Below are 72,089 nucleotides of genomic sequence, written 5' to 3' on the forward strand. Positions count from 1 at the left end.
TGCTCTTGTTAAATGGGATGAGAGTGAAGACCCCAACTGAAACCTCTGTCTCCTTCCCCTCATTGGTGTCAGCAGCTTCACTGACCTGGCTGTCTGCAACTCTGGCATAGTCAGAGCAGGTATGAGAGCTTTGGGCGTTCATCAGTGTGCCGCCCAAGGCAGGTGCATTTGATGTTCTTAGAATTAGCCCTGCCATGCATGTAGATGGAAAGTAAGCAATGAGAGGTGCCCCAGTCCCAAAAATACAACAAAAAATGTGCAGGCCATTGAACCCAGATCTCTCACTTCATATCTCATTATTGTACTTCCCTAGATAATTTCACAAGCTATCAAGTCTCAGGCAGCAGATAAACAGCATTAAGTTGAGGCCACTGCTGAATATCGCTCCCCAGCTATGCTCTTGTAACGTTGCTGGCACTCCCCTTCAGTGAGCAGATTGGAAGATGAACCAAGTAACTGAAATGCATGCTTTTGGTTCACTGAGGTCAGTGCTGAGATTATATGAGATCAGGCAGGACTGTCTCAGCAGGCTCAGATCAATGCAACTATTTGATTTACCAACTTCTGTTCAGGTAGCTGTTTTTGGGATCCTTTGTTTTGGAAATTTTGAGCACAATGTGGATTATTTCTGGTGGAACGTTTCTTGTTTCTAAATCAGACAGTTTTTATCATAGAAGAAATGCATTTGCAGTTATTGTCACTGAAACAAAGGCAGCTAACTATGGCTCTTTCTGGAAAAAACAAACAACAACAACAACAACAAAAAAAAAAAAAAAAAAAAAAAAAAAAACCAACAAAAAAGCAATCCAAACCCATAGCATTTCCATTCCATTTGCCCTTTTCAAGCTGACCCTGTCTCCTGTGACATTTCCTTTAAGCATCAGCGTTAGAGATAATTCCAGATTTCAAAATAAATAAATAAATAAAACCAGGCATGTTGGCAATTCTTTGATCAATATAATTAATACCTGGAAAAGAGCTTGATGCATAACAAGATCTTTGTGATTCTGAGGAGTACGTATCCACATCCTATTTCTTTGAGACCGTGAAAACTCCACAGCCAAATTTTGAGACCGTTTGATTTCATAGTCCATAACCATGACTGCACATGTGCTGTACTATTACCACAGTTTTCAAATAGTCAGCTAATAGATGAGTTCTTTTCTTATTTATGTAACTGAATTCTGAGCACTGCATTCTAAAAGTAGTTCTTGTTGGTGTGAAATATGAAAACAGAGAATGTTTGAGCTAGCCTGAGGTTTCCCAAGGAATAGAGTCTGTAATTGTCAGAGCTAGAAGAGCCTAAAAGCATCACTCAGAGTCTGGAGCTGAGGTGTGAAACACATTACTGAGTGCTGGGGGATTCATAGTTACTCGCAGACCACAATGTGAGTGGGCAGGCTTCTGAGCCTTTCTGAAGGGAGGCAAGATGCTTTGATGTGCCCAGTAATTACGGTATGAGTTCTAATTGATGTAAGCAGTAAAGAGACAGTGCCTCATTGTGTGGAAAAAAAGACTGGCAGATACCTCTAGTGATTTGCTGTGCCTCACTAAAAGATTGTCCAAGTGAACATTTCTCCATTCAATCACATTTTCCACTGGAAATTCCTTCTTCCTTCACATACCTTTCAACATAAAAGACTCTCTGTGGGCTCATTTGAATTGTTTGCCACACAGGTACCTCAGATGAAACCACAAGCTGTAGCCACAAAGGAGGTGGAAATACTATTTCAGAGATCTAGTCTCTCTGAGAGTCAGGCTGGCACTGCCTGTCGATTTCCTGCACTTGCCAAAAAGAATCTCTACTCCTTAAGGACTGAAGAAAAATCAAAGCCAACCAAATAAATAAAAATCACTCTCAAGGTCTGAAATGCCTCAGAATTAAGTGTGCTGTGGTTGTGCTGCACTTTCAGAAGATCAAACGTTGTTTCATTATACCCTGCGTTTAAGAAGATTGGAGCAATATTAAACTACTGAGGTGTGTCATATGTCTAATTACTGTATCTGTCTCTGCTTAACAGTAAGAGCTCTCTGTGACTAATTGGGGCTGGAGCTGGTGTCTAAAATCCTCTTGCAGACCTCTGATAAGCAGCATCACACAGGTGAGGAATCAGTGACAGCGTGGGAAACGTGAATCATGTTGGTTGTGATCATAGAGATGAGATCAGAAAATAAACTACCTTCTAGCTAGAGTGCTGGGTGCTGCCAAGGGGTTCTATTTGACTCTATCGTTTGCACCCCAATAAATTGCCATTTGGGGCCTCTGGTTCCCCATCTGGGAAAGCACTGTTTGTCTTAGTAAAAGCAGTAAAGAAGAGCTCTACACAGAAGCTACACACTACCAGAATTGTGTCCTTCATTATTATCCCTCCCTCAGAAAAACTGTGGTGAAGAAGATGCTGCTTTTAGGCAACAAGAGGAAGGATGAGTGCTTGAGACAGACAGATGGGAGTCAGCCGTGGGGGTGACAGTGAATTAAAGCACCAGTTTTGCGTTAATTTTGCTACTTGAAGAACTGTGTTTCAACAGACATTTCACAGTAGGGATACCAGTTGCAACTTGGCATATAATACGATCTGTGCCATACTTACCACTGAGATTTTTCACTAGCGAATTAAAATCTCCATTTTGTTTTACTGTTTATTGGGTTTGAGAAAGGCCTTTTACAGCTACAGTGTCATGGGATGTAGTGGTCCAGATACACAGAAGTGATTTCTTCCTCACCTACTGAACTCAGCACAGCAGCCAGCTGGACAAGTAGCCTTGGCTTCAGGCATGAGCAGGTACTAGTGGATGCAAGATGCAAGCCAGAAGTCACATTCACCATCCTGTAATTCAGGCACTTAGTCACTTAGTCAGGCTGTTTCTGGCCCTCCTGGGCTTTCACTGGCTTACTAGAAGCTTCCTCCCAAGCTGGCAAAGGCACTGTTGGTGTGGCTCTCCAGGAACCAGGGAGTGCAGCCTGTTGCTGTCCCCGCATGGTGGTACAACATGAGAAGGCAACCATAGCAGTTTAGTTTGTGATATAATCCACCTGGCTTTTGTATAGTAAGTGCATCCACCCAAGTCCTGCAGCGAAAGAGACACTTCCACTATGTTTTGGGAAGCTGTAAAAAGTCTCAGCTCTGTGGTAGGGAGCCTGCTTTAGTGAAGAAGAGTTGGACTAGATCATCTCCAGAGGTACCTTCCAGCCCTTGCGATCCTGTGATTCTATGACACAGAAGCGCTTGGAGTGAAAGGTGGAGCTGAGAACGGGAGGATGGGTTCAGGAGGATCTGTTGCTTCGTGAACACTGCAGGCCTTCCATAGGGCATGCTGATGGGCTGCAGTTTTTTAAAGCTTTTAAAGTACACCTGGCTCTCAGACATGGGGTAGGGAGAATTCAGCTGCATCTGCTTTTACACTCACTCCAGAGACTGCTGTGCTGCTAATTCCTTTGAATATTCTCTAGGGGGCATTAATTGCCATTCATCAATAACTACTATGCTTTTCTGTTAGAAGATTAGCACAGAAACTTTGGTGTTTTTATGCAGTTTTGTCCTCTTGGATCTCACAGCAAGAATTGTAGAATGTAATCTGTGTATTTTTTTAAATTAATTTTAACTTCAGTGAAACAGTAGTATAATTATTGTGCATAATTTTGCAGTGAATTTTCAAGTAAAAGTGGTATAATTACAGTCTATTCACTTGATCACCTATGGGTTTATCTCCCATTCAGTTGAACAGGTTCAAAATTAACTGTTTTTCCTCTTCCTAACAATAATAACTGACCATAACCAGATTACAGAATTTTGCTTACGTGTAAACAGTGCTCAATCATCTTGAGAGGTTTAAAGAGCATTCATCTTTTTTGAGTTTGATGAATTGCAGATGATGAGTACTGGGAGTCTATCTCTTTTCTTTTTTGCCCTTCATCTTAGACATTCACCCCTGTTTTATTATGCTACACTTTTTTGAAGAGGATTGTTACTCTAATGCCAGTTAGGGTAGGGACTTGTGTGTAAAATATGTATGCTGCTCAGACTTACAAAGCTGAAATAGTAGTTAAGCAAATGATAGGAAGATGTAATGTAGGAAAAGAGAGGAGTAAAGACAGAGTGGTACTGGTGGGATGCCTTGCACGTGATGGAGACTTCTGGTGGAAGGCTTTCTATAGCATATAAAGCACTTCTTAATAAAAATTGAGAAAGGTCAAAGCCCAGTTGGAGCTCATATGAGGAGAGTGCATTAAAGGTAACAAGAAGGAATTCTACAGGTACACTAATTACAAAAAAAAAGAAGTTTAAAAGAGTGTGGGACCACCAGTGAATGAGGGAGAACAACACAGTGGTTTGAACAATACAAAAGAGTATGCCCAATATGGGGTTCTTTTTTTTTTTGCATCAGTTTTCACAGATAAAGCTTACTTCCAACTCTATACCATCACAATTTATTATGGATGACAGCCTGCAGTGAAAGAATGATGAGTTAGGACTACTACCATTGGATGTACTTAGATCCATAGTGCTTGATGAGATTCATCTGTTGGTACCGGAACAGGAACCTGATGTGACTGTGAAGCTTCTGTCTATCATCAATGAAAGTCAGGATGATATACAGATGTTCATGTAGAATGGGAAAAGATTCTAAAAGGCCTGTCTTTCAAAAGGCAAAGAGAAGAATCCTAATATGCCACCTTCATTGCTGAAAAAGAACATCTTGAAATTCATTTTCAAACGTAGCAAAGATAAGAAGACAGTGGCCTGTATGAAGAGGCAGATGGCACCATTTGCAAATCTGCAGACAGTGTGAAATGGTGGGGAGTGATTGACACACACAGTGACAGAGCTTTAGTCCAGAGGAATCTGCAGGTAGTTGAAGATTGGACCAAGACAAAATGCATGGTATTAAACAAGAAGAAATGCAAGGTCCTACAGCTCAGGCAGAATAAACCCAGCAATAGTATCAGGTGGTAACTGGTTGAACTGCAGCCCAGCTAGAGAAAACTTAGGGGCTTTAAGTAGACTGTCTGAACCATGTATGACTGAGGCAAAACTCAGAGTAAAGTAAACCACACAGTGGTTTACACAGAAGGAGCAGCACAAGCAAAGTTGTTGTTCTCATCAGTCTTTACTTGACACTGATAAGATCAAACATGGAATCATGCATCCCGTACTTTCCCTCCTTCCCAGTTCAAAGAAGGCTGTAAAGAAACTGGAGGAGTCGGACATGGGCTGCCAAGATAGTGAAGGATCAACTGCACATCAGAGGTTGAGGTAGCTGGGCTGGTTTCTTCTGGTGAAGAGGAGGCTATAGGGTGATCTTAGCAACAGCCTACAGTGACTGGAAGAACAAAAGCAATGGAACCAAACTCTTCTGTGTAGTAGCAGAAAATATAGCAAAGCCAGGAACTGCAGTTGGGAGGTTCAGGTTGGGTGGTTGGGAAAACCCATGAAGTGGCATCATGTGACCTTTGAACATGTTATTTCAAGAGGCTGTGCAATCTCCATTCTGGGAAAACCCACAGCTGAGCTGTATCAAACAGAAGGATGGACTACACAACGTCCACAGCTCTCTTTCAAGCAACATTTCTGTGATTCTTTAATAAACATTGCCTGCAAGTAAGAGCAGAAACCTGTGTGATAGCACAGAAGCTAAAACAAGAGTGATCGAGATGAAGAATGAAAAAAAGCAAAAATCTCTAGGATTTTATTTTTAATAATGTTGCTTTTTTCTTTTACATCTCTCCTGACCGAAGTATGGTCAAGTTTTTCTGCCTCTGGAAAGTGTTCCCTGAAACGTTGTTCCTCCTGTTTCTGAAAGCCACTGAGTAAAGAGCTTTTTCTCTTTTCCATTATTAATCTGTGTGTCTTGGTTCCTTTTACACTTCTTTAGGAAGTCTGAAGTCACTTCAGCTGAGCTTTTCTCTGCCGTGAGTTTGTAAAATCATCTGGTGCCTGAGTCATGACTCCTGAATCTTTCTCTTGATTTTCAGTCTTGGGTGCCTCTATGGGGTTTTGTTCTTGCTGTTACTGGTTTTAAAAATGTTTATACTAGATCATAAAATTGTACTGATCGTAACTTGTGTGAAAGTTTAGTTTATGGTCTTATCATTTACCCTGCTTCAATTTCCATTGCACTGGGGATTGCACGGTTCCTGTCATTCACAAAAATGAGAAGAAAGCCAAGCAAGATATGCAGACTAAAGCAGTGAAAGCAGTACACTCCTATAGTACCCTCCTCACATTGCATCCCTGAAGAAAACATTGGAAGTATACAACACCTGCAGAAGCTCGGAGGATTTTGTGAGATGGTAGAGGCTGAAGAGCTAATGGAAATTAGCTACTTCTTTGAGAGTTCCATGATTTTTAAGCAAAAACCAACGTGCTTCAGCCAACCTTGCTCCTCTGAACTCTCTGAGGAGAGCAGCGTGTAGTGAAGACTCTAGAAGTCAGTATTTCAAGGGCTGTGGGAAAGAAAGAGCATGGAGATTGGTGCAGAGTATCCCATCAAACTCAGACTTCATAAATCTCTCTACATTTTGACCTAAACCTGAGACAGTTCAGTGCTAGTGAACTGCAAGTTCCTGCTCTGCTGAAACTAGGTTGTGGCCTCCTTACTCTCCAGACAATACCTTTTGCAAGGGAGTGTGTGTGGGACTTTCTCAGGCTTTCCTGTTGCGTCTGTTTCTGTCTTGTATTAATAATCACTGAACCACAGAAAGACTGATGAGGCTTCATGTTGTGAATCAGGCAGAGTTGGAACTGACATCTGATTCTCTCACTTGCTGCATGAATTTGCCTCACAAGCAGAATATTGACTATCCTGGGTTCCTTTCTTTTGAACAAAATTTGTAGCTCTCCTTGTTGATATTGCCTTGTTTTCACCTGAAGTTTGCATTTTATTAACTAGCATTTTCTGACAATAGCAAAAATATTCAACAGGTCATCACCCATCATACTCTGAAGATAACAAAGAAACTTCAGTATAGGGCATCCCCTCCAATGGATTCAAAGATTTGTGCCTTTCAGCTGTTAATACCATATTAAACCTTTGAGATGCAGAGTTTGCTCAAATGTAGTATAGAATCTGCTGGGTTTTGCTTCTAACTAGGCCTTTATAAATACGTTGTTACATAGCCACAAAACTAGAAATCCTACCAGTTTCATCAGGCTTTTACTAGTAGATAAAAGGAAAAAGGTCTGTAGACTCCAGACAGCTGGTGAGCAACAGGATCCAGTAGGGTGAAGGAGGGAAAGAAATGGAGGAGGTGTGTGGGTGTGAGAGAGAAGGGGAAGATGTTGATGCAGCGGTGAAGTAAATGTAATACTGGAAGTTTTCACTTGTCTATCTTTCCACTTGTCCCACTTTCCCCAACATACTTTCCCCAGCACATCTTTGTTAATAAAATACATTATTTTGTTAAATTCAGCTTCCAAAGGTTGTATACAGTTTTCTGGGACTGACTTAGAACTTTGCTAGGATTAGGGATCTTATTATCTATTTCTTTTCAGTTATATTTGGTGGTTTCCATTTCTTTATGTTATTTCTACATTATTATTTCCCTTGTTTTTTATTTTGGTATGTGCTGATTGATATTTGAATGCCTACTTCTCTGGGAGGTGCCAACTGATTCTGTCCTTGATATTTTTATGTTCAAGTTCTTCTCCAGTTTCACGAACTTTTGATTGGGTGTTGGCTGAATTATGGCTGTTATGAATTAGTTTCTGTTAGTGACTGGAGATTTCACTACCACGTTCAGCCTTTTCATCTGCATGTTTTGCTCTCACTGTGCTACTGGTGTTCCCATTTCTATCCCTAAACAATATGACTCTACAGTCTTCCATCATTCAGATATAGAACACATATTGCTGTAGTTGAAACTAGAAGTGAACTGTGGTGTTGTATTAGGAGGAAAATGAGCTGTTCTCTGAGCTTCTGTCTCATGTGTCCTTGTAGGATTCTAAGTGGTGGAAGGAAAAGAGGCTTTTAGACAGCAGTTACACAGTAGAAACTTCCTTCACTGTGTGAGATGGAGCCCAAGTATGATTGACTGTAAGATCTTACCTATTCAAGCAGTCTCTCACTGCCTCCAGAATGCAGCAGGACAGATTTTTGTGTTTAGCTGCTCCTTTGACGTTGCTTGCATGCCATCAGTGGGTTTTGCACACTGCATATTGTAAGTCTCTATTTTAGAAGAGCTGGCAGAGGAACACTGTAAACTTTGAACTGAGGTTGCATAAGGAGCTATTCTAGGTTTAGCCCTGTTCAATACCTTTATCAACATTTTGAAAAGGAATGTGTAGTCATCACATACATGCAGATGATATACGTTGGAAAGGCAGCAAATCACCCTGTGATCTAGTAGCTGAATGCCAGCATTTAAGGCCTTAAGGTACTGACTTCACTCTGGTTTGCTCAGAAGAAAGAGGCTGTTCAAACCCCTACTCATACCACTTCTTGAAGTGATATGAATGGTGAAATGACTAGCTTGGCATGTTCCCCCATCTATTCTTTCCACTGGAGATAACTATCTCCATGTAACGCTATTTTATAAAGGAAAGTGTCGGATTAGTTTTCTGAGATTTAACAGAAGATCACTCTCTAGAGGTGTCTGAAGGCACTGCAGGACTACCAACACTGCTGGGGTGTGCTGCCTACCTTTCTGTCCGTCCTTTGATAAGGCTAGTAGTGCACAAGCACAGATTATCATAGAGTCATGCTATAGCACTACGTAGCTGAGCACAATACTGTTCATGCTTTTGTCTGCCCTGCATATTAACACACAGAGCCAGGTGGGTTTTTCCTAGCAATTAACATCCTCTTGTAGTAACAGCTCACCTATGGCAAACATGATTATGGTTGATTCTACATACATAAATTTTAAATACTAATGGATGGAAAAATGTGAAACCAGAAGTTTTGATCCAGTAGTTTATATTATAGACCATGCAGCAATTATTTATCACGTGGATCAAGCAGTTTAGGGCATCTTCTAAGATTAAATCCTGCAGAAGTCTCACTGCTATTTGCTGTCAAGTTCTGTCTGCACAAGCAGAGATTGCCAGTGGTACAGAAGTTTTATCCTACCAGGGAAATATTTGTGTATCCTTTGCATACCATTCTTGCAACAATTTTCTCATGTAGACTTACATATAAGTTTTGGTGAGCAATTTCAGCTGAGATGGAGATGTTTGAAAGACTTTGTGTCTTCTCTGGCAAACAGAAAAAGCAATGTGTTTTTCTGAAGGAGGATAATTATCTCAGTGAATGGATGGGAATTAAAAACCTTTTGAAGACAGAAGGGATGAGTATAATGAAGACAGAGAACCTTCCTCTTCCTCTTTCTTTTCTGCTTCCTGTTTCTCTTCCTGTTCCTCTTCCTCATTTGCCTTCAATGCTAAAAACAAGCAAATATATTAAGGAGGTGCTAAGGTGCATCTACACTGGGCTTGAGATGTAGATGTTTGAGTTTTGCTTGAAGTCAGTTGAAGAAGGTGATTTACCTCTGTCCTCCTCACCATCTCCAAATGGCAGGGTGCCCAGCAAATCTTTACTCTCTAAAGTTTGGCCTCTCTTTTGTTTTATTTTTGCACTGCTTATGTTCAGATATAATCTAAGGTTCTACTTCTTGTCAGGAAAAGTCAAACAGTAAAGTCAGATCCAACCTTAAAGGAGCCAATGGATCTGAGTGAGCTTTCTCTTTCCGGAATAATCACCACACACATGAATGTATATTTTCAAGTAAAAATCGCATAAGTAAAATGAGAATTTTCAGGCATGCTTCAGAAGCACCCTGGCATGTAGATGCTGAATTTGGCATGGAATCTCTAACTTCATTACAAGAGGATTTGTGGAAAATCAAAATATTAATATATTGGTGTGAGTAATGCTGATGATTATTATAGGCCCACCTTTTGTTGAACTGTGTAGTCACTGTGAATCAAATGCAATATTTGGGCTGAGTCAGTAGATTTTGCCAGACATTGTATTACTCGTAAATGCTTCCCATTTTATAATATTTAGAAACAGTAAAACTAATGAGACACACACACACCATGTCAGTCAGGACCACTCACAAAGTCTGCTCTTGCTGCACAAGCTGAACAACTTGCTCATTTTTTGACTCCCTGGGGTTGCACCAAACCTTTCTCTCTAGCAGAAGGTATGGTAGTCATGACACTGAGGAAGTGTGAAAGAACAAATGAGCCCTGAGAGAGGAGCAGATAAAACTGTTTCTTTTCCCTCACTCTTATTTCTCAGCACACACACACAAATACACACAGCCATATGCACTGCTCTTGGTGTCCAGTGGTTTCTGCTGAGCTTATTCCAGAACAGGCATCTGGCATTTGCTGCGCTCTGCAGGTGAGTGGTGAGTGACATATGCACAGTGCAGCTGCCTGTATCTGGCGCTTGGGTGATTACTTGTTTGCTAATCAACCAGCAGCCGTTAGGTGAGCTGGAGGTTATCAGAGGATGATTAAGTATACAGAGAGAGAGGCTGTTGTGCAGTTGTGGGTGAAATGCTGGATGATAATTACAGGAGATGTAAGGATTGTTACTGTAACCAGGGCTGCAGCAAAAATTAAATCTATCTATTCAAGCTGCTTGACACTGAATATACAACGACAATTCCCTAAAGCAGAACAAAAATAAAACAAAACAAACCCACTCTGTTGTGCAACAAGAATAAAGAAATATCCCCATGTTTGCATTAAAAAGCTGCAGTCACCTGCAAAAATGATCAGATTTCAAACTAAATCCAATATGCAGTTTTTCACAACCGCTCGCAAAGGACGTCAGGAGGTATGTGTGAAAAGAGAAGGAGTGAAATCTGATAGCTTAGTGCTGCTCAGTTCAATTAGTTTAGCTAGCTGACCAAAATTGCAGGTGTTAATTCTGCAGGTGCCAGTTGGGTCTAATCAATCTGCAGACTTTATCTGTAGCTCAGCTGGCCAAGCAACAGGCTTAATACCTAGCAGAGGGATGGTCACCTGCTATGGTGTGATTTGTTGCAGTATTTTATGAAACATGTAATGAGATACAACTCAGTGTAATTTCTAACTTATTGTGTGATTTATAGCAGCATTTATCCTATATAGAATGAGGAAAAATTCTCAAATGATTTTAAAATGTCATCATTTTATCATTAAAATACACTGGGTGACATCCTGAGGTCATTGTTTTTGACCTCTGAAATAATGGTATTAATTTTGAATAAAATGCTCCTGTGCAGGTGGCTGGAGTTGGTCTGAGAGATCTGGATATATCACGGCCAGAAGAAAAGAGGATAGATCAGGGGCAATCACATTACTGTCTTGGCTGTCTGGGGAGGGCTGCAGACAAGGCAGGGCTCTCAAAACTGCTCAGAGAAAGGACATAATGTGGTGGTCATGAGATGCAGAAAACATGTTCTCACTGGGTAGTAAGATGAAAATTCTTCACCAGGTGGCAGGTCAGATGCTGGAACAGGTTTCTGCAAAATGGTGTAGCCTCTGTCCACAGAGACACTGAAAAGTTGCAAGGCAGCATGATCTGTCTCGAAGCTAACCCTGCCTGAGGTAGCTGGTTGAAGTGATGGCTCCCACACAAAGTTTTTCTGCTGTTCTTTGGTTCCTGTTGAAGTTGGCCTTTGTTGCCTGGGGTGCTTTCTGCTCCGTTCTTCAGCAGATGGAGGATTCTGAAAGAGTTTGGAAAGGATGGCAGAAAACACTTGCTTTGAAAAAGGAGCTTTTGAAAAGTGAATGTGGCTTTGTTAATTTACTGTTTCTATTTGAAAGCTTGCAGCGAATATGTTTCTACTTTCTAGTGGTTAGCTTGCTGACTCATGTACTCCTAAGGACCACACAGGACAAACTCTGCATTGAGTTATGCTCATATGCCTCATAGGCTTCATCGTATCTGCCTGTGCAACAGGAGTTCAATAAACAGCCCTCTCCTCATAAAAACAAGGAAGCCTTTCAGTAGCTGAGAGAGACTGTGAAATCAGATGTTAGCATCCTGCTGTCCCCTCCACCTCTTTCTTTACTCAGTCTGGCCTCCAACCAGGAGCTGCCATGACTCTGAGGCACTGGGACCCAAAGAAAGTTTTGTTGCACGCAGAGTAGGCAAGATGTGAGGGACAGATATGTGGTTGTGGATGTGTGCCCTGGGGAACTCTGTGAGACGTTAATCCTGGCAGGATGGAAGAGACGAGTGTGGTCATATTAGACATTATTTAAGACAGAGAATGGTGTTTTTTCAACTGCATTAAGGTCATTTTCATCATACATCAGTGTTGAATGAGCTGTTGATGCTGGTTCCCCCAGCATATCCATTTCCTGCTCTATTTTCAGTGCTTCTGAAGGCATGTTTGTACTAAATGACGGTGCATTGGTCATTTTGATCCACTCTGCTTTTTGCAAGTGCATGCATAAAGTACAGGTATTCCTGTTCCAGTTCTGGAGCTGCCGGTATCTGGGAGTGATGCTGTGTACAGAAAGTTTCTTGCAAGCTTGCTTCTCACAGCACTACTGGTATAATAAGCCACCTCCCAGTTCCTCTGAAGTACTTTCAAAATTAGTATGTTAAGTGTAGACAGGGGAATTGCAGGGTTTTAAAAAGATAGAAAAGGAATGACATGGTTGTGTATTCATTCTGTCTGCCTTGGTCAGACCTTGCTCTCTGAATTCCTTTACTCTTCTCATGAAGGGGAAAGCCAAGCAGTCTCCTATGGTTGCAGTCTGTGACTTGCAGCCCAAATTGCCCTGTCCTAGGTAACTCACTTGGGCTGCTGTCTTAGAGTCAGAAACTGCTGTGTTTCACTAATTTAAAATGCTCATATCTAAAGGAGAGTGAATAAGATAGTCCTGGGAGGTGTCCTTGACCCCTGGAAGAAATTGAGGATTGTGTTCCTTCTTCCTGGAACTGGTGTTGCTCCTAGGGCCTGGCACTGTGTGGTCACAGTATTCAATGCAGGCATGTTAAATGGGATATCCTTGCAAACCTGTCCTGGCTCACCTGAAAAGTCACCTCTCTGTAAGAACTGAAGAGCTCATGTGTTCAAAACACCTGCTGTGTAAGACCTCCCTTATTTCTCTTCAAGCCTGAATGCTCCTTTCAGAAAAGGAACATTTTGTCTCTTGGTGGCAAAAAAGATGACTAAATGAGTTCTCCCTGCCCCAGCCCCAGTATGCCTGTATGTAATCAGCCAGAGCTGCTTTCAGGTGATCTTACAGTGCAGTAAGGCAGGTCCCTTTGGAGGGCCTCCTTAAGAGGTTGTGGGGTGACACTGTAACACTTGATTTGACAGAATCACAGAATGGCAGGGGTTGGAAGGAACCCCTGGAGGTCATCTGCACCTGAGGAGAGCTGTAGGCCACCTGCACTGTGAACACAGACAGGTTCCTCCACTTTGGGCCGCTCTGAATCAGTCTTAGGAGTGACAGAGGCAATTCTGCAACTTGCAAAGGAGTAAAGAGCTTATCAGACCTGGACCAGCCTGTGCAGGAGATGGATAGATTTAGTAGGAGTGCTGGTCCCTTTCTTCCATTTGGCTGCTGTGCAGCCATGCAGGTTAACGCAGTGCTGGCAGCTCACCACACAGCAGGTGAAGCTGGGAGCTCACAAAATGCCCCGGCCCCTCCTGCCGGCACACTGTGTGGGGCAAAAGGCCTTGCACAAAGAGCTGCTTTCCATGCCCACACTTCCATTTAATGAGCAGTAACTTCCCCCTGCGGACGAGTCCTCGGGCTGTGGCAAGCGGCTGCCCTCTGTTCTGTGTTTGTAGGGTGCCAGGCAGGGCCTCATTTTAGGTTGGTACTTAAGCAGTATTGTAGTAAATTATAAAAGATCCTCTCTTTGATGCCTTGTGGGAGAAGGCTCTGGGCCTGATTTCCCCCTGCCTGGTTCCTTGTGTTGTGCTTCGCACAAGTCACTGTAAAATGCTACCATGCTGATTTGGTAACCACTTTGCCACAGGTATAAATTACAACCTTAGGTGCACAGCGGTGGGGGAATGAGGCCAACTATCTCTAAAGGTCAAAGGAGCATTCATCTCACCACCCAGTCTATTGTGGCTTCATTGTGACTTCGCATCAATCAAAGTGCTGTTGTTGTTAAAGCATTTAAAATCAATACAAAATAAAAAAGGACCCGCACTTTCCTTCTCTGCTTCTTTGTTCCGTGCAAAAATATCTCGTTGTACTCCGTTCTCCTCAAACAATGCTCCCGTATGCACAGGTTACAGATACAAGTTTATTTAGCCAAAAGCAGAGTATGAAGGGATGGTATAATTCTTACCCAGCCTAAAATAGAAGTGAGCAGTGGTTAAAAACAATCGCTGTAATTGTGACTTCCTCAAGCAGAATGGCTCTGATGTCAGATACAGGGAAAGAGGAAACAACCGTTAGCATACATTATGGTTTAACCAAAGGTGCAATTTGTTCCAGCTTTCTAATGAAAGCTTCTCCGCTGTAAAAAGGAAACATGAGCAGAGCAAGCAGAATGCTGTCAGAGATAGCCAGCTGCACAGGAGGGAACGAGGAGCAGCTCTGATACCCTCAGCTGCCCAGCACAGGCGGAGAGTACATGCTTGCCTTCAGCTCTCTGCTTTGATCCGGAGAGAGCCCCACAAAAACAGAAACTTCTACTTGACAAGGTTGAGTTACAGCTCCTAGAGAAAAAAATAATAATAATCTGAAATAATGTAAAATCCAAGATTACGTTTGTTAACCATATCAGGAGTTTTATTTGTTTGTAGGTTAAAGCATTAAGTGGTCAATTTGATGCTAAATTTGAGTGGTTTCTGGTTTCTGGGTATGATGTGTTTATCCAAGAAAGCTGAGCGCAGATCAGTGTCACATTAAGCTATGCCTTTTAAGTTGGGGTAGTGGTTAGCGGGGAACTTACAAAATTCTCCCGAGTTCTCAGTTTGATGCCACACACCCCACTCATGCACTTCTGCAGTGTTTTGTTGCGTTTCGTTTTGTGCCTCCCAAATGCAGTTACTCTGTGGCTCTGTGTACTTGCTGGCTGCTCTGTGGTGAGCCTCACTGTCTCCACTCTTGTGACCCACTCTCAGCTGATCCTGACGCTGGTCCCCATTCTGTAATACAGAAGAAAATGAGAAACCTGAAGCTTCCTCTCCATCAGCCCTAAGGGAACGGCCTTTAGGGAAAAGTGCAGAAAATGATGTTTTTCCCACGGCATTTATAAATCATGTGATTGAATGTGTTTTACAGAATGGTTATTTGGGAAGTTCTACAGAAAGGAGATCGTTTTGTATGAAAAAGAAAATATTCTGCTGGATCTCCACCAATCTCTTTATGATCACTCTGCTCTTCTTGTTAACATTCCCTGAATTCCATAAATTTGCTGGATCTTCATGACCTGTGACAGCTGTGATCATTCTGCCATACCCAAATGGAATGATAGAAAACATGGCTTTATTTTCTAGTGGTCCTTTTTAATATACACAAATAGCATCAGCTCAAATCCCTTTCTCTGTGACTATATAACCCTAAATTATGTTCAGTGGCAATTGACACTTTCCCATTCACATGCTGTAAATGATACAAGAAGATATTATACAAAAATGTTGAGTGGGAAATGCCAGAAGGAAGAAAATTGGATCAATGGTTCTGGAAAGCATCTCTACTTACATTTTTCCTCCCTCTCCTGTAAGGTAATAGTTCTGTCCTCTTACAAATGGTTAACATAGCATCTTGTGCTGGCTGTGGGAGTGTCTGGTGGACAGAGTTGTCTGCTTTTGAGTACACCCAAGCCACATACTTACCTTGAAATGCCAATAAATAAATAAATAAATAAATAAATAAATAAAAATAAAATAAAATAAAATAAAAAAATAAAAAATAAAATAAAATAAAATAAAATAAAATAAAATAAAAAAATCCCAGTTTTTCTGAGTGGGAGATGATGCACCTTTGTGGTGCTTTAGAGCTGCTGGTGGAAAGACTGCCCTCTCCATGGGCAGGAGAAGCTTGTCATTCTTTGATTCAACATCCTCATTCAGTTTTTGGATCTTCACCAAAAACTGAAAATCAAACAGTTGTGAAGAGAATAACAGAGGAGGAGGGCTTACAGTAGAAGAGCTTATTTTTCTTCCTTTCTATAAACATCTCTTTAAATTAGAAACCTAGTCAATACTTGGTAGAAAAGACAAAGCAAGAAAATGTTGTCTGTCAGAAGCGCTTCTGATGTGCCTCTCTGCGTAGCATTTAGTCACCTGTTTCAAGCATTTGAATGGAGTCTTGGCTTGAATTGAGTGGAGCTGCTGGCTGTATTGCTAGTGAGAGTTACAGACAGAAGTCCATGATATTTTGATGGAAATTGAATTGAAAGATTTTCGTTTAAATGGGAGCATCATTAAATTAAGATAAAGGTGACTCATTCCCAAGTATTGGAAGCTGCTGTTCCATCGGGTTTGCAGTTCACTATAGCATCTTCTCCACTCTCCCCTGAGTGATATTAAAAAATTACCTGGATTTTTCTACAGATGTGAAGCCTCCATTTCATAACTCAGTCACAGTGCAGTGTGCTGTCATGTGAAGTTTTAATTATCAAAAAATCATGCAGAAGGCTGGGAGAAATGTGCTGAGTGAACCGGGACACATTTGGAGTCTGTAAGCACACGGCCTTAAGGCTGATGAGATTAATGCTCTTGGCATCACTCTGAGCCAGTATTATGTTCATGCTGCGCTAGGGATTTCTTTTTCCATAGACCTCCTGATTGTAAGAGGGGATTCCAAAGCTCACATGCAAGCAGCAAATGTCTCCAAGTACACTGTGGCACTCGGCCAGTAACAGAAACCACCCCTTACTGTCCGCTGCAGCAGTATGCCTGGTGGAAATTGGATAGCTGTCCGAGCACGGTGTGTCACGGCACGCAGCAGTCATGTGAGAGAGACATCAGGAACAGTAGCTGACAGTCACATCACTGCCACTCAGAAAGGGATCGGTGCTTAAAAGGGAGCCCTGGATGCTTTCAGCATGAGTGAGCCTGCTGCTAATCTGCATATGTCTGGATTAGAAGTCACACCATCATAAAGATGCCGTGATCCAGGCAGTACCCATATGTCATTCGTGTGGTGACAGTTCCTAAATATCCTGTCCCCAGCAGCTCTATTCCTAAGCATAAGCAACAAATAGAAGGCAAAAGCATACAGGCAAAGCATCCCAGACCTGATCCCAGTGTCTTTAGCATTGCAATTTTCGTATTCTGCCTGTATTTGCACATCCTCTTTGTCATTTGCAAAGGGAGATTATTGCATTTGCCAATAGTTTTTCATTTGAGTCCTAAAGCAGCACAATAATGTGGATTGACTGAATATATCACTGTTAATCAGATGCAGAATGGCATACCCTACCTTCCTGTCAGTGTTATGGACCACATACCATTTGATTTAGTCTGGTGACAGGGTTGTAAATTTGGATTTTGTATCAGCCTCCCTGCTGGGGTGGTGCCTCCTTTTCCAGCATGAATGCATGAATGCAAATGATCCCAGGGCTTGGTCTGAAAGACCAGAAGGTGAGTGTCGGTGTTAATGCATATGAGCACCTGATTTGGGATGCAGTGTGAGCTTGAAGCAGAAAGGCAGATATTTTTGGACAGATTGGTGAGGGTCCACCTCATGACCTATGACCAAAATATGACCATTTTGGTTATATGGTCAAAGTGACTCAAGGTTCAAATCCGACCACCCCAGCCCTGTGTACAAATGATGGGCAGTAGGTATATGCGATGCTCCATTTTTCAGAGCATAGAACACTGAGCAAGACCTATGTGACTTTCCCAAATACTTTTCTCAAGCCAATGATGAGTTCGGTGGTGAACAGTGATTTCCACAGCAGGCTGGAATTATGAAATACACGTTTTGTTTGCTTTAACTTGAGATTTAAAGTAAATGGAAATCTTCTGATGAGGACAGCTATAACATCACATGCAAACAATTTTGTGACTTCAGTAAAGACTGCAATTCTTTCAACTCTTTCTAATTGCTGTTGCATAGGTAATAATCTTTACTCATGAGATGACCTGCAAAGCCCTCATTTGCAAGCAGGATCTGATGTAACTAAATTCTCAGTTATCCAGAGATGCTCATGGAAACTTTCCAAACGTGAGTGAATAAGTGCCCAATTCTCATTGTTTTCACAAAAGTGGGGAGTCAGACAATTGGCCTGTTTAGTCACATTTGAAAATCCCACTAGATACCCATCTGTGTCTTCCAGCAGCTTTGAAAACCTCTCTGCTGGTGCTTTCTAGAGTATGCTGTAATTAATACTGAAAGGTCAGTCAGGGCTCCAGTATTCTTTGGACCAGACTGGTGTGTATGAAGGAGACACATGCACATCACAGAGGAAACCTGAGTCCTGCACGGGAATGTACAGCTAAGTCTGAGCTGGACTTCACCCTGTGAGTTGGAGCAGATGGCCACTCTTTGAGATGGAAACGTAGGCTGAGGATAGCATGACTTAAACACAGAGTCCTGGAGTAGATATTTCAGGCCGAGCTAGCTGATTTGATTCTTTTTTATTAGATTTTTTTTTTATAAGATTTTAATTCATGGCACTCAGTGCAAAGTTTACTCTAAATTATTCAACATTTATGGGCCCTGTAGGTATTATTACATGATAATTGGCTTTCCTGGGTTAATGTTGTTTATTCTACTTTGGAAAAAAGCTAAAAAATTAATTGTTACAAGCTCAGAGCTTACCTTGTTTGATCCCACATACTACATTGCTGCTGCAGAGTTGGACCTACAGTGACTTTTGAAGGCTGAGCGCAGTGCTTGTCCAAACTCATGAAGATGAATACAAAATAACGTGTATATTTACCTCAAGGACACACCAACAGGAGGCTAAGTCACTGTGATGTTAATGCAGATGCTTTCAGCTGAAACAACGTTCTTAAGCTCATGGATTTATTTTACTTTATGGGCTATTAAACAATTAAAAAAAAAAAAGCCTTGAATGAGTTGGAGTGCTCCTTCTGTGTCTTCATGAAGGGACTGCTTAAAGGAAGGGGACAAAATCTTTAGTGGGGACAGACCCTTTAGCAACGTCTGCTTTGGTAGAACAAGAGGAAGTTGTTTCAAACTAAAAGAGGGGAGATTTAGATTGGATTTAAGGAAAAAGGTTTTTACAATAAGGGTAGTGAGGCACTGGAACAGGTTGCCCAGAGAGGTGGTGAAAGTGCTGTCCCTGGAGACACTCAAGGTCAGGCTGGATGGGGCTCTGAGCAACCTGATCTATCTGTAGGTGTCCCTGTTTATTGCAAGGGACTTGGACTGCATGACCTTGAAGGGTCCCTTCCAACTGAAATGATTCTGTGATTCCATGAAACAATCCTCAGAAACTAGAGGAAGTCTTCATTGCAGCCTTCCCAAGGCAGCCTTGTTGGTTCTTGAGTCTTCTGCCATAAACTTTCTATGCCAGGGTAGGAAGGGGGAAAAGCAAGGAAGAAGGAAAGCCTGGAAGGGTAGCATCTGGGAAGAAGAATAACCACTGGACAGCAGAGAAGGTTAGTGAGGGAGCTGGCACAATGCACAAGCCCAGCATAGCCATGATACTGGTTTTGCTGGTCACGATGCGTTGAGCCTTGGGCTTGACACATTCAGCCAGCCTGAAGGTGAGCTCAAACGTTCGTCCACCTTGACTTAGCATAAGTTCTCATTAGCAGACAGCGGCTGCCTTTCCGCTAATGTGAGCATATCTGTCTGTCTGTCCTGGCCGTGCTAACCACGCAGTGCCCCAGCAGGCGACTAGGTGGCAGCAGAGGACGCGGAGCCATGTCGCTGTGACGGCTGCCAGACCGGGGGTGGCCTTGCAGGAGTAGCAACGAGTTGCCCTCCTGGAGGCTCTCACCCCCCCTTTCCTTCCTGCCCAGGGACGTGGCAACAGCAGTGACTCTCGGGGAGCCAGCCAGGAAAGAGGCGGAGGAGAACGAACTTTGGATAGTTGTATTTTCTTTATAGGTTCATCTGATTGCTTTCTTTAACGCTGACTTTCTATTCTTTACCATACTGACCGAAGCTCTTCTGTCTTCCCAGAGCTGCCCCACACAACGGAGCCACCGTCGTACACATTTTGTACTAACCAAAGTTCGTCTTTTCTTTCCCAAGCCATCCATTCATCCCCAGAAGGGCTATCCCGAGGAAAGGGGAGTACTCCACTCAGTATTAGGAATGCAGTAATGAGAGAAAGCAAATGGCCAAAAGTCTCCAAGGAGAGGAAAGAAAAATGTTGAATACACTGTAGTGTTGAGATAATGGAGGAAAAGTTGTTTGTTGGATAAATGTAGAACCTGAAGTTTAGGAGCAGCAGATGATAAGTAAACAAACACATTCAGGCTTATATTCTTGCTTTTCTAACATCACTGAAGAACCAATTAATGAAAAGTCTGGCAGCTTTTGGATCTCATTGTTTGGAGAACAGACCATAGGAAAATCTGTAAAATTTTGGCAGAGTTTTAGTCATAAGGTCAGTCCAGGCAAAGGAAAACTATAGCCTATTTAGTTACTTCGTCCAAGGAATTTACATAAAAATTATTTGCATTTTTAATGTTCAGCAAAGCTGGAACTGTGCACTGCATTCAGAGTGCCAAAAATAAGTTCACAATTCTATGGGTGTTTTTTTACATTACAGCAAAATAATATTGCGTCTATTTAACAAAAATCTTTTTTTACTTGTATTTGTGAAGCACAGATAGTATAGAAAGAAAGAAGAAATCAGCAGATTATGTGCAGACAGGAGAACACTGACAAATTCTGTTCTAGGCAACAATAATATTTAACCATCAGCAAATAAGAGCAGAGGCAGCATGGAGATCTCATGTATAAACTTAGGAATGAGTGCTCATTATTAGCCTGCTTTTTCGTACAAGCACTTCCTCGTGGTTTAAACAGCAATGTCCTTTTTATAAAGTATCCTGTTGATTTTGCCTGAGGGAGAGTCCTTTTCACAAATGCCACAACAGAGGGAAACTCTGATGATGTAAAAAAAAAAGCCAACAACATGCCAACAAATAAATCTAACTCAAAAGTGAACACTGTGGTGTACTGAAAAGCGAGGTTGCTAAATAAAGGGAAAGTGATATTTAATGACTGAACACAGATACGATTGTATTGTCCTCATTGTTAATTGTTATAGTGATTTAATTAAACAAATCCTTTGTTAAAGTAGAAAAGAAGCAGAGGCAGAATTGGCTTTTGCCTACACCAGATTGCTGCGGAATCCAGGAACTTTGCCAGTACCATCACAGCAGGGCTGTCTGCAGAGCATGCAGTGCCTCAGTCCCAAGTGTAGGTAAACTGAGGCAAGCCACATACATCCTCAGGACTGAGGGCAAGACTGGATTTCCAGGTGCAAACTCAGTACAAAGTCATCATTGGGAATTGCTAGGTGTTATACTTAAGCATTAATGTTATTACTGATCTGGTTTAAGTCTGAACCATTGCCTTCCTCTACTTGATCTTGGCTGAATTTCACAGCAAGATGCAGATAGAGAATATAAAGGGCTGTTAAAGATGTATAAATAGAGGGTCAGACATGTTCATGTTAGAAAATGTAGCATTCAAGCAGAAATACCTAGTGGCATCCTTTCAGAAATCAAGAGGAGAACAAAGGAATGGAAATTAGTGTATAGGAACAAGAAAAATATATTCACCTGTTTGCATAACACACAATGAAGAAATCACTAACAGGCAAGAGAAGGGGGCACAGGAAGCTGCAGGGCAAGGAGTTCTCAAACACAACTAGAGTCAACATTCCTTAATGATTTACACATTACAGTGGCAAAACCAAAGTCCGGCACACTCCCTCAGATGTGGGGCAAGCAATATAGCTGTGGTTCTCTTTGCTTGCCTCCAGCCTTTAGTGATCTCCATGTCACTAAAATGGAATCCAAGTGATTAATCCCTCATGTGCACAGGGTCACATGTCGGTTTTGGGACACCATTGGGTAAGGTAGAGAAGGACAAGCCTGAACGGACTGCACAGCTGAAATACAACTCTTTTTTATCATATCCATCACATGTCTTCTCCAGGGGGAAAGGCATGACCAGCAGGGATGTTAAGCTTTTTAACCTTGAATGACATCCTGTGATAAGCCTGGGCACACAGGAAAAGAAAGAGGCAATGGCTTCCACCCACCAGAAGTCTTATATTTCCCCAGTGCTGAGGCTGTGATAATTACAACATGCTCAGCTGGTGCTATTATTCAACCATTCCTGCAGGAGAGGGTCCGTCTCAGCCAGCATAAAGATTGCTACAAAACTCTATGGCAGTGAAAAGTTAATTAACAAAAGCAGTTAACTGTTCACATGAATGGCAGGAACAACTTCCCCAGCCATGTGATTATATTTGCATTCAGTGCAGTGCTCACGATGCCTTGCCGACAGGCCAGATGCCGGCTGTGCTAAGTGCTGCATGGAACAAGTGAATGGAAAAGGGAGAGAACAACTTCGTGGTGGCAGTTGTTGTGGAAGAACAGTTGTTGCAGCTGAGTTGATGCCAGTATGCAACTTGAAGCGGGGAAAAAGGGGAAAAGAATCAAAGCATAAAGAGAGAATCAGCAAAGCTTATGGTAGTAGAAATGGACAAAATGCTGGGAGCAGATGCGCGTGCATTGGAAGTCCCATGGATGTCAGATTATATGCACAAGGCCAGAAGTGATGGGTGATGCTGAAAGAGGATTGACCGTGGTAGGAGGGGAAGTTCAACAATGGAACAAAGAAAGACAGAACACAGCCTGATGAGGGGCCCTCCAGGTGAGGGGAAAGTTGAGTCATAACTGCAGAGAGAATGAAAACAAAATTGGGAAGAATCCTCCACCTCTAGGGTCAGGTTATCATTAGAATACAAGCATCTTGGGACTGTTCAGCATGGAGGAAAGGAGGCTTAGGGGGATCTCATCAGTATCAATGTCCATAAATGTCTGAAGAGAGGGTGCAAAGAGTATAGAGCCAGACTCTTTCCAGTGATGCCCAGTATCAGGACAAGAGGCCGTGGGCACAAGGTGGAACACAGGAGGTTTATCTGAACATCAAAATGTGCTTCTGTGCTGTGAGGATGACCAAGCACTGGCATAGGTTTTCCAGAGGCTGTGGAGTCTCCTCCTCGAAGATCTCCAGAAGCCACCTGGCCATGGGCCTGGGCACCCTGCTCTGGGTGGAGTGGATGGACCCAGATGTCTCTGCCAGCCTCAGCCATGCTGTGATTCTGTGATCTGCATCCATTCCAAGGCTGGCTCAGGTTGGAAAAAGAATGAGAAACTACCCACAGTTTCTCAGGAAACACAAGCTGAATTATGGCTGAGAGCAATTTGGGAGCAGAGAAAGGGTTTGAATGCAAGATTATTCAAAAGTGCAGGAGAGAAGAGGAAGAAGAGAAAGGGAAGGCCATGTGAGAGAAAAAAAAAAAAAGCATCTTTATGAAAACGTGCCTTTAGAAGCAGTAACAGCAGAAAAAAATGCATGTCTCTGTCCGGGCTGGGATGTGAGGGAGAAAATAGCTTGGGTGTCTGCAGTAGGGCAGAAGCAGGGCAGTCCTGCCATGTACTGCTAGAGGCAAGAGGGAAAACCTGAGGACAGAAGCCTTTAAGATGGGAGTGCTGCCATGAGAAGTTATAGCAGGGGAAGGCTGTGAAGGGAGCCCAGAGGAGCGTGGAGATAGAAGGGCAGCCAGATTGGGTCAAGTGTCATCAGGTGTGTAACAGGAGGCAAGCATAGGGTCTGGATTTGGGTTACTGAGTGAAGTGAGAGGTGGAGAGAGCAGCAGACAAGACTGTAAGCAGAGCAAAAAAGTTAAAAAATGATAAATAAAATTAAAAAGTAAAATAAACAGGTTAGTGTCACATCTTGTCCAGAAGGGGAAGGAAGAGGTGACCAGATTCCTTTACACTTAGTGCGGTGAGTATGTGGAGAGACCTTTTGGAGTATAACAGAAAAATTAGAAAGCTGAATCGGTTCCATTTGGAGGGAGAGGGAAGTGTTGTGGAAGTTATTCTGGTACTTTCTCCTGTAGCCAGAGGGTGATATATGGAAGTTGCATAGAAGGAAAGTGGTAGTTGAGATTTTGTAGCAGTGGTAATTGAGAATTAAGCCTTAGATAATAAACTGTATTTAATCATTTTATCTTAAATGTATGTTTTCCATGCATCCACCTTCTGGCAAAAATGTGCTTAGTGACCTTCACCTTTTTGCCATTTCTTCTCCAACTGTGCTTTGCCAGGTTTTGGAGAAAACAGTCCTGGTCTAGATTGACCAATTCTTAGTGCTTTCCTGGCTCCTGGTTTTGGTAGGATAGCTGTCTCCACAGTTATATTTAGATGACGTACAAATTTGCATTTCTTCTGTTGGAATTTCCTTGTTTTCAACCATGGTTCGCAACTGTACTGGGCTGTCAATCTCAGATCTTCCCAGAATGCATGAAATTGTTTTTTAATTATGTTTAGAGTACTTTGCATAGATACCACTGTGAATCCAGCTTCCTTCCTTTCTGCCTGTAGACCAGCTGTATTGGCTGAGATGTCATTATAGGAATCATCACACCAAATTTCTGTTAACACTCATAAAAATGCATGTTCTGTCAATGACTAAAAGTGTTCATTTGCCTTGCCTTTGTGTTCAGACCACATCCTACATTCATACTTTCCTTTTTCTTCTAAATCTTTTGCCTCAGACAGAGTTCATTTTCTGTCTTGCTTTTTAAGTTAGAAATACACACCACGTCATTTGAATTAAACAAAAAAGTCCCCTATTCCTCTTCCCTTACACTGTTTGAATAGAGGCCTGTATGAGAAGCTCTGGCAGTTTTAAAATGGGAAGACTGGTAATTTTTTTTTGCTTACATGGAGATCGTTTTAATCCAAACAGACTCTTATTACGAAAGATATAAAGGACATTCCATTGCTTCTTGAATCCAAAACACTCCTAAACTGACACATTTACCACTTGGTCTCTCAGTTTGCACAGCACAAAGCACATAGGAGTGCTTTGTCTGCACTGTTATAATGCTGTTCTTTCAGAAAGCTGGTAATTCTCTAAGTCTGAGCTTTGGCCTGGGCTCACTAACAAAGCTCAGCACATGGACAACAGGGTGGATATCTGAGGGATGCCTCATGTTAGAGGCCATCGTCTGTGATAGCACTAAGTGACCCATGTGCTCTCTGTATGCCGTTAGCCAACGAGAGACAATGTGAGCTAGTCATAAGCATCCTTTACATGTTAAGACTCCAAGCTCAGATTCCTATCATTAAATGGCAAGAACCAGTACAGGCTCACTAGGCACTACTTTCAAATCTGTAGGAATTTATTTATGCCTGTGAAAATCCAATCTCAGCATTAAAGGAAGGCCAAAACCAAAGAGGGTATCCACTGAAGATACTGTTGGTCTAACCACTGACTGGTCTCTTAGTTTTAATACCACAGTCTCAAGAAAGAGGATGATTTGGAGTAGGCAGCAACTCAGTCTTCCTGAAGAGAAGAAATAAGTGCCTCCTTGAGGATACCTGATCATTTTCTACCTGTCAATCATGCATGTGAGAAGGTGATTCTGCAGCTATTTGAATAGCCTGCTTTACCTCTTTGCAACTCTCTTTAACACATAGACTATGACATATCCATTAAAGTTGCCAAGTTCTTCAGCTTTTGTCCTGCATTGTTGTTTTGAACCTTACAAACTAGGAGTGCATTTGTGAATAGGATGCAAGAATTTGACTGCAGAACGGCCAGTGGGTCCTTTGAGATGTGTAAAATACATTCTCATAGTTTAGTTGGGGCAACAAATATTCATGGGGGATCTGCAGCTGCCATTTATTCTGAGTGGCAGGACAGTGTGAGTGTGAAATGTTTTCAGTGACCAAGCCTAAGAAGAAATCTGAGCCTATCTTGACAGGCTGTTTTATTCCTTCACTTTAAGCATTAATGTATTCTGAGCTTTTTTATTTAAGCTCATTTACCGTGCATTTCAGTGGTTCTCTTACTAATTATTGTGTTGAGATGAGAATCAGGCTTCCAAATATAAAATGAAATATTTTTCATCTCCACCATTCCCTATGGTCTGGGAGTAGATGAGTATGGCTTAAGATCTGGATTGAAATGAAAATGAGACCAAATTTCAGCAGACAGAACACCTTGAAACATTGCCTTTTACGTGTGGAATCTTCTGAAAAATCCGGAGGGTAAGTTAGGTTTGCAGAACAGAGGTCTGAAACAAAACTGTGTTTAAAAGAAAAGGAAACAACCCTGCTCTGAAAGGGGCCGTCCCTCCTGGTAAAGAGACTCTGGAGGCAGCTGTCTCCTCTGTCTGCCCCAGTGAGTAGGATGCAGGCCTACTTCCTGTCTGAACAACTGAATGATAACGTGAAAAAGCCACAGTGACATCTGACATTTCTTTTAGTTTCCCTTTTTATAGCCAGACAGCGTGATTCACTTGGGTTCTTCTTGAAACTGGAGAGATGTGAAGAGAAAATTCGAGCATACCGCTCAGATATTGAAAGGTGATATTCCTACCCTTATGACTGTCTCCAGAAGGGCTGAGAGGGAGTGCCATTCATGGCAATGTGAACCTCATCTTCTGCATCACAGATAACAGACAATTTCCTTGTGATTTCAGTACTTCTTCCTCCTTGACCTCTTCTTGTCACATTGGAGTCTAATCTAGGTCAGACACATTGGAAAATCATAGAATCATAAAAGGATTGTGTTAGAAGGGACCTCAAAGATCATCCAGTTCCAACCCCCCTGCCATAGGCAGGGTTGCCAACCACTAAGTCAGGCATAAGATCAGGTTGCCCAGGGCCCCATCCAGCCAGGCCAAGAAGACCAAGAAGCATTTGAAGCTGCCTGAAAAACAGAAGAAACACTGGGAAATCAACTGGAAAAGCTGAACTATGAAGAGGCAGAATAACATGAAAGCATTTTAGCGCCAAAAAAAAAAAAAAAAAAAAAAAAAAAAGGCATTGACTTGTGAGATCAATGAGTTGATAGAATTGTATGAAAGCAGCAAAGCACCCTCCTATACTCTCAATAAAAAAATCCAGAAAATAATTGGAAACCAAACTGTATAAAAGACCTTGTTGTGACACTGTGGAAGATGGTGATAGAAGTGATAAGCTTCATAATTGCTCCAAGCAGTAAATAGTTATCCAGCATGGTAATCTTGTTGAATCTGATCTTGTTCTGAATCTGTCTTCCAGGATCCTACTAGAGTATCAAAGGTGATTGGAAGTGAAATATGTTAATATAAATTTATTTGAGTTATAAAGAAGCTTACAAAGGCATTTTACCAACCAGTACTTTTTGGTGCTACATACGGTCCTTTGATGCACCTGAGTTATTTAATTTATCTATGGCCAAAAGATCTTAAGAATAAGCTGTGAGACACGGAGTCCAAATGCTATCAATAAGCATATGGTTAGAGGGAATTTCAGAAATTAGAACAAGGCTGTTACAACACCTCATCAGGGAATGGTTGCCATAGTAAGAATGCCTATCCATCACCTGATCATTCAAGTCTTTTAAGAACTTCCCAGTGGGTTGGGAACCTGGAACCTGTGTGTGAACATTCCCCTTGTGAAGTTGTGCTTGGTGTCTTTGCTGCTTCTGCATTTTGCTTGAGCATGTGGAGACAGACCTGCCCAGTCAGCTTTTATGCACAGTCACTGTGTTTTAGCACCCAGCCTTGTAACGTGCAGAAGAACTTGTTCGTCCTCTTTGTGTCCTTGGAATTACAATTAAGAAGTACATCACTGGAACCAACTCTAAGTACTTGCTCGAAACAGGGCAGGCCTCAGAGAAAGATGAGATAGCTCAGGGCCTTTTCCAGCTGAGTTTTGACAGTCTTGAAGGATGGGGATTCCACAGCTTCTCTAGACAACCTGTTCTACCATACTCCAAGGCTTTCTTCTGTGCATGTGTGCACATCAGCAGAGAATGGGGGTTGCAGGAGGAGAAGGGAGTGCACGCATTCGTGTACTTATTCATGAACAGTGTTCACAGAAGAGCAGTCCCAAATTCTGTTTCCTCTTTGGCAGGTGAAGAAAGCATGCTGCCACTGGTGAGCCAGGCAGTTACTAGGCAGCTTTTAAAATAACCCCCACACTAAGCAAAATTATATGCTGTAATAAATGAGATGTTTCTAGAAATAATATGTTTTTAGTTTTGAAATAGTTTTGCAATTCTGCAAGGATTCACTGCTTTTAAGTAACTGGAAAAATGAGTGCCTTGAATCTCTTTCACATTGAGATCTATTGTCAGTTTATTAAATGCAGATTTATTGCTGACTTTCCTAGCCAAAAAAATAGCTGTTAGCACGCTATAACTGAGCATAAATTTGACTTCACTGAATCAAAGACATTTTTAAAGAAAAAAATTACTTAATGACCTGTCTGATCTAATAAATTTTGTAGTTCTCATAAAACAAGATGACAAGCATTTATGTCCACTAGATGTGTAAAACTAAGATAGTCCTGGTGGTTAGCATCTGAAATAGTTTCTTTAGCCAATTGGTCTCATGGTGGACTCTTGTCAATAAAACAAGGCAAGGATAGGAATGGCTGCATAAGTAAGATGAGATAGAAACATTTTCTCATGAAGCATTAAAATTGAAGTAGCCTGGTGGCATGAGACTTCAGAGGTTGTCTGTAGGCCACCACGCTTCATGACTGGCAGAATTCCCTTGACAAAAATCTGCATTTAAACTGCAGGCTTATAGTGTAAAAGGGAACTAATCATTTTCTTCATTCAGGAAATCCAGTTTGCAGAAATCTGCTCCCTCTGGACATCATTAAGCTTAACTATACAAAGAGAAGTTTCAGAATCCATAATATATGTGTATTTAAATATGTGCATCTATATATGTATGAAGTCCAGTTTCTGTTCAGCTACAAAGTTTACATATGCCTAGAAATTTTCATATATACATGGACCATGCCTAAACTTTCTTTAGAGTCTGGCATGTTTTCATTCAGCCTCAGTCATCATTCTTGTAACAGATGCCATAGAAAGTCAAGTGCATCTCATCTGTTCTCCTGGAACAGCATTGCCCCAAGGCCATCCTTGGAGGCATCAGTAGAGACCCAAGTTTCTTTGTTTGAATCAAAGCACATCAGCATAGTTTCATTGATTGAAATGTACTTTGGTTCCATTCATTCCCACTCATGTAGTGCTCCCTCATGGCAAGGTCTTGTAACTGGGTCTTGAGCATCACAGTGTTTGCTATCACATCTGGGTGGAATTGTCCCAGGAGAATAAGCACTCCAGAATGGGTTTCTCAGCACAACTTCAAAGTAGACACTCCTGTGACAGCATTTCAAAGCTATTTCCTTTTTTTTTTTCCTTCCAAATTCTGAATCTTCTGTAAGCAGCACAGTAACTCTTTATCTCCTTTGCAGTCCTCTATTGCTTCATCAAAATAGACTCAAAATTCTAACACTCTTCCCTTTTACTCCACTCTTTGCAGCCTTCAAGACTAGTTCACATTCATCACTACAGTCTCTCTCAAGTACTCTTGTGTGATTGTATGCGTGCATAGTGACATGTCCACATGCGTGAAGGAGAAGTGCTGTTCCTTGCTCATACTTAGGAAGCTTGATAGGGAAGCCATGAATCATGCTTGGACCTCCCAAATGCAATAGTATCTCCTGTGAGCAGAGTGTGGCCCCGTTGCCATCCTGCCTGCATAGGACACTGCCCCCTTGCAGATGCTGCCCCGCTGCAGAGTTGGAAAAGCCTTTCTGGAGTGAACCTCCAGAGTCCCTGTGCAGTATGCAGAACTCAAAATGAGTTTGGAACAGTCTGGGAGACATGGCAGCAAAGGCTGTCACTACTGTTGAAGGAAAGGGAAAAATGGATTAGGCAGAGGACTGGGGGTTGTTGGGGAATTGTAGTTTTGTCAGGATTTGTCAGGGGTTCCCAAGAATAGGAAACAGGCTTGTAAAGATTGATTGAGTATGAGGGGGAACATTGGGTCCGGGGCAAGGGATAATAGGAAATCTAAGAGTGAGGAGGCTGCTCAAGGGGAAAATAGGAAAGAAAGGAAGGGGAACAGTTCTGTCAAGAGCATATATCAATAAGCTAATCAAGATGAGTTTCTTTGCTTTCATCATGAGCACAAACTTTTTGTGTGCATGATTCCCTGCAGTAGCTTCATTGATTTCAAGGCAGAACATCCTCTATTTCCTCTCTTTCTTCCCTCATCTTCCATCCTCTTTTCTTCCCTCTATACAACCTTATAGGATGTCTGGGAAGGGGAGGAATTTTCCAACCCTATGAAGAATGCCCAAATGGCTCAGCAGTGTTGAACTCTCTTGCCTCAGGGGCTCCATTTCTATGTCTTTGCTGGTGATAATATGTCAAAACACAAATATAGTTGGATTTCAGGCCCCCATGTGGAGATTTTGTCAAGGAAATGTAGCTAATGTTCACATCTTACTTTCATGTATTTATTTTTGTTGGTAAGTTTGAACACATTTTCCTCAGCCTACAATTCTATTCCTGTTGGTTGTATACACGTAGTGAGTAATTCACTCCTGAGAACGTAATTTCACTTCCTTAGTCCTGATGTTTTTCTGTTACAAATCCAGATGTGATGTTCCATTGCTAGCTTCTAACTTTAATGTTGATGACTGCTAATGCTAGCATTAATAATGATAGGCTTTGCTACTGATGGCAGGTATGTTTACAGATTTTAACTCAGGAGTCTATCAGTAGAGACATTTATGCATTGTGAAAGCATGTCCCACATCTAGAGGTACCATTTTAGGGTTATGCTATCTCTGTCTATGGGCAGTTAGTCCTCTTTCTCATGTAAGGTTAAGATGTGACCGGCAGCAGAACTGACAGAAATCTCATTTGGATCTGTGTCATCTCTGTCGAGTTCATCTCGACCGCTCTTCTCATGTTTGAATGAGATGAGGCACGTCTAAAGCTGAGTCCATAATACAGGAGAGGAACAGCAAACACATTTTAGGAACTAATTGCAACAAATATTCAGTTGGTAGAGTGAATACGAGCACCCAACGTCGAAAAAGAGTAGCTCAGCATCCAGTACATTTAGCTGTCTCCGGCTGGAGAATCTGTAAACCCTTCACAGCCCCTTGCCACAAGATATGCATTCCTTCAAGCAAAGTACCAGCCAGAAATGTCTTCTAAGTGCCCCATGTCATATGTTCCAGAATTTCAACCACTCTGGTTGTGCTGAGAGTCTTGTTTACTTTGAAAAAATAAAATAAAGAAGTTCTATTAAGACAAACATCATAGTTCTATAATGTCCAAGCAAAATAGCCAACGAAGAGTAAGGCTTTGCCTGAGTCTCACTTATACACTATATTTTTGATACTCTTGAAGACACCCTATACATCTTTAGATCACAACATTCATTTGACATGACTCAGTTTACTCTCTCACACAGCTGATCAAATGTGGCACATACATTAGACCATGAGGAACAGCAGGCATGCCATGCATCAAGACGACCTCCAAAGAATAAGCAATGAAAATTGCATGAAAGGTCAGATGGGGGAGCAGTTGGATCATGGGCAGGAATCAGCACACCAAGAATGAAACAAAACATTCTTGTTGCAGGTCCCTGTGTCTCCTGTGTGGTTGCTGCTGATGTGTGAAATTCAGGTCACTTGCCAGGTTTGTGTTGCTACATTAAACAGCATTACAGTAGGAACAACATTGTACTGCACAGGGCTTAAAAAGAAGTAGTTGCAATACAAAATGAATGTGAGAGCCAAGAATGAAGAAAAGGGACATTTCACCTTTTGAAATAAGTATACGCTGCTTATTTCTGCATTAAAAGCAAAACGAACCTAGAGGAGAGTTTGTCTTTTCCCCTTTTCTGGAAGAAATCCTGAGAACTGGTTTTAAATGATGTCCAAACCTGGCTGTTAAGCTGAGAAGCAAATGCTGAGCCAGTGTGTATCCAGTGGCAATCATGCAGTAGTAACAGAATGTGAAGAAACTTTGGAAAAGAAAAGAAGAGCCAGCTGCGTCCACTGAATGTGGCATTAAGGGAGAAAGGCTGTGATGATGTATCTGCCTGTACGGGGCTGGGTTCTGAGGGGACCTGACTGCTGGATGGTGCCCGCACAGCAGGGTGGAAGAGCACAAGTGTGGCTTCTGTCCTCTTGGTGCAGTTAAGCAGGATCACAAATAATAGATTATAGACATCTGCTTGTTTGATGTGGGTGTGAAATTCTAAATTAGCTAACAAAATGGTGCTTTGTATTAATAACAAGCACGCAATTTACTCTGTAATTTCCCTGAGAGAATGGCAAAGTTAAATAATTAAGCATGCCTCAAAACAGGATTATTATAGGGATTAAGAGGAAAAAAAATACAGCAGCTAAAATTAAAAAAAAAGGAATGTAGAAACAATGCCTCCAAACCATGGCTTTTACACATAGCATTTTGCATGCTAGTTAAACTAGAAACAGTTGAGAATGAGTAACCTGGATGAATCTGTTAACCTCACTCTTCAGTGAGAGGACTGATCTGTAAAACACTGCACAAAAATCAACAGATGGTGTTGTTAGCCACCTCTGGAGTGTCTGCCTCTAGGAAGCTTAGAGCATCTCCTTCCAGGAAGAAGGATGGAAGGATGGGCTTTCACCTATTTTTCTTAGAGACACACCAGGTCAGTCTTTTCTTTTTTTCCTTTTCCTTTTCCTTTCCCTTTCCCTTTCCCTTTCCTTTTCTCATTGAGTGAATGTCCCAATCACTTTTCATTTTCTCAGAGTAATGATGAGTATTTACCATGTGTTAATTTAACTCCTTCGATATGCACTATTTGCTTCATGTTTTCCCAGTATATCTTCATGTTCAGTTATTACCTATACTGCTTTTTTTTAACTTACTTTTTTTTTCTTCACATTTCACGAATCCAAAAATGGCAGTTTATAAACTTTCCCAAACACATATGCAGAAATATGGGTAAATATAAAGTGGATTAAAGACAATTTCTAAACACAACTACAGAACAGATAGATTTGAAAACCATGATGCTCAGCTTATTCAGTCAATGTGCATACTTCCCTTTTTTGGCAACTTTGTCTTGAATTCTTTATCTGCTTTGCATTGCAGATAAATATTCCCTGTTGTCTTGTACTTCCTACAGAGTGGATCATCCACTCAGTACATGTAATGTTGTGCAGCAGAATAATTTTCTTCTGTGATACATTTCTCCAAGAGGAAAATATTTTTAAAGGAGAACAAAAGGGAAGAAGATATTGAATTTAGTGAAGACATGTACCAATTAGCTTGTAGAAGTCCATCTCTCTCTCATGTTCAGATATCACACAAGAGATGCTCACAGTTGATTTATCAGCTGCATGCACAAATTCATTTGCGGTAGAATCCCAGTCCCACTGAGGCCAATAAATTTGTTGTCATTGATTTTAATGAAGCAAAAATCTCATGCTATGGTTCACGGCTTTTCTTTACTTCTATTTATTTATTTATTTATTTATTTATCTATTTATTTATTTATGCAAGTCTTTACATTCATAAAAACAATTTTATCCGGAGAGCGCAGTGGTAATAATGCCAGCTCCAATTTTTACACAATAAAAAGTTTCCAAAAGGAGAATGTCTTTGACTCAAAACAATGCTTATTCTGAACATATTCATATGAACGTAAATATTGGTAGTATCTGGCATGAAAACAGATGCTAATTTTTCCAAATCAGCCTATGTTGCTCAAAAGCCAGAAGAAGGAAAGATGCATTACTGTGCTATTAGTAGGGCCCATGCCCAGGTCTGTTTTGAACATTCTCAAAGTCTACTGACACCTCCATTGCAGAGTAGGAACTCAGGCATGTGACAATTGGATGCTGTGTGCAAGGGGTCTAGTGGGGACTAGTTTCATCGCTCTCAACCAATCTCTTAGGCATAAAAAGAAAGCACAGTCTTTTACTTACCTTGTGATAATGTTATTGTAACCCTGCATCAGTGATAGGACAACATAGTCTCACATGTTTGTGTATATAGTCATAGAATCATAAAATCATAGAATCCTTAGAGTTGGAAGATACCTCTGATGGCCATCTAATCCAACTGCCCTGCAATGAACAGGGACACCACAGCTAGATCAGGTTGCCCAGGGCCTTATCCAGGCTCATCTTGAAAGTCTCCAGGGATGAGGCATCAACCACATCACTGGGAGACTTGTGCCAGTGCTTCACCACCCTCACCTTAGAAGATTTTTTCCTTATATCCAACCTAAATCTATCTTTGAGCTTGAAGCCATTTCCCCTTGTTCTGTCACCAAAGACCCTGCTAAAGAGTCCCCTTCTTTCCTGTCCTCTTTGGATACTTTAAAGGCCACTCTCAAGTCACCTTGCAACTTTCTCATCTCCAGGCTGAACAGCCCCAACTCTCTCAGTCTGACCTGTAGGAGATGTCTACCATCCCTTGGATCATGTTTGTGGTATACCTCCAGTACATAACTGTGAAGTTCTGTTTTTAAGATCGCTTAGTTTCCAAATAAAGAGAGAGGAAGAGAAAATTTCAATCAACTGTGACCATCTCAAACAGGAATTCAATCTGTATTTGTGATCTCAGCTTCCTGTTAATTAATGCAGAGAAGCAAGAAACAATTTATCTGATCTGCAGCACAGTCTAACAACTGAGAAGAATCAACCCCTGGAAGTGCACATATTTCAGTATTGACTCTAATAAATGAACATTTGACTTTAGGAGATGAACAGGCCAAGTAATTTCTTGTGACTGCACTTGTGTTTAAAATACTTCACAGGATTCACGAGGCCCTCTTAATCTTTTTTGACAGTCAGAGTACACCCTCTTTAATTATTGATCAGACTAGCAAAGTTTTCCAAAAGATAGCACCTTCAGGAAAAAATTGCTTTCTCTTTGGTTGTATATAACTGCTAGTCAATATAACAGATCCAGTGTTGCTATCTCCTAAATGACCTGGCTTGACCAGAATAGACAAGACTAGACTAGACTAGACTATATTATTTCAGAATAAAGCACATTAATGAGGGCATTGACCAAACGTCTCTTGAGCAGAGACAGGCATGGGGCACCAACCACCCTTCCAGGTGGCTTTTTCCAGTGTTTGACCACCCTTTTGGTAAAGAAGTTTTTCCTAGTCTGAATACCTACTCTGAATCACCAAGTCAGTATCAGATAGTATGACTTAATTTATTCTACATAATATGTTCAAGTTGAGTTAAAAGCTTTGGATTCATTTAACTATTGCAGTTCCTAAAGACTTTGCTTTTGGTGTCAGACACATTAATCTCAAAAAACAGTTATTAATAAAATCTATTAGCAAAACAAGTGGAAAAAGACCAGTGCCCCACATGTAAAACAAATCACAGTTTTAATGATCAATCACAATGCACAAAAGCATGTGAAAGTTACTTTTCCTTTCTAAGAATCTGCTACAATATACTTGGGCATTTTACGATGCTATATACCAGATCAAAAAGTATATTTGTTACATGACCTGTCAAATCAAGGAAAAGTAGTTTGTCCACCTGTTTCAGAAGCGTAAGAGCACACGTTCAGCCTTCCCATGACTCCACCCTGAGTTCAGGGTAGAATCATTAAGAAGTCTGATTATTGCTAGAATCACTTATTGCTGCTCAGTTTCTGTTGTTTGTCATGAAGAGACATAGGAGTAGATTCAGCTTGCAGAATAAAACTTCAAAATTCAGCTGACTAAAGGCAGTGGTCAAGTTTTACGTGAGTTTAAACAGCCTCTAAATTTCTAGTGACTATAGTGGTATCTTGGTCACCTGGAACACATACAGGTGTTTTGATGTGGATCTGAATTTGCTTCTTTCTGGATACTGGATAAGGATTTGCACAAATGTAGCCTGCATGCTACTTGCTGCTTCAGCTCAAAGGCTAGTACATGCAGTACCTCAAAGGACTAGTCACAACCTCCAAAATATATTTTTAGCAATTTCTAACTTTTTGTCTAGTTCCCATCTTTCTATGTGGGCAGGGACGTAAGAAGGAAGCTATCTTTTTGCTTCCATAAATGCTTATGATATCAGCCCTGGTGAGGCTGCACCTTGAGTACAGTGTTCATTTTTGGGCCATTCACTGCAAGAAAGACATTGAGGTTGTGGAGTGTGTTCAGAGAGGGCAATGAAACTATGAGGGGTCTGTAACACAAGTCTTGTGAGGAGCGGCTGAGAAAGCTGGGATTTTTCATTCTGGAGAAGAGGAGGCTCAGGGGAGACCTTACTGCTCTCTATACTACCTGAAGGGAGGTTGTAGTGAGCTGGGGGTCGGCCTCTTCTCTCTGGTGTAACTGTGTAACTGATGATAGAACTAGAGGGAATGGCTTCAAGCTGCGCCAGGGAAATTCAGGCTGGATGTTAGTAAATATTGCTTCTCTGAAAGAGTGGTCAGGCACTGGAATGGCTGCCCTGGGAGGTGGTAGAGTCACCAACCCTGGAGGTGTGCAAGGAACGTTTAGACGTTGTGCTGAGGGACATGGGTTAGTGAGAACTATTGGTGATGGGCAGACAATTGGACTGGATGACCCTGTAGGTCTTTTCCAATCTTGGTGATTCTATGATTCTATGTTTCTAAGTCTCAGCATCCAGGTTTATGGCATCTGAAGGAACCCAGCTAATGTTTCAAATCTGTTTTATTTACTTATTTACTTATGTAGCTTCCAGGTTCATTAAATTCATTCTGTAGTTGTGAATGAGTGGGAATTTTCCCATGTGAGACTGGAATGTTAGCGCTCTGATTAGGCTGAGTGGTTTGATTAGATATGAACAGTGGCATTCCCCCGAGACTGAAGACTTCAAGGCCAAGATGCCTACTTTCCTTCACCAGTGTTTGTTTTTGGACAGAGCCTGAAATAGCCATTCCTGGTAAAGGAAATTAAGGTGTAGGCATGTGTTCTCTGTTAGAAGGGGTGATTACTACTGCTACTGATGCTGCTGTTGGTTCCTGAACAAGCCGAGCATGGAAACGTGCTGTTTAGTGTATACCTGTGTTCCTGTGTTGATATTTGATCTATGCTTTTGCTGCCAATAGTGACCCTAATTTATTTTTATGCAGATTTTGTTGTCAGAGTAAATATTTCAGAAGGGCTTTGTTTTTCAGTCTTACGCAAAAAAAAAGTCACTTTCATCACTTGCTTTTCTTCCCACATCTGCTCTACAAGTTGGATATCTCAGTAATTCTGCTAACTGCATCTGTGGATCAACACCCTTTCAAAAGCCTTACTTTCCTGGGTTATATTATGTGTAGCCTTCTTGTCCCTCACAAGATCTGTCAGAAATGCAAGTTTTGAATCCCAGACCAGCAGTTCAGGGGTATGGGTAGTTCAGAAGAGCAATTCCCAAGGGTACTGTGCTAATATTACTGTTGTCAGCGTAATTTCTTGTGATGTTGCTGGCAATGATCTTATCAGCTTTTAAATTAAGGCACTCGTCAGTATGAAACAGCTTTTGACCAGTAGCAAGTCGTAGGTGGAGAAGAACATTTAAAAAACACTGTATTGTGGAAGAAATTCAAAACTCTGAAGTACCTTAGATGATCTTGTAAAAATCAGTAATGCACTAGAAATGCTGGATTCATATGAAACCAAACTAAAAAAAGTTATTTCAAAACTTGCTGAAGGGAACAGTCCAATAATGGGAAATGTGAGCAGATGGAAAAGGCTTCCCATGTCTCTTTTGTATGTTTCTCTATCAAAATGACAATAGACCTATTGTGTCCAAGAAATAGGATTTGTGAGCTTGGAATGCATTAAAAAAAAAAAAAAAAGTCAAAAAAAAAATCAGTAATCCTAGGATTGGTGTATATGCAAAAGGTGGTGCTTGTGCTTTAATTCCAATCTGATTCCTTATGCTCAAAGAAACATTCAGCTTTAAGTGCTTTATCCAGTTTGTTTCATTGCTGTGTCAGATATGGAATAAGTAACATGATGTTACAGGTTGAGTTTTACAAAGTGAACATCCATAATGTACTTGTAAGAGTCCTTAGTCATCGAATTATGGCCCCAAATGGAGTTTTACCAGCTGATCCAGATGAATCAAGTTGTAAACTCTGAAGGTATTTAAGGCACATGGACAAGGCACTAAGGGACATGGTTTAGTGATGGGACTCTGTAGGTCAGGTAGGTGGTTGGACTTGATGATCTGGAAGGTCTTTTCCAACCTAAATGACTCTGTGATTCTCTGGGGGATTTCTGTTCTGTTCTGAACCACCATTTTGCAGCTTTTGCTCACCCTTTTCAGATCCTAGTATAACCACATCTCTAAAAGTTTCATAAATATACCTTGCATGTTTTACAAAACATATCCTTCTTTTATAAGGTGATTTCCATTGCTACACCTGCCTATGGCCTGGAGTCCATGCATGGCAAATATGTATCAAGTCATGGAATCCTGGGAATGTCCTCTCCAAAAAAAGTGTCAGTAAAAATGCTGGCACTTGACCATATTAAGTGTTTAGTCTGATTTTAACCAGTTTGAAAGTGCAGCATGCTTGTGTGCTGTTCCTCTGCCCTATGCACTAGAAGGAATTGGCCATTTATAAGGAGGTTGGTGGTCAGTACACTTTTCTGACCATACTCTGCACCTCATCACCATAGTCTGGCCTTTTTTCTTAATTTTAAACAATTAAAATTGAGCTCGCTTTTAGCTCTGAATCATTTCCAGAAGAGAAAAGAAGAATGCTTTGGAAGCCTTACAGCTATGGACTTTGATTAGCCTGTCTTCTTAAGGTAAAGAAAGTGGACCATGGTCTCATGCTGAAGTGAAACAAAAGATTAAATTTGAATACTACTTGTTGAAAGCCCTGTGAAGTTAGGGTTAAGGCTCTGTGTGCAACCACAGGGAACTGAGTGCTGTGTTCAAGTGACAATCAGGATTTACTCTGCAGTGAACATACTTCAGAGTTGTTTTTGTCCTAAAAGCTCCTCAAAATCCATAAAGCTCTGTCATTTCAAGTATATTGATTCAGTGCTGACATGTTTTGTTTATAGAGACTGGAGTAAGCACTGATGCTAGCAAAGATAGATCCATATTACTCCCTCACTCCTATCCTGTGTGTAACATGTCAACTGGCATGTGTTATGGTCATGTCTTAAAAACTCACCTTGTTTCCTAGGCCTGATAATCCTTTGCTGAACAAGGCAGTTCTAGGGACCCTAGAACTTGGGGTCATACAGGACTTCAGTGGGTGCAAACAAATATGAATTACCTTCAGTCTTGATTTTCACAGCTCTTTTCTCCTGATGCTTTGGAGCTTTCTACCATTTGTTTTTTAGAGCCAATAAAAAGAAAGACATGGAGATCATCATAACTGACTAGTCCTTTATTAGGTAGTCCAACATCTTGAACCGGATTTGATTTTAAATTCTGTGGCAAAACATGTAACATCTCTAGGCTGGACACCTATCAACCAGAAAATATCTTTTTTCTTGATGATCAAGGTGACTGATTTGTAACGTGGAGTATAACATGCAGTTATAACACCAGATTTGAATAAATACAGATGCATTATGTCTACTTAATATGCGATCTAAGTTTGGTTAACACATACCCTGATTTATGAATGGAAATCAGACAGCAGTTTTGGAAAACAGCCTGTTTTTACCCACAAAACAGCTAACCAAGTGGCCAACAGTTGAATTTTCAGAAAGATAAAATGCTTTTGGTAGAGCTGAAGTCTTTCTTAATAGTAGTTACATGCATTTTTGCACTTCACACACAAGGACAAGAGCAGACCAAACAAAACCTTTATTACTCAGGTCACCTCAGCTGTTTTTTCTGTAACATAATGTCTGTATGTATGTATTTTCCAAAACCCAGTAGTTTCATTCTCTCCCATTTAGCATGGAAACAATTCCTCCTTCCTCCCCAAAAACTATCCAAAAACTTGACCCCCAGACAAAAAGCTGGTACCAAATGATCAATAAAATACGCACAAAAATGTGTGACTTATTACATTTTATGCTTCATCCTGAAACCATTATAAAAGTTCTTACAACATTTTGGCAGTCATTTCTAAAAAGCTGCTCTGTATTGGAGAGGGAGCATATGTACCATGTGATATGACATCTGCCACAGTAAGTAAGCTTTTAATTGAATATTTGAGGAAATAAACATGTAAAACCCATGTAACTTGATGTCAAATAAGTTATTGTTGCCTCAAGGCTTTCTTGATTTTTTCCATTTTTATTTTTGGCAGGAAAGTTTGAAATATTGCACATATTGGAGACAGGAGCACTTCACATACAATCGTCCATCAGGATAGAAAACATAACATTGTATTATTGCTGCTACAGCAGCCCTCTCCAAAATCTTGGCAGTTATCAAAGTGGCATTTGGGATCTGAGATTAACAATGTCTCTGCTCACATCTAAATATATATATTGAGCACAGAGAGGAAGAAAGGGAACTGACACGCATTCAATTGACTGCTATATCAGTACTAACTAGAAATGCCTTTCTTGCATTACCTCTGTGTATGTTTTCACTTCTGTAACCCTCCACAACAAGCAGTGTGTTTGTGGTTTTTTTTTTTCTTTTTCCCTTATCCTTACAGTGTTCATACCTCACAGGAAGCTTTACAGCTCAGGAATTATGTTTCTCCTTCCCTCCCTAACCGAACCATCCCTCAGTCCCCTTCATCTTGTCTTTCTCCAGTTTTGCACAATGTCTTCAGGTAGAGTGTGAGTGGAACCAGAGAGCAACTCCTAAGTAGAAAGCATATCCCATAGGCACATTTTTCAGTTTTCCCTCCCATCTGTAGAATGTACCAGTTATTTTAAATGTCCTTGGTTAACATCTGCCAATGGATATATTCATTCCTGTGATGGGAAGAAACGGGTGGGTTTTTCCCACCTATTCAGTACCAACGATCTAGGAAGTGATGTTGCAGCTCTCATTCTTGTTTGAATAGTCCATGCTGGTGGCACAATGGGTCTCCTCAGGCAGTCTGCTCCTCGTTCTACAAGATCAAGCTTTCTATTTGACCCTCTTTCAATTCAGTGACAACGTTGTCCGAAGTGATTATCCGTGCAGCTTATTACAGGATGGTTCCTTGCATTGTCACAATGTCTATATCCATATGATATATCCACACAAGATTTAATAGAATCACAGAATCACAGAATATCCTGAGTTGGAAGGGACCTGTAAGGATCATCGAGTCCAACTCCTGGCTCCACACAGGAGCACCCAAAAATCAGAGCATATGTCTGAGAGCAGTGTCCAAACTCTTCTTGAACTCAGGCATCTTGGGGCTGTGTCCACTGCTCTGGGGAGCTTATTCCAGGGCCTGAGCACTCTCTGGTGAAGAACGTTTTCTTGACATTCAGTTTTGAATTAATTTACTGGATCGTATTTTGTGAGTCTTGGAAACCGATGCTTTACAATTAATGCCCAGACCCTTAGTATACTGAGCCTAATTCTCATTTCATGAGTGTTGAACTTACTCTCTTGTAATTCACTTGGGCCAGGTCCTCCACTCATGAATACCATAAATTTTGATTTCCGCAAGCTCACCTGCAAAAGGAATGAAAGCCTGGACCAAGGCTCCTCCATTAGTTTGGCCTTTCGGACATATAATATGGTTACCCATACTTGGCATGGATTTATCTTTTACAAGCTCGTATTACTTATTGGCCATGAGCCCAACATCTGACTGTTTAAAGAGTTTTGTCTAGTAATTACTTCATTTCTTCACTGAATTGTGAAGTGAAGGAGCACTACCAAGCACATACAGAAAATCAGACCATGGTGGCTGAGTAATATCAAAAGAAATACAGACTCACTGCAGACAAGACATGCCAAGAGTTTAGATCAATGGAAGGCGCAGCTGATGGTTAGAGTTTTCTGTAGCAAGGTCATGCTCAGTCCTGCAGCAAGTCTTAGCACAGTTTCCAGTGAGCAGGATACTGTCATCCTTTGGGGTCGCAGAATAAAAGACAGGGGATTCTATCACAGCTTCAAACAGATGTAACAAGATGACTGGTACCAGTTTGAAAATGAGAAGCCTATGCATCATCAAACCCTCAGTTGTATCTACTTGGTTATGAAGTTCCATCTGTTTTGCTTCATTTTGTATTTTCAACTATCTAATAAAGCTTACAGCCAGAATACGTGCTTGTTCTGCAAAAGCAGTTAGGTAGTCTAGAAGATTTGGTAGTTAGGTAGGTGGTGCATGGTACGATTGGGATGGAAAACAGTGTCTGTTTTTCTAGGCCGAGGCTATTAATGACATGGTGAAAGATCCAGTAATAAACAGACAGCACTGCTATGGCTAAAATCAGCTCTAGGTAATTTTTTTCTTCACAGCAGCAGATAAATTGACTTTTCCTGAATAAGAGCATGTGGTTCACAAGCGTACCTGTGCCAGGAGGCCTTTGGCCAGTTGCTACACCAGGTGCACCCTTAGGATAGGAGACCAACACAGTTCTCTTATCAAGGCTGTCCACAAAAACAGCCAAGATAAGAGGACAGGTACATCCACAAATAAGGCCCATTTTCTGCTTTCTGTTTTGTTCACAATTGGGAAAGAAGTGGTCTTTGCTTCACTAGCTGTTTGAGAACATACATCTAAATCAAGCTTGGCTGACTGATGAAGGTGAATGTAATCTTTTAGCTCAGGTGTCAGTGTATGGCACTGGCTAGAAATATGACCTGAAGTAGCTGGAGAAAGAAAGAAAACCCATTTCTTTCCTTTGTGCTTCTGTTGGACTTGAAACTTAGAGCTAATGTGTAGGTGGAAGCCGCAGGAGGGAGAATACAATGAACTCAGCCTTTCTGTCATTCACTGTGAAGTGGATTTATGACACTGACAGAAATGTTGTGTTTAAATATGTCTGGTTTTAGCTGTCTTCTGGGTTGGTGTAATACAAATATCTCATTACCAGAGGCACCAGTAGGTGAGACAAGTTATTTGTCCCAAGCCCTGAGGTCATTCCTGAGCTAAGATGTAAGCAAAGATATTAACTTCTTTATAGTAGAAGACTGAAAATGATGAAGACCTGGACTGGAAATCACAGTGAGATTTTAAATGGCAGCCTATTCTAGGCACACCAAATTCTAAGTGAAGGACAAAAAAAAAAAAAAAAAAAAAAATTCTTGGATGCTATGATTAGCAAAACACTGAATTCAGTTGATACTAGTTTTATGGCAGGTTTGTGTTAGGTTTGTGTTAACTTGCCACTAGGACATCAGAGTTGAAGATGATTGTGTTGCACCTTTAAGGACCATTTAACATGCTGTATCAGTCAAAGAATTTGCAAAAATTTCAAATATGAAAGAAGGTCTTAAATGCATTGATGAAATGTCAGTCAAGTGTATATTTTGCTTGTGTTTCTTTAGAACTTAGCATCTGTTTATTAATGGCTACTTCAAAGCAATCTATTTCTGCACGATACAGTTGGCACTATCTAAGTGTATTGTCTGCTGTAAAGAAGAGAAAAGACATTAAGAGCATTGGTTTGTCATTAAGGAAAACACTGAAATGAATTTATTTAGAAGCAAATACAGATGCTGTAGTAAAAACTGCTAGTACACTAACCGCAAAATAAATAAAATGGGCATCTACAGTAATGATAGGATTAAGTAGCCTCTCTCTCTTAAACACATGCACACACACAACTTCTTATATGATACAAATGTAAATATGCACTTGGATATCCCTACTTACCCATTTTAGCATGCTTAGGTTACAGAAGCCTCTGTGTAGAATAAGCAGACAAACAATAGCCTTATCCCTCTTTATTTTCAGGGGCCATATGACAAAAAATCCCCTTGTTTGACCCACTTACAGTTATTTGTCTTTCCAAAAATATTTTCCACATGGAGATCTCCAAATCTGAGTGCCATCTGTGAGGACTTCTTGGGTTTCTTTGACAGAAAAGTCTCTGGAGGAAGCCCAACTGTAAGACTGGGCTAGAATGACTAGATTTTTGTCAGTGAGAAACAAGGACACTTGTGTGTGGTGGGTCCCACTTCCCAGTCACTCATTTTGGGGTAATTCCTTAGTCAGGACTCTATGCCTGACTGAAAGGGCTGTGCTGCAGATGTGGACCCTGCAGTTCTGTCAGCATTCATGTAGCCATGCAATTGCTCTCCAGAATGGATGTTTTAAGATGGCTATCAAGCTGTGAAATGAATGCCCCATGGAGTCACCTTGGTGTAACTCAGCTCTGTTGACCATTCCCCTGCATTTTCTTCTGGCTGGCAAAGCTACATGGCTGGAAACACCTGATTTTTACTTTTTATGTATTTACTTTTGAAGGAGTAGCTTACTGACCACTTTTGAATACCACAAACCAAATACTGGATGCATTTTTTGAAAGGACACAGGGCACTGTCAGCATCATCAAAGAGATGGGATGTGGTGTGTTGTATTAGCTGATGGTACATCATCTTGTTAACGTAGGATCATTAATATCATCAGGATAGAGTGAATTCACAATCTAGGGACAAGAATGCCACAGCTATATTTTGTGGCATTTGAGAAGCCTAAAGCAAGGGAAGGAGGGCACCATAGTGAGCTTTTAGTAGAAGAGTGAGCAGAGACTGGGACATCCTTAGGATGATCTCCTGGGAGTAGGTCAACCTAATCAACCTAACACCAAAGGACTGCCAGCTTTTTGAGACAGTGGAAGGCCACTATCCTTCCCACAGTAGTTAAGGGAAGCCACCATCACCTGGCTATTTGTCCTGTCTAGATGGAAAGCATAATTATTAACAAATGAATAAAATGTCAAAGGTTGAAAGGGAAGTAGCTACTTTAATTTTCTATGTTTCTTGGGAGTAGGAAATTGCAAACTCGAAGGCAGACAGTAAGGTTTGCTCACTGGGCAAAATGCTGTTTGGATGTGAGCTGGAATACATCTTGCTGTAAGGTTTGCACCTAGGCATTCTCTTAAAAGACAGGACTGTATGGGAACTGCTGAGTCACGGCCTGAACCTCTGATTGATCACCTGAGGTGAGCCATGAGTCAGCCATAGGAGCACAGCTGAAGGCAATTCACCTGTGCTGCCGGAAGGGATGGAGCCTGGCTCCACCCCTCCTAGACCTATTTAAGAGCTGGCTACCAGAGGGGAAGGGTCTCTTCTGGAGATCACCTCTCTTGGTGTTTTGTGGTGAGTCCAGCCAAGGGTAAGCTCTTTCACTTATTCTCTTTTTGTTATCGTTGTCTACTTTGTCTAACTCTCTTGATTATATTGTGATTATAACATCTTGATATCTATTGATTATACACAGGACATTTGCCTTTTTACTAGCTCTGAAGAGAACAGTTTCTGTTCTTGTATGTAAGGGGCTGCCTTGTTTGTGAGAAAGTCAGATTCAGAAAGGAAAGTGTCATTATATCTGTTTGCATGTCTGCAAAAAAGATTTTACTTCTCTGGATTCTCTACGTCCCAAGAAGCTGTCCTATCTTGGATTCCCACAGCAGGAAAAAATAGTGCCTGGATTGAGGCAGGAAATTCCTGGCTAGCCAGCTGGCTATCTGGCAACTGCTAGTCATCCTGTTGGGCATGATCTGCTCAAATAAGCAGCTGTGTAGGCAACATTTAGATAACAAACCCTGGTGCAGACTCTTTCTTACTGCTGTTGTAGCACAGCTGTGCCTTTTCTTTTGTTGCCCAGGCTCTTGTGGAACGCTGGTAACCACAATAAAGCTGGTGCTTGCCCTTCATACACAAAGGGCCAGCCTCTAAATGTGTCTTCAGCATCCTTGGTGCTACCTTGAGCTGGGAATTGGCCTGTTCCATGGCTCAGGTGCTCTTCCTGAATCAAGACAGCTCTGCACGCTTTCCACTGCCAAAAAGTTCCTACAAGACACAGTACCAGCCTTGATAAATAATGAATTTTGATGGACAGAAAAGGCACAGTGATGTCATCCAGAATGAAAGGGACCCCAGAAATGTCCTTTTTTTCTTCTAAATAATACTGTGTACGCTGTTTTGCTCAAATTTAAGCACACTGGGGCCACAGAAGAGTAATGATTACACTTAACGAGGGCAATTGAAAGGTATGAAGTAGTTCTTCCAAACAAGTTCTAATCGAAGCTGGAACCATACAGACACTGTGCTCAACAAGCTTTCCTATGAATAATGCACCTAATTACCATCTGCTTTTTTCATAACATGGATAAAAATGTGATCACATATAAAATTCTCACCGTTTCCTAGGATACAAGGTGATCTTCATTTCAAACTAGCTTGAAAATGGCAAATGAGCAAACTTAATTTTAATAAAAACAAGGAAGCTCACACATGTGAAATATAATCTGGGCACTTCAGATTTCATGAAGAAGTGTCTTTGTTTGCTTTTCATACAAAACCTAGTGAGGAAACTGATAGTGTATCAACAAGGCACTTCACACCCCTGGTTTAAGCAGTCCATGTGGAAGAGAGCAGCACTTCTTCTAATGGACAGCTTGAGAACAGTGTGCAAAAGTTTCCATGTTGAACAACAAAACAGTAAACTTGACCAAAAGCTGAGTTTTCAACACTGTGAGTCAGAAGAAGAGCATAAATGACTCTTATAGTGCAGCTTTTTTTAATTACCGACACAGTTTGCTAGCTTCTTATGTAGTGAGAGTAGTAAGTACGCAGCTTAGTGAAAATAAGGCAAGCTAAAATTATACTTGTTTTACTTGCCTCAGCCTCATGGTGACTGTATCATAGAATAAAGCTTGCTTAAATAGAGTGATAACTGATTCTTACTGCATATCAGAAGCATCCCTCTTGTTGGTTTAAGGGCACCAACTGAGGTTTTATAATCTGAGTTCCCAGTTTCTAAAACATTTGCTGTCAAGGATAACACAAAGTATCCACCTGAGTATTCCCATTATTCCAGTGAGCTTTCTCTAATGAACTGAATGGGATGATGGGGAAATGAAGGTCCCCACCTGACTCTGCCCTTGACTATATAACAGCTCTGTCATGACAGCTGTCTGGCAAAGCTGGAGGAACATATCGCTCAGGATGAGCAAGGGAAGCAGAAAACAAGTCTCTGAAAGGGTGATGAGAATATCTGAATATGGAAACGGCAGCAAGCTAAGTTACAGCTTAGCTGAGCCACAGCAAGGAGATATCAGGGAAAACATCCCTGAAGCTGAATCCATACATTATGAAAGTGGCAATCATGAGTATATAAAAGAAAGAAGGAATTTTTCATGCTCTTCCCCATGCCAGCTCATAGGTTTGCCTTCATACAGGTTTGGTGTTTTGGACTGACAAGGTTCTCTCCTGCTATGCCTGCACAGCCTTTTACAGTCCACTTGGAGGGTGAATCCCCTTCAGTCTCCTTGCCTAGGGGGGTCAGCTTCCTTTTTCACACTGGAGCTAAAGCACTGCTCAAGGGTTTGCTCATCAGCCTTCAGAGCATGAGGCCTGTAGGAGAAAATAGTTCCCTTCATGTCTGTGCTTCTGCATTTCTCTCCAGTGTACATCTGCAGAAGAGAGAGGGCTGGGCCCCAGGAGGTGGGGTGTTCCCAGGTCTTCGAGGGCTCACCCTTACACCTTGTGTAAGACACAAGAAAATTTTGGAAACTGGGTCTCAAGGGTCCCTGAAGTTTCCAAGTCAACAACCATGCCAAGGTGTTTGGTGTGCAGAGAGCTTTGACTGCAGTGGTGGGAGGGGCTTTTTTCTTTTTTTTTTTTTGTGTGGTTGTGGGAATGGGTAGGAATCATAGAATAGGATTATAGAATAGAATCATAAAATCATTAAGATTGGAAAAGATCCCTAATATCATCTAGTCCAACCATCCAATGCTATTGCTGACTAAACCATGTCCCTAACTACTACATTTACCCTTTCTTTAAACACCTCCAGTGACAGTGACCCTATCACCTCCCAGGCAGAGTCTTCCAGTGCTTTACCACTCTTTCTGAGAATAAATTCTTCCTAATATGAATAATGAATATGAATGATGAATAAGGAATTGTTTCCAATTTTCAAGTGTTCATATTCACTTATGTTAACATATATTTGGACACAGAGGACTCTGCTCCAGGAAGAGATCTGCACTGTCAGGGTCATGAGACCAGGTGTAGTGAGATGAGACTCACAGAACAAGCTCAGATCACCAGGGTAAGGAAACTGAAGCTGGCTATGAGGTACTGAGGGGCCATGAATTCAAGATAGCGAAGATGTCCATTGTGATGGAACAAGGTATTTTCAGATAATGTGGTCACTACACTTCACTTCTCTCTATCATTCAATCTTAATAAAAACACTAAAAGCAGATTATGAATCTCATTATGAATAGGGTATTAATAGGGTATTCAACTAAAAGCAGTTGGCTGGCCTACTGTCACACCCTTTTGTCCTCAAAAGTGTCCTAGTATAGCATTCACTTCAGCATGCCAAACAAGATGTTGACGATCTGCTCTCTCCTCTTCATTAACAGGAAGCTCAAATAAGCCATTCCCACACTGGGAGAGCTGCAGCTCTGCCCTTACGGACTTCCACTGCTCCCTTGGAGCCAGTTCCCTATCTGTAACTGAAGGGAAGCTCAACACTCATACTTTGCATACCTTAGGAAATGCTCCAAAAGTCAGAGCTACTGTGTTAGAGACCAACAGTTTCTGAGGCATCCCACGTGACAACATCCAACAGGGCTGATGGGATCACATATTCTGATGAAGGAGCTCATATATGCTAAAAGCAAAAGACAGCCACGTCTGTAACCGTGTGTATCTTTTTGGAAAGTGTTGTGCATAATGCTGAATCTGGTAGTCTTCCAGCTCTTTTCCTCTCATTCTTCTGTCCCAAGTCTGCCCTTCATTGATCATTCTGGAATGGGGCTAAAGGTGGGGATGATCACGATGGTGAGTGCTGCTCTTGACATCCCTGCTGCTCCCCTCTGACCCTCGCTACGTAAAATGGCGTGAGGCAGGCACGAGATTCATGTGCACACTTCTGTCCTCTTTACAACCTCTTCTTTGCCAAGGACTGTATATTTGTTTTAGTTAAAGAAGCTTGTGACTGAAAACAGCTGCAGACTGAGTGGAAAAATAACACCTAAAAATAGCCCCTGCCTGAGAGCACAATGTGCATTGATTTTACTATGAAGAGTACAAGAGCAGGGAGATGGTGACTAGGCTGGTATGTTCTAATACGTCTAGCTCTGCCATATTTAGAGCGCATGTAGTAAGCCAGGCAGCCAAGTCAGTCCATGTAGGTATTTGACTGCTTTGGAAGGGTTCCCGGCAGAGGCACTCCAACTACAACAAATTAGTGTGGTATTTTTGTAAGCTGACAGTGAGGAAATCACCCCACGATATTACCATGTTCTGCAGAGAACAGAGAATACCTAACTGCTGAATAAGGAAGACAAATCTCTCAGCGATTGTTTCCACTCGAAACATTTTCCTAGAATAAATTATCATGCAGATAATATAATTTCCTGTGATCTGATGTATTCTGGGATGGAACCTGAAGAAGAAACCCTTTCTAGACGCAGTTCACAGATCCAGATGCACTAATTTCTCCTCAGTTTTGTCACCCGCAGCAGGCTCAGTGTATGCAACAAGATCAGTAGAAATCCCCTTTCAGATTCACTACCACAGACAACAGGTATGCTAACAGAAAATATACCTCAGTCAGTTACTTGAAATAACCTAGTACACACGTGGACAAAAGTAGGCCTTAGTCCCACAGCCTACCTTGCTGTTAGCACCTTCACAAACTGACAAAATAAATGTTAATGAGATGTTAATCAGAATACAAGCCATTTACCTGGAAAGATATACGTGTGCTTTTCTGTAGACATTCAAGGCCTGTCCACCTTATTGGTGTTAATAATTTCAGGAAATGAATTTCTAAGTAAAGAATGCTTAGGCATGACATGGACTGGGGATCTGAAACAATGCAATCTGGCCTAGCTGACTAATTATAGATTGAAAGAAATTGATTTTGGTTCAGGATATTTGTAATTAATCCATGCAGTAAGAAGTGGATCACTCAGTATAGGAAAAAGTAAAAATAATTAATAATTGAAAAATAAGTGCAATCTGGTCAGAGATTTCCCAGAAGAAGGAAAATGAAATATTTGATATAGAGTATTTGCTCAACTTTTTACCATCTTGATAGAACATTTTTTCACTAAGAGCAAAACCAAGTGAAACAGAAATGACTGCATGGTTAATGAGTGAGACGTAAGTGATACTATGCTTATTGGAATAGCTGATTGGGAAAAATGCACTAAAATTGGCAAAATGTGTGCACACAGCAGATAAAAAGAAAGCAAGTGACAACATTTGTACTGTAAGAGAGATAGCTTTAAGCAAAATTACTGAAGATAAGTCAAAGCCTGTACAATACTGCAGATAATAAAAGACCTAAGGCTAAAACAAGACAAATACAAGAACACTATATGTAGCCAGAAAGTTTTTCTGTATATGATTTGCATGTATATGCATCCCCAGAGTTTCCCACAAGGCTTATAGATTATCCAAATGTAGAAACTATTGCTACGAACTCTCCTATACGAAAATGTCATGAAGCCAGTGAGTTCTTGTGGTCCTTGATACAGAAGGTAAGAAGAGGTTTGGATTTTTATGACAGGACTTAGTCCCTTTAAAAAGGTTAATAAATCTTACTAAAACTTCAAACATGGTCTGAGCTTGTGGTGAAACCCATAGGCATGTGTGTTTCAAAGAATGCTAGACATTCCTTGTTAAGAACATCTGATGAACATCCGCAGGGACATAGCTTCAAAGCTAAGTGCTAAGGAAAAAAGGGATAAGGTACAAAGTAGAGACTCAGGGTGTGAAAGAGAAATAGGGAGATGGGAGAGGAAAAAAAAAAAAAACAGAGAAAAAAAAAAAAACAGAGAAAAAGGGAGAACTGCCAGCAGTGTTAGAGGCAAAGGTAAATTAGAAAAATCTTCACTATCTGAATTTGGTGCCAAGGCAAATGAACAAGACATTAAAACCATTGAAGCACTGTCTTTAGCCTAATCATAAAAGTTTTAATATGAGAATGTATTTCCATACATTTATCTGTAATACAATATAAATATTTCTCTCACAATACACTAGGCACCACACTAACCTGAATATTGAGTAACAAAGCTAATTAAATATATAAAACATGAAAATCCCACGTTCTGAAATGCACTTAGCCCACTAAAGGTTGAGCCTCGGGCAATATTAATCAGGTACCTAAACCCATAATCGGCCATTGCATTAATCTGCATACAATGTCTTCTTGGGACTTAATAGTCCTGATCCAAAAAGACAACAAAAAAATCCTCATAAGTCCTACAATTTCAGTGCATTAATGCTATTTTTTGTTTGCCACAGGACTCAGCAGTTTGCCCATTTGGAACCTATCTAGTGTAGGACTACAAGACATAGATCGAAGTCCTATCCAGAGGATGCACCTCTGCCATGAATACAAAAGAACAGTGTCTGAAGGACTTGGATGATGGCACTGAAATGCTGAAAGAAAGCCCACCTCTGACAGCAGCTACAAAAGCTAATTTTCTCCACTTTCCAGAAACTGGGGACTCCAGAAGGAGAGTTACCTTGCTAGCAGAGTTGCACACCAAAGTGACATCTCTGAGTTTAGTGCATCCCATTCTTTATTCTTCCTCCATTTCACTTCCATTGATCTTTCCTTAAACTCATCCCTATAGAATTCCTCCAAGTTGGATATCTATTTAAAAATATATATGTATAAGAAGAAAAAATGTCAGATTTTCATGCTATCTTAAATCACAGTGAATTTCTGGGTTACCCTTGTGCTTTTTCTTTAATTTGCACTGTCTGTAATTTCTATTTAGGTACCTTTGAGCAGACTTTGCTGCAAATTTCAGGATTTTTTTTTTTTTTTTGCCAAAATATTAGGAATGTTTTAATCAGCTTATTTAATTTACAGTAATTTACAGTACATTTTTCCTGAGAAGGACAAATTGAAATTTGGTGGGATCCTTACCAAGAACGCTTTCGTGTTTCCCTCTACATCTGTACTATCCCTGGATTGGCTTTACCCATGCAATGAATACACACTGATGAGTGTTAGCAAATCCCATGTGCTTTCCCATGATTGATTATCCTTTAGGTGCAACATAGGTCAATGAGATTCCACATTGTTGCAATGTACCAGGGATATACTGGTACAAATTCTGAGAGCAGAAAGCTCTTTGGCTCAAAGAGATTTATTTAATTTCAGCTCTGCTAATTTCAAGTCTTTTCAGAAATCTCATCTTTTATTTTATTTTTTTTTCTATTATTTGCATGTTTTCTTCTTGATTGTGTTGAGGCATTTTGAAATCTTCTCAGCTGGCCAACATTCTCTCTGTTATGTTTAGTAACATAGCATTAATAATACATCTTTGTTTCTTAATATCTCTAGAGAAATAAGGAATTAAATGTTATTTTTACAAATGTCATGCTCCTCAGGTGACCTGCCTGATAATTTCTTGCCTTAATTTGCAGAGTTAAACATGAGGAAAGAAGGAGAAAAAGAAAAAAAAGAAAAAAGAAAAGGAAAAAAAACCAGCAGAAAACAAAACAATGGGAAAACCAAGGGGCATCTCTAGCTATAGCAACCAGATGAGATTTTGGAGTTGACTTAACTTACTTAAAACCTAAAATTGTCCTGAAAAAGAGCCATCTCAGAGTTCTGACCAAGTGTTCTGCCTTTTTCTTTGCGTTCACCCAGCTGGTGACAGAGACACATAGTGAGTTGGATTTGCTTTTCACTAAGTGGAGCTGAGACAACTAGCGTAGAATACATACTTAACTTTTGGCTGACTAGATCATGCTAAATGGATTTCTGTCCCAATTTGCTGTTTTGTGCTTTTCTGAACTGTTAAAAAACAGCCATATGCCAAAAATGATGACATTTCCTTGACGAGTGAAAGGATTAAAATTTGTAAAGTCATCTAGATTTCAGATTTGCTTGGAATTAAAAGCACTGTAACAATAAAGTTATTGTTAGTCTTCCAGTGAGCGCTCCCATTTTGCTTCATAGCCTAACAGCCACCAGAAAAGTCATTTGAAAACTTATTGTATTATTATTTATGATACATACAAAGCAAATAAAGAAGAAATGCCACAATAATTATTTAAGCATACTCGGTTGTAGCACAGAAAGCAAGATCAAGCTAATTAAATCCGTATTATCACTTTCTGTACAAACATCACACTTTTCTAATGCACTGTAAATTCTAGTCCCTTCACGTAAAGACCTGACTCTGCATATGTATGTGTGTTTGTGTGAGAGGGGAGGTGGACAGAGGGGAGATGCAAGGAATTCTTCCATCTGCTGGAACTTGTTCCAAAACTCCTGCTTGCTCTGAGAAACATTGGAGCAGAAACTTTCATGCCTTTGCACAGTGTCCAAGCATTAAAACACTGGGGTGTTAGCACTGCTGCTGCTCATTTCCTAAAAGAGGTCTGGTGAGATGGGATAGGTGTGAAGTAATGAGTGATTTGGCACAGAGCATTCTTATGTTCTGCTCTGAATCTCCAAGAGACGTGCTGGCTCAGCTGATCAGATTCCTCTAATAACACAGCTACCAGGTCCACATGTGCTGCTTCTTCTCTGTTCCATAGCCAATGATGGTCATAGCTAGTTGAGCTACAGTTTAACACTGCATCTCCAGGAAGAGAGTTGGTTTTAATGTCAATCCAATGTTGTTTAAAAAAGACAGGAAGAATTAATGCATTTCCTGGGGTCCTTAGCTTTCCTAGAAACTTTTCAAGCTGTTTCAGAAGTCAATATTTGCTAAAAGCTGTCAGTAAGGGTATAACAACATGGCAGCATTGTGGATGTAACATCTATGGGACTGGTTTACAGAACTCTGCTGAAAAATGCCAGCTTACTGAACTTGAAACATTGCCTTCAAAAGGCATCTACCAAATGATAGGCAGGTATCAGTCTTGACTATTCCATTATGAGTTTTTCCAATTGTTTGGGTCATTGAATGTAACTGGACTTTTCTTGGATGTAATGGATGACAAGGAGTCTGGGCCTGAAAGAGTGCAATGGGCAGAGGAATAACCAAAAAACAACCGAGGGAATACCTTAAAATATTGTTTCCAAGTATTTGGTCAGAACACTTTGCTGCATTATTGCTCCTGTCATAGTTATTTTCTTTGAATATTCCTTCAAGATGGTCACCAGCAAGAGTTACTGAAACCAGTAAATTTTAAACCAGGCTGAATGTGAATTTCTGGTACAGACAGCTCTTATGCTAAGAGATATTTGCATGTGGTCAGAAAATAGAACGGATAGCATGTAATTTGTAAGTCTAATAAATTGGATATCAGTGAGTCACTTACATAATCAAAGTTATCCATCCTCATACAATGCAGTAGATTTCCTGAAATGGGTAATTTTTCAAAAAACATCCCGAGATGTCATGCCTAAATAATTTGGAAACACAGTTAACACTGGAATGTATTGAACTATATATTTGCTTTCTCATTTATTGACATATTTCCTTTCCCCACACTATACAATAATAGCAGCAATGCAGAAAAATACTCATTTACATTAGCTGTGTATTTGATTCATTTCTGCAGTCCTGGGCAGACAACAATTCAAGGCTAAAAATTCAGTTTCTTATTATTAAAAAAATACCAGTCTTTGCTATAGGAGTTGATGATTCAGTAAGAATTATAATTATAATCAATGCATAATAGGCATTTTGCGTCCCTTATAAGTGCTGCCAAGAAACTATTTATTCAGCTAAAGAATTAAATCTTTGTTTGTAAGCTCTTTCTTGTTCACAATAGGAAAAAAAAAGGAAAAAAAAGTCTGTGACTTGGCTCATAAGCAGATACCAGTCTGGTTATTTTATTAAGAGTGAAATAATAGGCCTCCATACAGAAAGACTTGTGATGTTTAAAACAATTATTTATTTGTATGTATTCCTATAAAATTTAGTCTCTAGCTGCAAGGAAGCTACTGAATGCTTTCTTCCCTTTATTTCATGAGGAAAATACTGTGATAAGTGAATGCCATACCCTCGTGTTGGATATTGCATTCATCTCTGGCACAAGTAACACTAAGATACAAAACTAAAAGCATTTCAGACAGACATAATCAAAATTACTAAGGAAGTATTCCCATATGAATTGATACAAAAATGGGAGAAAGTGCTGGAACCTGAGAAAATAGTAAATGATACATCTGGACTGAGTCACTTTGATACCTCCCACCAACTGTTGTAAGAACAACAAGGCTCCGTGAATCTACCTGATGATCTTTCTCAAAGACTTTTCAGAAGCCAATAACATAAGAAAAAGACGTTTCACACAGCTGTATTCAACTTTGATCATCAGGAGAAACATTTTGACTTTATTTCCTATCTATAAGTATGTAAATATGTTAGTAAATTCATCATGCAAAGTCTTTTAGCTTTAGGAATGAAAACATCAGTTTGCCAAGCAGCCTGTATTTCTCATATATTTCTAAAGTGCCTTCACTTGTCTTTTGTATCACTGGTACTTTTATGGAAGAAAGTGACCTATTTTAAAATATCCATGCCAAGTAAATGGCATATATACAACATGCATTGTATATCCCGGGAAGAAAAAGTGCTGTGAGAAAGGCTGTTCTGAAGTTATTTATCATCCCAGTAAAATGATGGATATTGTAAGGCTGCTATTTACTTCAAGGTATCCTGCTGCTTGGGTCAGCTCCTACCTAAAGTCAGTAAGAATTCTCCCTTAACTTCAAGAGGATCAAGATTGGAGCAGGCACAGTAAAGTCTTAATAAATGTAAATCTTATTTAGAAATATCCTCTTTTATAACAAGTGCCAAGCTGTGCAAAGCTCCAGGCTACATTACCTTACAACATTGACTGAAATGGCAGAAGAGATTACCATCCACGCTAATGAATTTTTTTAATTACTCTTTGCAAAAAGGATGGTACCAAAACTCTAATGGGAAGCAAAATTAATCCTTGAATTGAAATACACAAGTGAAGCTTAAATCAAATACCAAAAATTATTTTCTGATCAATTATTTTCTCTTATTTTTATTAATCACTGAGTTTTGGGAAAGTAACTGAGGTAAGACCTCCCCGGTTACTCACCCGTTAGAGATAACAGCATAGAAATCAGAAAGGAAAGTTTGTCCACACTATTAACCCTGTTCATCACTCAACTAACTAGAGATGCTGTGATGAAAGAGAAGTATATGGGGACTCTTAGTGCTAAGGACCATTCCAGTGATCTTTTTTTTCACCTTCCCCTGTTCTGTCACTGATTTAAGCCATCATACATTTGAGTCTTCCTACTGATCTCAAGCAGTGTGTATGTACTGAAAGTAAATGCTAGTATCACAAGCATGCTAGAGGATTTTGAGCTTAGTAAGCTGTACATACAGCCTATCATGTGAGATGCTATGGGTCAAGGTAGTGACAGGATGAAAGGAAATGGCTTTAAACTGGAAGAGGGTAGATTTATACTAGATATCGCGCAGAAATTCTTTACTGTGAGGGTGGGGAGACACTTGAAGAGGCTGTCCAATAGTTTGCCCAGCAGGTTGTGAATGCCTCCTCCTTGGAAGCATTCAAGGCAACCTGGTCTAGAGGGAGCTGTCCCTGTCTATCTATAGCAGGGGAGTTGGAACTAGATGATCTTCAAGGTCCCTTCCAACCCAAACCATTCTATGATTCTATGAAAATAATCACCAGTATAGAACTTTCCAGATTGATGGATCCCTTTCCCAAACAATTGCTGAGCTGTAGGGAATTTCAGAGGCCATTCTATGCAAAATTTAACTGATAGACAAAATAGCAAGAACTCACCCAAGGGGAACATGGCTTTCTTCCCTCCCTGCATTGATTCTGTCCTGGGAAATTCATGTATGCCCAGTTACCTTCTGAAAAACAGGTGGACAGTTGAAAGACAGATTTTTGCTAGGGAGTTATAATGAAGTGGGTTTTTATAGTCGAATGTAAAAATCAGTATGATACTTTCATTTTTAACAAAAAGACATGAATAAATGCAGGTTAATTGAGAATGAGCCTCTTTTTTTCTTCTTTTTTCTTCTTTTTTTTTTTTTGGTGGTAATAGAGGCAAATATGGACTTGAAGTTCCTGAACTATTTACAATCTGTATATAGTAAACACATTTCTATTTTCATCTACTTTCTCCTGTGAAAACATTTTGAGTCCTCAACGAAGAGGTCTTTTCTAATATTCTTTCTAAAGAAAATAAAGTTAATTCAGCTGAGTTGCTCCAAGCTTGCATTCATGCATGCAAGAGCAGGAAATGTGCCAGTATGTTACAAAAATACACCAACCATATGACTGAAAGAAACAACCGCTTCTTGAGTAATTGGTTCAGCCACAACAGGTTGTCAGATTTTATCCATGCGGTTATTACATATAACAGAGTACCTCTCTTGTCCAAGCCTGAACAATATCCAGATACAGCTTGTATGTGGAATCACAGGCAACCTCTAGAAGCATAATAGGATGATAGTAACAGAAACAGAATAAGTCTATGGGAAAATATTTTCTCCTTTTTTAGTTCCATTCAAAAAAAAAAAAAAAAAAAAAAAATCTAACATAGATTGTCTGTCTTCTGAAAGGGTGGACCTGCATCAAATATCAGGTCTAAACAACTTCTGCTTTGGAAATGTTTTGATATTTCATTCATGTTCAATTGTCCCTTTTTCTGCTGTGGCCCCAGATGGTGTCCTTGAGCTAAAGACTGCCATACAGCTTGCAGACCAGGGAAGATCAGAACTCGACTCACTCATCAAGTCTGGGCTGAGACCACAACACCACTTTTGTAAAGGATGACTAAAGCCTAGTGCCAGAAGTCTTGCATCTTCCATTTGTAAAATGTAAAAATCTGAAATGGGAGTTAAAATATGGAAGACTGTCAGAACATGGTGAAGGAGATGCTTGCTGAAACGAATAAAAGAAATAATTCAGCAAAAGCTAAAACTAGATTCATTAGCCAATGAAGTTTTGCAATAGTTCTGTCTATGCAGGTCCAGCAAAAGTCTAACCTTACAGTTCAGCAGAGGTGCCCTTACTCATGACATCAGGAGTCAAAAATACTGAAGAAAAGAGGAATGAGAGGTAGAAAAATGGCCACGAGGATTAGCCAAAGGATGAAAAATAACAGAAATAATTTTAAATGATTTTTCTTTTCATACAGTTCACAATAAGAAATTGAAAGGAAGCAGACGTTTATGGTCTTCTATTTAGCAGGAACATTTTTGTAAGTAAGAGGATGTATTCAGTTTTGAACAATAGATCCCCACACTTGAGATGAATATGCTGATCCTCTTGCTGAGATTCTGTAGGGAGAGAGAAGAATGGGGAGTTCAAGTATTTTGTAAACAAGCAGGCAGAGGCACCTGGAGAAAGACTTCAGTGAGCCTCACTGCTCCTTTCAGTGCCCTCCCATCACTCTGCCTAGTATATATTGCCCATAGGCTCTTCCAGGTGGACAGACAAAGCCAGGTTGTTGTGAAGACAGATAGAAGGTCCCAGAAGATCCCCAGCTGCACAGTTTGTGTGACTGTTTAAGATATACAGCACTGTAAAGAATCTGCAGGTTCCAGGATTTTTTGTGGGTAACTGTTCTGTATGTTACGCCATGCTTTTATAAATGGCTGTTTTACCCTGCTGATCTTTTATCTCACTCTTGTCCTTTCCAAAAATTCTAATCTGAGAATGAAAATTTGCAAACTATATCTGATCAACTTTTCTTACTTTCACAACTTGTACAGAGAAGTAAGTTAACCTCCAAACATGACAAGTTTATTTGTTCATTTATTTATTTTTAAATTCTAATTAGAGAAAGGAAAAGGGTGTCAAGAGTCTTTAGTGATTCACATTTTAACAGCCAGGTTATAATTTATTAATTCCCAACTTATAAAATTTTCACAACCTCTTTCCACGGGAGTCCAAGAGCGACTCAAATTTATTTATTGTTTCTACGTAGGGTGTCATTAAATATTTGTTATCTCCTAAAGTTTGTTGGGAAGCGGGATTATTTTCCACATCACATCACACCAATGCTAATGGGAAAAGCATTAGATGTTGACCCAGCAAATTAAACTGTAAAATATGAGGCTCACTGCTATTAGTACATACAGACGTATTTTCTGTGCTCCTTATTAAAACCATCTTAATCAAACTCATTGTATTTTAGTCATGTTTTAAAATAATTATTCCAGAATATAAAACACATGAATATGTAAAAGGAATAAGTTCCACTTGAATATGTTCAATTTAACTTTTCTCAAAGAATTTTCAAATCGGTCTCCTTTGACATTTAAGTCGATCACTTACCAAGAGAAAAAAAAATATATATTATATATATATATATATATAATAAATATATATATTATATATATATATAAATTATATATATATATAAACAATACCGAGACTTGTTTTTGTTTCTCTTAAAGCTTCCTAAGATGCTGCTGCTGTTATACTGTCCAACAAACAAACAAAAGCATTTTAGCATATATAAAGCCCATTTACAATACTTCTGCAGATTCTCATTTCTCACTCCCTGTATTTTATTAACAATGTTTGAGTAAGAAGGACAAAAGTGTCCCATGATGGGGTTCGGTGTTCTTTCCAGTGGCTACTCTCATCAAGAAAATCACTGGGGAAGTATTCCTTCTCTTCTGATTCCTTTCCAGTTTCCACTGCCCTAATCCATTTACTGGGACAAAGGTAGTTTCTAACATTCTGAAACTAGAATTGAGATTCCTAACTTTGTTCATAATGTCCGTTTGCTAGATGGATTACCTGTGTTGATCCTCTACCATCAGTGGAGACAGAGTCAACACAGAAACTGGAGCTTTGAGCATGATTAATCTGGCCAAAGATCAACATTTGCCTCAGGATGAGAGGAACCATGTTCTGGGTTCTGCTATTTAGGTTTTAGTTGGGTTTAAAGAGAGCTTGAGGTCTGGCCCAGATTTTACATGCAGATACCACATCACCTGTGAAATCAGACCACACATCCCATGTTGCTATGATTTATTTATCTGGTGAGTAGTGAGGGGTTGAGGACCTTATCTGCTCTGCCTTTCTTATTTAAAAACAAACAAAAAAAATCCAACACTTAAGTTTAACACTAGCTAAAATGTTTTGCACCAAATAGAGCCCCTAGTAATTTTGTCTTAGGAACCACAGAACAAACAAGTTCAAAAGGTAGGCAGACTCAGCTGGTTTTCATCATCCTCCTGCTGGAAAGACGGGGCTTCTCCCATGATCACAGGAAGTGAGCAATTGGCTGATTATGTTAAACGACACTTCAAGGACACTGGAGGAAAGGGACCAGAGGGTAAGACATGGCCCCACATTTCCTGATCCTTAGCGCACACTGCAGCAGTCAAATTTACTGTCCACAGCAGCCTCTTTGCACTGGAGGAACTACATACACTTAGCAGTGAGCTCTGCCCTGGTCACACCGCTGGTCAGCACTCTCTGGTGTTGGTATGTCTCTTCATTTGTTATTCATTCACAGTTCTGCAATTGCACAGTTATCTTATTTCTAAGTCTGGGAGTGAACTACATGCGCTCTAACGGATTAAAATTTATTCTCTGCATTATGATGGCACTCCCCTTGCTTTTTTACCAAGTGCTCCATAGACCCAATGTTTTACTGACAGTTTCTCCTCTTGAAAATATAATGTGGTTGTGCATTCTCACCACTACTTGAAACAGTCAGTTTTGCAAAACAGACCCTTAATTGTGACAATGTGGAGAATTTGTTATGAATTATGTTAAGATCCAAATTTCCCCTTCCCTCTGCTGAGCTCTCTGTAGGGCTGAAATTCCAGGACTCATCACACCAAATTAAGAGCAGGGGCCAACTGGAAAAAAGTGTCCTCTTCCCTGATGCAGGCAATCCTAAGCAATGCACTTCATCCCATAAGGAAGGGTTTATCCTTGGAGAGGGAGCACCTTGTTTCCAAAGCCTGCTGGCAAGGGCCTGCTGTCAGTTGACTCAGCATGCAAAAGCATGGCAGCCAAGAGAGTGAAGAGAGCAGGAGTTTAATGCTCAAGGTTTCATTCATCAGTTCCTGAGCAGGAAGCCTGTGTGGGAAAACCATGGGATAATGGGAAGTCCTACCTCTCTGAGGCTTGAAGTCCCTGTGCAGTTCCCAAGGAGAGAGGTTCAGGTTGGACATTAGGGAAAATTTCTTCTCATAAACAGCAGTGAGGTAGTGGCACAGGCTGCCCAGAGAGGTAGTTTGGTCACCATCCCTGAAGGCATTCAAGAACTATGTGGATGTGGCACTGAGAGACATGGTCTATAGCAGTCACAGGCATGGGCTGCTGGTTGGACTAGATGATTTTAGTCGTCTTTCCAACCTTATGGATTCTGTGATTTCAAGGAAAGGCAGCACTCGAAAGAATTTTGGAGCTTTCCAGATCAACAAGAACTAGAAAGTTGTGTACTTTTCTGTTAAGTAAATGACTGTTACACTCAGAAACACTGCACAAAAGCTGTGTGTACCCACAGGTATGTATTTTCCAGTAAAGAGTGCATAACTCTTAAAGAGTTAGGTGGAAATGGAACGTTAAAATTCTCAGTGGAAATACTGATGCACAAAAAGACTGAAGAGTCAGTATTGGAACTGGGCTAAGGGCTCAAAGTCTGAGGTCTCAGAAGCAGGTGTTAGAGAGTTGGCAGAAGAAACAAACTGGGGCACTTGACTGGACTCTGTCCATACTCCATGAAAATTCAAGTGAAAGGATCCAAGGGCTAGATCCGCCTAAAGCATGCTGGTGGATATCCAAGAGGCGAAACTTGGCCAGGTTTGGTTACATAAGCATATTTTCACACTGTGCTCATAACTAGTAATGTCATAATCCTCTGACCTTGGTGGTAAAAGCTTCAGGAAAACCCTTTGGAATTTAGCCATATAGGTTTGTTGTAGTCATGTGAGTAAACTGTAGCCTGAATATCAGCAAATGAGGTATCACATGTTTCTCCAGTGTTTCCAAATCTTTCTTGTTCAATGTCCCCCACGTGTTTCTTGACAACATGAGATATATTTTAAAATTTCACATTGATTTTGAGTGAAATGTGTCTAAAAAGGAGTATGTAATCACTATCTCTGGAGGTCTTCAGAACTCAACTGGATGAAGCAACCCACTCTAACTCTGCAGCTAGCCCTGCCTGCAGCAGGAAGTTACACTAGAAGCTTCCAAAGGCTTCTTCTAATGTCTTTTTTATTTTTCTATGATTTTATGGCCCTCTCCTTTTTTTGGGTGGAGTAAGGCTCCTTGTTGTACTAGGTATTCTCACTAATGCCATTTCAACTCATAAAAACTGACATAACGTGACATGCTTCTCATGCTACATTGCCGAGTCTTGCAGTCCTAGAGTTGGTGCAAGAAAAACCCATTTCCATTTAAGACATTGAAAATTACAGGAATATCTGCCTTACAGATAGTATTTCCAGTAGTGACAGCAGCAATTTGGTAAGGTGTGAAAGTACAACACCCAGATAGTCTGGGTCATCATTTGGGGAGATGAAGAAACTTTTCCCAGAAAGGCACCATTTACCAAGAAGTGGTTGAAGCAGTGTCAGGTCAGTGACAGCCAGGCCTGCCAAGACATGCTTTGCTTGGTGACAGAGGCTCCATGTGGGTCACACGGCATGCTGGCTCACACCACCTCCCTGGACCCAGGCCCTCCATCTGTCAGTCACTCGGCAGCTCTTGGACAACCAGCACAGAGTGTACAGAAGGGATGCTCATGGGTTTAAAAAAAAAGTCTCACAAAAATAACTCGGGAGACTCCTCACACCAAAGCTGGAAATAGCAGAGAAAACCCCTCCCTGCCTGGTTCAGAGGGGTCTGCACAGTGCAGACAATCCTCCTTTTGCAGAAGCTCTGGGCTGTCAGCTTGGGTTTCAGCTATGCTGCAGCTCCCTGAAGCTGTAGCTGTTTTCCCAGAGGCACCGTGCGTGTACTAGCAGTGTAACAGGCAGATCAGATCAGCCATTTAGTGTGCACTGTGAGCAGTGCAGGAAGCAAGCATTACCCTGTACTTCATGCTAGAAAATTTGTGGGGATGGGAGGGTTTGGTTACATGTTGTGTCATGGTCCAAGCAGAACAAAGTCTGATACTGAAGGAAGGAAGGGTCAGGGTGAGCATACGGAAAGAATATGAAGATGTAGAAACTTGAGTAAATATAGTATATCAGTCCTATTGTCCTATAGTATAGGACAAGAGGGAATGGCCTCAAGTTGCAGCAGAGGGGGTTCAGGTTGGGTATTAGAAAAAATTCTTTCTTCAAAAGAGTGGTGAGGCAGTGGCACAGACTGCCCAGGGAGGTGGGGGGGTCACCGTCCCTGGAGGTGTCCAATGAATGTGTGAATGTGGCACTGAGGGACGTGGTCATGGTGAGGATCTGCTGGTGGTTGGACCAGATGGTCTCAGTGATCTTTTGCAATCTTAATGATTCTATGATTCTATATGGGAGTGGGATTGGAATCAGGGCAGGAGGGGCATCACAGAATCACAGAATCACAGAATGGCCCAGGTTGGAAGGGACCTCAAGGATCATGAATCTCCAACCCCCCTGCCACATGCAGGGCCACCAACCTCCATGTTTAATGCTAAAGCAGGCTGCCCAGGGCCCCATCCAACCTGGCCTTGAACATCTCCAGGGACGGGGCATCCACAACCTCTCTGGGCAGCCTGTTCCAGCACCTCACCACTCTCTGGGTAAAGAATTTCCCCCTGATGTCCGACCTAAATCTCCCCTCACTCAACTTAAAACCATTTCCCCTCGTCCTACACATATCAACCCTTTCAAAGAGTTGATTCCCCTGCCTTCTGTAGGCTCCCTTTAGGTACTGAAAGGCTGCAATGAGGTCACCCCACAGCCTTCTTTTCTCCAGACTGAACAAGCCCAGCTCCCTCAGCCTGTCCTCACAGGGAGGTGCTCCAGTCCCCTGATCATCCTAGTGGCCCTCCTCTAGACCCTCTCCAACAGCTCCCTGTAGGAAAATATGTGTCATTACATGCAAAATAAACACGAATTAGAGGTGTTTCTTTTATTTTTACTCTCATAACAGATGAGGTGGAACATTACCGGCTAAGGATTTTCCTGAAGAATGCAATTCTTAACCCAAAATTTTTCTGTAGTTTCAGAAGATGTACTGAAGTGCCAGGGTATCTGATTATTCTGCCTCTGCTTTGGCATCACGTAATGAGAACGAGTGCCACACAGTACGGATTGAAGATTCAGAGTGAAAAAGCTGTTGGGGTTTGATAGTGTTTTGGATCTCAGAGAAGTCTAAAAATACCAAATACTGCCAGTAGGTGTGCAGTGCTTCAGCACACGGAACATCTGGGAGTATTCTCAAATGTTTCCCTTTGGTATTGCTTGTTATGCTACCAGAGAGCAGGAAAGTGCAAATGAAAGCGTAGAGGATTTTTATGGTGCTTCTAAGTTCAGATAGAAAGACATTAAAATCAGTAATGGAAGAAATTAATATGTGCCAGTTTACAACCCTCATTTATTGTAGTCTTAAGGGATACCTACATGTGTTATGCTGCATCTCTGTTTTTCTGGACGAATAATTATGCTTACTCTGGAAGGATGTGCACGTTTAAAATGCGTACATGGATATTTCCCTTATGGTGTGACTTAACGGAGAATAGTGACATACTTCACAAACCCAAAACAATCTTCACGTAATGGGATAGAAATAGTAATCGTATCACTCAACATTCAAAGACATCACATTTGTTGATATCGTGCTTGTTTTTAATACAGTGATGTCAGTGCAGAAATCTTCCCTGTAAATCAAAAATTGAGAAATAAATAATGATCCAAGTCCGAAATAAATACGTTTCTCTATAGAGCTCATTGAGATTACACACAGTCATCTGATTTTTCCTTACTGATCTCTTTTACACAAGGTTTTTAATAAAACTACTGAGAGGAATAACTACAACTGGATTCCATGCATGGTTAACAACATGCTGTTTGCAGGTTGTTGACAAATAACGTAATTTGGGGAACTTCTGCATCAAACAGTTCCTTTCCCAAACATATACATAGCTCAAGCTTGTATCAGTTGAAAAAGAATAGCATTTTGCCAGGAGTTGACAGCAACAGGGGACAAATGGTGTGAAATGGAAGCAGTCAGGACCAGAATCTGATTTAGAGGACCTGGAGAGCATCCAGAATGAAGAAGGACTAAGAACAAACCACATTTTTGTAACTTTTTCAATGCATCTTTCAAACTATTCAGCCACATGACTGAGTTTTAAAAAATCTAACAATGTAGGCTCTATGGTAAACAATTTAATCTGAAAAAAAAACCAACCCAAACACATGGATGCTCTCAGCTAACTGAGCAGATCTTTTATTTGGATTGTACTTTTCTGCAGACCTTCAGGGAAGCACTCTGTGCGGTCTCTTGGAAAACAAACACTTTTGGAAATAACAGAGGATTGCTCAGCACAGTTACCTGAAGTTTACACTGTGTTGGGTTTTAAGTAAACGTAGAGCTGTAGAGAAGGCAAACCAAATACCTTCTGAAGTCTCTGGTCCACAAGCAGTAATTTGTTTCAACAAAGAAATTATTCAAATTTTAGAAGGATTGAGACAAATTAGGAGTATTAAAAGGGATCCAGTTTATCAAGAGCTTTGGCTCCCACATGCCTGACAGCTATTGAAAGAAACGCTGGGAACTTATAAGGAAAACAAACAGTCTGAGATGAAATCATATCAGTGACTACTGACCATATAGACTGACCTGACTATACCTATACTATAGGTATAATTTAAAAGATGCGTTCATTCCATGCTGACATCTCCCATATGCTTACAAACTAAGAATCCTCTAATGCAATGGATGTTCTGTCCTTGCAGTATGGCCTGCTTACCCAGTCACTGAGAGACAAAGATACGGAAGGCAAAGATACAAGAATACCTATTTCAGTGCAACAAGGCAGATTTTGTACCTGAAAAGAATGCATGTGCATATTTTAATGTATATTAATCGGAATTTGTGAGATATTAACTCAGGACCTGTGAGCCATCAGTTAGAGAAATATACTGATTAGAACATAATAACTCACAAAGACAATACTTTTTGAAGATCAGATATTTTTTAATATCAGCTTGAGAGTCTCACAAAAGTTGAGATGAGAAGTTAGGTGCCGATTGCAATTGTATAGGCAAGTATGCTTACTTCGTTAGTCATACACACCACCTGGCTTAGTGGAGGCTCTTTGCATACCTGGCTCATCTTTGTATCTACTTCAATAATCTAAGTCTAGATGGCATGGATTTCCCAGTAGTATTTGCCAACAATGTATTTAAATTAATTTTAATTAGACAGGTTGGATATTAGGAAACTTTTCTTCTCATAAAGAATGGTGCTGCAGTGGCACAGGCTGCCCAGTGAGGTGGGGGGGGGGATCACCATCCCTGGTGGTGTTTGGAAGCCATGTGGATGTGGCTCTGAGGGACATGGTCAGTGGGCATGGGGGGGTGGGCTGGGGATTGGGTTAGATGATCTTAGAGGTCTTTTCCAACCTTAATGATTCTGTGGCTCTATGATTCTCTGAAAAGTAATTGCGTGCTCAGACAATAGCTGCTCAGAAAAGTCACTAATTTCTCCTGTATGTCCTTAACATGACACATATGAGCACCACTTACAACTCAGTGTGAGCCACAGCTACTAGTGGGTATCAGACTCAGACTGTGCATCAAAAACACTGAATTTCTCCGACTGTCCAAAATAGAAGGCTCTGCAAATTGTGACAGCCTACATACATTGAGTATATAGCATATTCTCACACAAAATGACAGCCAGGGAGTTTTGCTTTCTCAGTCCCCTTTCCATCAAATCAAAATAGAAATTAGCAAATAACCTTTACCTTTCTTACTCCTCTGCCCCAAGTACATATATGAAAGTGAGACCAGTGCAAAAGTAGGCAATAAATTAAATGGGATATTCTGGGCCGATCAGGTGTTTTGTGCTCAGATCATCTTTAAAATCTCAATGGGGAGAGTCACAAGCATGCTGCAAAAGCTGAAGAATAGCCAGATCACAGGATTTGTAATTAGAGTGAGTACACGGTGCTTCCTCAACAAAAAAAAAAAAAAAAAAGAAAGATGAGCAGCTGTCTCAGCAATATTAGAGTCAGAGAGGACTCCCAGTGAAATCAGATACTCCTCTGCAGAGAAAGTGAATGCTCTCCATCCATCAAGCAGGCATGTGTCACAGCTAGTTGAAGAGAAATAGCTTCTAGAAAGTTAAGCTTCCTCTGAAACCTCAGCATATCTATTAATAAGGGAGAATGAAAAGAAGGCTACAAAATAAACTAGAAATACAAGCAGTAGTCACCTGAGGCTGCACATGATTAACTCCACTAAAGCACATTACATGCCTCTACAAGGAGAAAAATTTAAGGAAATACCTTATTGTATTAGATAATGGCAAAAATGAACTAATGCAACTTCCATACTTATATGTAACCATTTCAAGACTTAGGCAATTGTTTGAGACTCGATTCTGGTTTTACACTAATTCTGTATTGGTATAGCTGCATTTATATGGGATAAATTTCAGTGGAGTAATTTCACACATCCATCCATTTAAACAGACACAGATGCTTCCAAGCCTTTGTTTAAATTCTTTTTCTCTTTAAATAATAAAATTAAAAAAAAAAAAAGTAGGGGTTCTCTGAAGAAATAATATTTCCAAATTCTGTCACGCACTGCGCAAAGATTATTTTACAGTTGCAAAGCAGCGTCTTTGAGACAGCCATTTAGCACAGTAGGAAGTAATGCTGCTTTCAAGAGATGCTGACCTGAGAGGTTTCCAAGACCAGGCAATTCTCAAGGCCAGGTCTTTTCTATCCCTGCCCTGCTGCTAGCACTGGGCATCACATCTATCCCACACAGCAGAGCAGCTCCCCTCTCTCTCCATTTGCTAGATGCAGCCAGTCACTGCCATATAGCTGGCTGTCCCTCAGCATTGGTATGGATGGCATAGAGGTTTCAGGAGGACGCAGCTGAAACCTGCTGTTATTAATTATCACGTGGTGAGTACTGCAGCAGCGAGAGGCACTGGCCTCCTTTCTTGTCTCACTCCCCCTTTCTCTTCATGTTTACCCAAGTCTCATCACTATTTTGAACATCGTCTTGGAGGTCTCCATTGCCACCACTCAGGCAAATCCCATCATGTGCTGACCCTGCAACCACTGTCCAGAGTCTGAGCCAGAAGGAGGAAGCAGAGAAGCTGGGAGATGTGTGGGGATGATTGCAGAGCTTTTTCTGAAGTGAAGCAAAAGGGCCAGCAGTGAGCAGCAAAGATGGAAGCACCAACTCTCTCTCTTTTTTTTTCTTTTTTTTTAACCACAGAGAACTTCTGTTCTGTCTGTGTTACCATTATGTTCCTAAACAATAATATGACCTGAAAGTGAAACAGAATTAAGTTGAATCTAATTTAAAGTGCTTTAAAAACAGGTAATTGGCAAATCAGGCTAACAAAATTACATGCCTGCAGGATGAGGTCCTTTTATATCTTTTCAGTAGAGAAACACACTTCCATGCGGCATTTTCTTTCTTCCTCTCACAGTCAGGAGAACAAGAAAAGCAATAGCATCAGGCAAATGTTATTCTTCCTTTGCCTTGGAACACATACCACTACCCCAGCAAGTGAAATTGGTACAATTTAGTCAGATAGCAATTAATCTGTACTCCGACCACAGCTAGATCCAATGGGGCTTCCATCTGTCTGCCCTAAAACACACAGCGGGCTGGTATCCACAGGGAGAGCAGCAGTTCTCTCCCTTTGTTCCTGTGCAGAAGGTAGAGCTGTGGAGCTTTGTGAGGCAAAGAAGCTGAGTTGGCTGATGCAGCCCAGCCCTGCCGCTCTCCATCCTGAGAAAGGAGGGTTTTGTTAGCAAGACTGCGCCAAAGGGCTTGGCACACACTCCCTTTTGGTTGCGTAATGTAACTGTCTGGAAACTCGTGAGGGGTACACACCAGCCCCCAAGGCAGAAAACTGCCCAGAACTATGACTGGCACAGGCAGCACATTTTGTACTTATAAACCCTTACACCTGAAACAAAGACAACAGACTAAAACATTAGTATGCAGGCATATAATAAGCCTCAGGGACAATATAGACCATTCCTGGGGATGTCCAAGGTCTAAACTAAACTAAAGGCCAACACTCCAGAAGAAGCAGTCGGCACAGCAGCCTCGAGTCCAAGGTCCTCCCTGCAGGTTAGCTGTGAAAAAAGACAGTGTTTGTCAAAGCCAGTAGCCTAAGTCTCCTCTGCTGCTGCCAAGGGCTGAGCAGCAATCCTTTGTAGTGACCTATACCATGTGAACCTGTCCTCTGGGGGTTGGGCAAGTCACCCTTCCAGAGAGACCTCTCATTTTCCATTGACTGGTTCAGATTCTGGTTCAAACAGCTGATGTTCCATGGTTTGGACAGGGGAGATGGGTTCTTCCCCTCTTTCAGCTTGAATCCAAGCTTCTACCATGAGCAAAGCTTCCTTTCAGTACTAGTTTTCAATCAGATCAGCATTTTCAGTTGCAATTTGGTAAGCTGACATGGCTTGGCAGCAGAATTTTTGCAGGGCTTTTTGTTAGTTCAGTAGTAGTACGAAATAATTGTATGAAATGAATTCACACCATGGCACATGTGCTTCCAGGAAGTCAAATGCTCTGAATTTTCCATCCAGACAACTATCTTCAAATGCTAACAGGTCTACCCGGACTGCATGCTCTGGCAGCAGGCTGAGCATGTCTTCTGCTATAGAGTACCCCAAAGGAGCAGCATTCTTCTGTTACCACAGCACCAGAACTTCATTCCTAATACTCTCATAATGCTACGCTCTAATTGAATTTTTCATTTCTTTTATAACATTAAATCCTGCAAACTGTTAAGCTATACAGCTAAAGAAGCTGCATGATGAGCTTATAATAAAGTTTTGCCTGTTTTCTCCATAAAAAGGATGCTTTTATGACATATGTTCTTTGATCCAACTCTTAGCAATTACAGTCGTTTGCTAATAAAAGTAAGTTGGTTTCATAATACAGACAGAAATGTGTCACTGGGCTATAGAAGCAAATTTAAACTCATGCTTCAGACTGATCGTTTGTGAAGATCAGTATTCTCCACTTCTTCTGCAATACATTGCAGAATATTTTATAAAAAGTACTTCACACATAGAGCTATGAAATAATGCCATTAGTATTTAATTAATAACCAGAGGACTCATTTCACAGTCCCAGGGTTTGTAAATTCATCTGTATAGAATGTTGTAAAGATACCACATGGCAAATTAGCACATCTACATTGATAGGCTTGCTTACAGGAATTGCTTGTGACAACAAAGGAACATACTGCTGCACTGGCCCTATTCTTGTGAGATAAAATGAAGCTCAAAAATGCTGAATTTTTACCTACAAGATAAGGCCGGGTGAGAAAACAGTATCAAGTGACAAGGTGGGAAAGAAAACTCAATTGGAGGCAAAGGCTTTTCGTGAGATCTTGCAGCGAAGGGAAACACCTATATTCATCTACCCAAATGAAGAAGTCATATTATAAACACTTTCTGCACTCGTTTGCTTTCTGTTTGATGAATAATCAACATGCAGTTAATTAACAACAACAACAAAAAAAGTATGTTAATGCATTCAGTAGTGAAGTTTTTAGTTTTTAGCTACTCCTATATATTTGAGTAGTCCAATGTGTGCAAAATAACTTATTTTGTAGGAAGAGTACTAGTTGAAAACATCAGCTGTGCTTAAGTACAATGCCCATTTTATATTATCATTTTGTGATTAGAGAGAACTTGTAGTTGGAGAAAGCGTACTAAGAAAACTCTGTACCCTCCTGCACCAAATGACATGAAAGCAGGCAGAATCCAATTGAAATTCAATTAAAAATGAGATAAAGTAGAAGCATAGACCTCGCTTATATATGGGACTTCCTCCAGCTTTATCCTTTGCATTGTCAAAACTCAAACAGACGGAGCAGAAGGAGTGCATTCAGTTCTGAAACTGGAGCCAGAACAACAAGCAGAAGATCCAGGCAATCTGCTGTGTTCCTCACAAGGAGAATTTACAAATAGTGCGAATGTTTTTAATTGTCCGTCTCTCACAAAAAAGAAAGGAAAATAGCTTAATGGCAACACAAACTTTTAAAGTCAGACACATCTATAAGCATTGTGTTAATACACTGCGTGCAAACAACAGGTGTGAAGATTCAGGCACCAAAACCTATTACGCTATAAAATCATGAGGGGATAAAAAAGGAAAACTGAGAGAAATGCTAGGGTAGATCTTGTGTAAGCAGCCATAGAAGCAGTGACCAATGTGGTATTAAATATTTGCTTAGGAGTTTCTTGTCATCTTTCAGCTTGAGTGTTTCAGCCCTTCTTGTCCACCCTTCTTCCCCATTCCTCCAAGGCAGATCCTACAATTTTACCTGTAGCCTGTGAAAATGTTGTCCATGTGATATGGTACAGACATGTGAACTGCAACTCACATGCACATTTTCACTGTGTGTGTTTCAACAGGAAACTATGAACCTCGATGTCTCTCTAATTAGAAGAGCTAGGACTCTGAAATTTTATACATAAAATGGATGTCTGAAATCTGACTCAGTAGTCTACACTGCCTATAAAATGTCCTCTCTTCTCTGCTGGCAAACAGTGCAAATTCCCTTCCCTAGTTATAAACTAATTATCCCAATGCAACATTGTCTGCAGCATAGCTTTCTACCATTTGCAGATAGAATGGGTTCCGCCACAACGTTCAAAACAATCCGACCTGTAGTAGTAGGCTCTGGGGCATTCCACAGCTTCAGAAATACTAGGTACTAACTGAATTTGGATATGACAGTGGCACCTACCAAGGAATGGGGAAACCAGCTTTTCCCCTAGCCCCATTCTGGACATTTCTCCACAGCTATGTTCATGTACAACCCATGTGATTCACATATATGCTGTGGCACAGGGCAAAACATATGCAGCTAGTAGACGTGCAACCTTTTGTGCCTAAGTAAATGCATATTGAAAAGAGAACGACTATAACATCTATATATTTAAATGTGAATATTATAATATCATCTTCATAATTATCATTCCCCTTGCTAGTTTCCA

General features: G+C 40.7%; 1 long non-coding RNA gene across 1 annotated transcript; it reads left to right on the forward strand.

Annotated features, from left to right (window-relative positions):
* The first annotated feature begins 23,762 nt into the window (after positions 1-23,762).
* Positions 23,763-32,610, forward strand: LOC125691101 (uncharacterized). Its single transcript, XR_007375922.1, has 3 exons — positions 23,763-23,888; positions 31,566-31,622; positions 32,512-32,610. It is a non-coding gene; the product is annotated as an uncharacterized LOC125691101 (long non-coding RNA).
* Positions 32,611-72,089: the final 39,479 nt, after the last annotated feature.

The sequence above is a fragment of the Lagopus muta genome, chromosome 3 (assembly GCF_023343835.1).
Source record: "Lagopus muta isolate bLagMut1 chromosome 3, bLagMut1 primary, whole genome shotgun sequence".
NCBI lineage: Eukaryota > Metazoa > Chordata > Aves > Galliformes > Phasianidae > Lagopus > Lagopus muta.